The 72,089-nt window shown below is 36.7% G+C and overlaps 3 protein-coding genes across 3 annotated transcripts; 2 read left to right on the top strand and 1 right to left on the bottom strand.

The window, feature by feature from the left end:
- Window positions 1-17,101: 17,101 nt before the first annotated feature.
- On the top strand, window positions 17,102-18,037 carry LOC114513305 (olfactory receptor 6C2-like). Its single transcript, XM_028532562.1, has one exon. It carries the CDS (start codon window positions 17,102-17,104, stop codon window positions 18,035-18,037), a length of 936 nt encoding a protein of 311 aa, XP_028388363.1.
- Window positions 18,038-42,441: 24,404 nt separating this feature from the next.
- On the top strand, window positions 42,442-43,468 carry LOC114512993 (olfactory receptor 6C75-like). The gene is given in 3 exon segments (XM_028532103.1): window positions 42,442-42,658; window positions 42,661-43,133; window positions 43,136-43,468. Coding segments are annotated over 3 exon segments (1,023 nt in total).
- An 8,002-nt stretch (window positions 43,469-51,470) lies between these two features.
- LOC114513266 (olfactory receptor 6C2-like) lies at window positions 51,471-54,667 on the bottom strand. Its single transcript, XM_028532509.2, has 2 exons — window positions 54,544-54,667; window positions 51,471-52,587 (listed from the first exon to the last, which is right to left on the bottom strand). The coding sequence occupies exon 2, from the start codon at window positions 52,532-52,534 to the stop codon at window positions 51,596-51,598; it is 939 nt and encodes a 312-aa protein (XP_028388310.1). The 5' UTR covers window positions 52,535-52,587; window positions 54,544-54,667; the 3' UTR covers window positions 51,471-51,595.
- Window positions 54,668-72,089: the final 17,422 nt, after the last annotated feature.

The raw sequence follows: 72,089 nt of genomic DNA, 5'->3' as shown, positions 1-72,089 counted from the left end.
CAGTGCACTAGGGTTCCCTTTTCTCCACAACCTCTCCAACACTTGTTGTTTAATTTGTTTATGATGGCCATTCTGACTAGTGTGAAGTGGTATCTCAGTGTGGTCTTAATTTGCATCACAAAAGCATGGATGGAACTGGAGAGCATTATGCTAAGTGAAATAAGTCAGGTGGTGAAAGACAAATACCATATGATCTCCCCTATAAGTGGAATCTATTCAACAAAACAAATAAGCAAGCAAAATATAAACAGAAACCTTGAATTAAAGAACAAACACACAGTAACCTGAGGTGAGGAGGAAAGGGGTAATGGGGGAAGATAGGGGTGGGTCCATCAAAGAACATGTATAAAGGACACATGGACAAAACCAAAGTGGGTAGGTTCAAGGGTGGGAGGCAGGAATGGGTGGGGTGAGGGACTGAGGTGGAATGAAAATGGAGACAACTGTACTTGAACAACAATAAAAAATAAAATAACAAGAAAAACAAAAGACAAGTACTTTATGATTCAACTTATATGAGATATCTAAACAGCCAAATTCATAAAATCAAAGGAAGGTAGTTACCAGGAGCTGTAGGGTGGGAAATTAATAAACAGGCATAAGATTTCAGTTAAGATTTTAAAAGCACCGAAGACTAGCTTTGAAACACTCTGCTTTTGGTCAACAGTAATGTACAACTTTTAAGAGGAAAGATCTCATGTTCAGTGTAAAGTTTTTAGGACAACATGCAATTTATTAGAGGTAGGATGCAAAATAAAACCAATCCAGAGCTCCCTTTATTTCTACAGGTTTTCCCACACAAAACCTCCTAAAATTATTTCACACCACAAAGTGGCTAGCAAAGAATAAAAAGATGCAAACTTTCAAAAGAGACAAATGCTCAACTTGAGAGTGATGTCTGGGTCAGGTGAGTTCATTTCTGGAAGAGCCCACTGTTTGCTCTGCTACAGCAGCAGCTCAATACTACAGCCTTTTGGATCAGAGGCTGACGTTGGGGACACCCTGAGCATGTCATTGGCTGGAGCTGCTGGTCAGTAGGCAGGCCATTTACTCCTTCCAAGCATCATCCTTCTGTTGCTACATGGTCAAACCCTGCTTCTGCTCCTCTAGAAAACCTACACAGGACAGCTTTTAGGCAGAGAGACTGATCTGTAAAAATGAGGCAGAACCAGCCATGCTCCTCACACAGGCAAAACTTTCCAGGGGACAATATCAGCTTGTTGTCCAGAAAGTGGTGATACAGGAGCAGCACTTCCTCAGATGTGCATGGGTCCAGGTACTCTTTCAAGTTAATCCAGACATAGAGGCCAGAGTTACAATTGAAAATAGAGATTTTCAATGCCTTCAGTGTGTTAGTGATGTCCCTATGAGCAGCCTGCTCAAACCTCTTGTATGTAGCAAAAAGATGCAAGTCAAAAGGAAAAATGGAGAACCAAAGGGAGGTTTTAAAGTTGGGGTCAGAAAACCCCTGAGCTGCTACTGAATTTTATCAAGCTTAGTTATTCAGTGTCCAGTGAGCAGTCACCATGAGCAAGGACTCCAAACAGCACAGTGAGAAAGGCCACTTAAGGAGGACCTGTCAGGTGTCTTCACATTCATTCTCATTCAATTAAAAATAATATCCAACTTTTTACTGATTTACAAAATTAATATGTAGTCCTTATAAATTTATGAATACAAGAAAAATACAAAGAACAGCCCTGGCTGGTGTGGCTCAGTGGACTGAGTGCCAGCCTACAAACCAAAGGGTCGCCAGTTCCATTCCTAGTCAGGGCACATGCCAGGGTTGCGAGCCAGGTACCCAGTAGGAGGTACATGAGAGGCAAGCACACAGTGATGTTTTTCTCCCTTTCTTTCTCCTTCCCTTACTCTCTCACTAAATAATAAATAAAGTCTTTAAAATATATATAAAGAAAGAAAGAAAAATACAAAGAACAATAAAAATCATAAATCCAAAGAAAATCACTATTAACCATTTTTTTCCACTGTGAACATTTTCCCTTACTTCTTATTACAGAAAATGTCCAGCATATACAAACTAAATAGAACACTATAAATTTTTAAGAGGAAAGGTATGTTAAGCATTCTTATTATAATACTTTTTTAAAAAACTACATACACATTTTTCAAATGAAAAGGAAACAAGCCTGGAGTGGAGTTGTGTGAGTTCTTTACATATTTTGGAGATCAAATTGTTGTCTGAGGTATCATTTGCAAATATATTTTCCCATATGGTTTGTTCCCTTTTCATTTTACTGATGTTTTCTTTAGCCATGCACAAGCTTTTTATTTTGATAAGGTCCCATTTGTTTATTCTTTCCTTTATGTCCATTGCTCTAGGGGACATAAATATTGGTGAAACTATTGCTGCATGAAACATCTGAGATTTTCCTGCCTATGTTCTCCTCTGGGAGTTTTATGGTGTCACAACTTATATTGAAGTCTTTTTTATCCACCTTGAATTTATTTTTGTGTATGGTACAAGTTGGTAATCGAGTTTCATTTTTTTTGCATGTATCTGTCCAGATGTCCCAACACCATTTGTTGAAGATGCTATTTTTATGCCATTTTATGCTTCTGCCCCCTTTGTTGAATATTAATTGACCATAGAGACTTGGGTTTATTTCTTGGCCCCCTATTCTGTTCCATTGGTTTATGTATCTGTTCTTATGCCAGTACCATACTGTTTTGATTACAGTGGCCTTGTAATATGTAAAAACCTCACATGACTCCACTCCAGGAAGACAAACAACCCAATTAAAAAATGGGCAAAGGACTTGAACAGACACTTCTCTAAGGAGGACATACAGAGTGCCCAGAGACATGTGAAATGATGCTCAGCATCACTAGCCATCAGAGAGATGCAAATTAAAACCACAATAAGATACCAGTTCACACTGTCAGAATGGCCATCATTACCAAATCAACAGACAACAAGTGTTGGCGAGGTTGTGGAGAAAAGGGAACCCTAATACACTGTTGGTGGGAATGCAGACTGGTGCAGCCACTGTGGAAAACCCTATGAAATTTCCTCAGGAAACTAAAGATATAACTGCCTTTCAATTCAGTGATCCCACTGCTAGGACTCTACCCTAAGAATCCTGAATCACCAATTCAAAAGATCCTATGCACCCCAATGTTTATAGCAGCACAATTTACTATAGCCAAGTTCTGGAAACAACCTAAGTTCCCATCAGCAAATGACTGGATAAAAAAACTATGGTACATTTACACAATTGACTACTATACCGCAGAAAGAAAGAAAAGGCTCCTACCCTTTGCAACAGCATGGATGGACCTGGAGAGCATTCTGCTAAGTGAAATAAGCCAGGCAGTGAAAGACAAGTACCATATGATTTCACCTATAAGTGGAACCTAATCAATAAAACAAACAAGCAAGCAAAATACAACCAGAGACATTGAAATAAAGAACAAACTGACAATAACCAGAGGGGAGGAAGGAGAGGGATAATGGAGGAAAAGAGGAGAAGGGCCATCAAAGAGCAAGTATGAAGGGCACATGGACAAAGCTAAAAGGAGGTAGGTTTGAGAGTGGCAGGCAGGGATGAGTGGGGGGCGAGAGGGGTGGAGGCATGGGAGAGTGAAAATGGAGACAACTGTACTTGAACAACAATTAAAAAAAGAAATAAGCCTATATAAATATAATTTGAGGGGAATACTAAAATCTACCTCGATACTAGTTAATATTTCTATATTTGATTACCAATTCATCATTTAGCAATTACTATTGTTACTAAAAAGACCATTCTTTTGAAGTTTCCCATTATTATAATGTCCTCAGTCCATGTCTATGTCTCACTCTTGAAAATTAATGAAAAGATTATCAGAATATCAAATATATATTTGGTATAAAACAGAATAAGCTCAGAACAACACATTAGTTATAATTAAATATTAATACTATCATCATGAACAATAAAGATCTATCAGTTTGGGAGAAAAAATGTAACGACTACTGGGAATTTTTTCGTAACAAATCTCAAACGCTCCCAAAACACAAAAGACTCACCAAACAGCAACAACCTATGTTTCCTTAATCAAAATATGCTTCTGCAATCAAACTGTTTTCCCAATATTTTCTTTTTTCTGTCTCAATTCTTTAGTAGATTGTTAATCTGTAGTAGTCAATATTGAAGTCAGACACTTTGTTAATATTTTTCCCTTAGATATGAATAGTGTTTGGCCTTGCAAATATGTTGAAGGTATGCCTTTCCTAACTGTAAAAACAACAGCAAATGTATCTGCATTATTATAACAGAAACATTTGACAAAATCCACATCCATTTACTCTCAACAAAGAGGGCATAGAGGGAAACATACCTCAACAAAATAAAGGACATATAGAAGCCAACAGCTAACATCATACTCAATGGCGAGAAGCTTAAAGCTGAACAGACAAGAATGTCTACTCTCCACACTTTTATTCAACATAGAATTGGAAAAACTAGCCAAAGAAATTAGGCTAAATAAATAAATGAATAAATAAAAATAAAAGGCCTCCAAATCACATATGAAGGAGTAAAATTCTCACTATTTGTGGATGACATGATGTTGGCCAAGATGGAGACATAGGTAGATACACTGCGCCTCCTCGCACAACCAAAAGGACAACAACAAATTTAAACACAAAACACAAGAGCTGCCAGAAAAATCAAACTATAAGAAAGTCCAACAACCAAGAAGTTAAAAAAGGAATATTCATCCATACCAGTAGGAAGGGCAGAGATAGGCAGCCTGGGTGGAGAGGACTCACAGCAAGGTGACAGCTGGAGGGCTGGGGCAGGTGAGGTGGCAGCTGGCAGACCAAGCAGTCCCACATTTGCGTGTAGATAAACCGGGAGGAACAACAAGGGAGCAATTCAGATCACGCAACCCAGGGTTCCAGCATGGGGAAATAAAGCCTCAAAATTTCTGACTAAAAAAATCTCTGGGGGTTGCAGCAGCAGGAGAAACTCCCAGCCTCACAGAGAGTTCATTGGAGAGACCTACAGGTTCTTAGAACATATTCAAAACCATCCACCCAGGAATCAGCACCAAAAGGGCCCAATTTGCTTGTGGGTAACAGAAGTGACTGAAAGCTGGTCGAGAACCAAGCAGGCAGCATTGTTCCCTCTGGGACCCCTCCCCCATATACAGTGCCACAATGCAGCAAGGTAGGTTGCCCTGCCTTGGCAAATTCCTAAGGCTCTGCCCCTTACAACATAACAGGTGCACCAAGACAAAAAAAAAAAGGCCCAAATCAAAGAACAGAGGTCATCTAAGCTTCAGAAAAAATACAACTAAGCAATGAAGAAATAGCCAACCTATCAGATACATAGTTCAAAACACTGGTAATTAACATGTTCATAGAAATGGTTGAGTATGGTTGCAAAATTGAGGAAAAACTGAAGACTATGCAAAGTGAGATAAAGGAGAATATACAGGGAACCAACAGTGACAGGAAGGAAACTGGGACTCAAACCAGTAGTTTGGACAAGAAGGAAGAAAAAAACATTCAGCCAGAACAGAATGAAGAAACAAGAATTCAAAAAAAATGTGGAGGCTTAGGAACCTCCAGGACATCTTTAAACGTTCCAACATCCAAATCATAGAGGTGCCAGAAGGAAAAGAGGAAGAGCAAGAAATTGAAAACTTATTTGAAAACATAATGAAGGAGAGCTTCCCCAGTCTGGCAAAAGGAAATAGACTTCCAGGAAGTCCAGGAAACTCAGAGAGTCCCAAAAAAGTTGGACCCAAGAAAGGACAAACCAAGGTACATCACAATTACATTACCCAAGATTAAAGATAAGGAGAGAATCTTAAAAGCAGCAAGAGAAATGGAGACAGTTACTTACAAAGGAGTTCCCATAAGACTATCAGCTGTTTTCCCAAAAGAAACCTTACAGGCAAGAAGGGGCTGAAATGAAGTATTCCAAGTCATGAAAGGCAAGGACCTATATCCAAGATTACTCTATCCAGCAAAGGTATCAATTAAAACAGAAGGGCAGATAAAGTGCTTCCCAGATAAGGTCAAGTTAAAGGAATTCATCATCACCAAGCCTTATTATGTAAAATGTTAAAGGGCCTTATCTAAGAAGAAGATCAAAACTATGAACAGTAAAATGACAACAAACTCACAACTGTCAACAACTGAACCTGAAAACAAAATAAAAACAAGCTAAGCAAACAACTAGAATAGGAACAGAATCACAGAAATGGAGATCACATGGAGTGTTATCAGTGGGGAGGAAGAAGGGAGAGAATGGGGGAAAAGGTACAGGGAATAAGAAGCATAAATGGTAGGTAAAAAATAGGCAGGAGGAGGTTAAGAATAGTATAGGAAATGTAGAAGCAAAAGAACTTATATGTACAACCCATGGACAAGAACTAAGGAGGGGGAATGCTTGAGGGAGGGGGTTGCAGGGCAGAAGGGAATAAAGGAAAGAAAAAATGGGACAACTGTAATAGCATAATCAATAAAATATAGTTTTTTTAAAAAAAGTTAAATAAGCCAGTCAGAGAAAGACAAATGTCATATGATCTCACTTATATATGGAATTTAATGAACATAATAAACTGATAAACAAAATAAAAGAAAAGGCATGGATATATGAACAGACTGATAGCCCTCACAAGGGAAGGGTGCTGGGGACTGGATGAAAGAAAATGAGGTGATTGACCAAAAAATATATATGCGTAACACATAAACACAGACAACTGCATGGCAATAGCCAGAGAGAAAGGGAGGGTAGGTGGAGCTGGGCAAAGGAAGGTGGGAATGCGGACAGAAAAAGACTTTGCTTTAGGTGATGGGCATATGATGCAGTGTGCAGATGATGTTTTTTGAGTTGTACACTTGACCACCTGTATGGGTTGAAACCAGTCACCCCAATAAAATTAATTTTAAAGAAGTTTTTAAAGAAAGAAAATGAAAAAGCCTATTAACAATAGTGACAAATAAAAATATCAAGACATAAATGTTGTAATAATTAGCCAAAAACATGTGTAGTAAATAATAAAACACTCTTGAAGGGAAAATAAGACAAATAGAAAATTTTATTTTCTTTGATGGCAAAACTGATCAGCATAAAGAATTTATTGGGATTTTCTTTGTAACTTCATTTGGTCCATTTTGGTGACTGTACTTGAAAAGATATATATTTGGGGGGTATTAAGTATACATTAATTTATCTCCATCATTATTTTATTTAGGTCTTCTATATACTTACCTTTTTTGGCCAATTTGTGTCTCACACACTGAGAGATGAATTGAAGCCTCCTACTAAAAACATAGTTTTTCTTTAAATTATACTGACTATATATGTATATATAGAATTATATATGTATGTATCATTTCTGAATATTAGTTTTATACTATGTTCGTTTACTGAATTGTAGAAGCTTTTTCAGCTGATTTTTGTTGTATGCCAGGAAACTGCAATCAACTTCACAGCACCCCTATAGTCCTGAGGAAGGTGGCCGGCCAAGATGCTGGAGGTCCCTGCAAAGACTCATGGCAGTCTGCCTTCGCTCCTGGAAGAGAACATGGTGTCTGCCTTCTTTCCACCTCCTAAAATCTTAAGGTGGGCATTTTACTCACAAAATGTAAATTGCATCTGGAGAGAGAAAAAGAGTCCAGTAAATGTACTTTTTATCTTCCAACTCCCATGATATGGAGTGAGCATAACCGAGGTGAAAATGAATTCTGGTTGCCAAAAAACATATATCCAGCATGACAGAAATACATTAAAAGTTTACAAGATGTCTTTTGGATACAGAAAAATGGCAAAAGCTATAACAGCAGAAAAATAGGCAAAGATACAAACAGTTCATAGCAAAGGATGCCACTTTAATGCCTCTTAAATATATGAAAGGATGTTTATACTCACACTAAAGGAAATGCAAATTGAAAATATCCTTAGATATAAATCAGTGACTGGAAATATCATAAAGCTAACAATACACTATATTGGTATGTGTGAGGAAACAGGAACTCTTGATATATTCTAGTAGGAGAGTGCAATTTGGCATTATCCATCAACATTATAATCACATATGTATTTCATTTGACATAGAATTTCCAATTTCAAGAACTTATCCTCCAGAAATATTTACAAACATGAAACTGTAATAGCTAGCATCTATACATAATCTGTATCCATCAGTGGGGGTTGGTTAAACAAATTATGGTGTAGTCATACAATGGATGATATGCATGTTAAAAAAGGATTAAGAAAAACTTTGTGAACAGCTTTGGAAATATTTTTTACTTTAAGTGAGAAAAGATGAAGAACTTTATAAAGAGAAATCTAACATTTATTTTTAAAAAATGGAGAAAGCATATGTACTGCATTGGCTTTTATATGAGAAAAGTTCTGGGAAGGCAAATACAAAACTAACAATGCTTACTTTGAGGAGGGCAGAGGGAAAATGGGCAAATGGAGGACAGGATGGAAAGATACTATTGGTTTTTATGGTTGAATTATACAAATGTATTGCCTACTCAAAAATAAATAAATGCTTATTAATAGGAAAAATAGGTTTTTAAAAAAGTGTTGATGAGGATGTGAAGAAAAGGAAACCTTTGTGAACTGTTGTTGGAATGTAAATTGGTGTAGCCACTGTGGAAAACAATATAAAGGTTTCTCAAAAAATTAAAAACAGAACTACCATATGAGTCAACAATTTTACTGCTACATTTATCTGAAAAAAAAAACAGTAATTCAAAAAATATATGCACATGTGTACAATGTTTATTGCAGTATTATTCACAAAGGCCAAGATATGGATACAACCTAAGTGTTGATGGATGGGTGAAGAAGGTGTGGTATATATAGATATAAATATAGATGATATAGATAGATATTGAGATGTAGATAGATATAGATATATAGATAGGTAGATATAGATAGATATAGATATTGATATATATTGATATATAGATATATATAGGTACCAATGAAATATTATTCATCTATAAAAAATGAAGTGTTCTTGCCATTTGTGACAATATCGATAGAACTTGAGGGCATAATGCCAACTGAAATAAGTCAGACAGAGAAATACAAATACCATGTGATCTCACTTATATGGAAACTTAAAAAAAAACTAAAAAGCTGATAAAGAGAACAGGTCGGTCATTATCAAAGGTGGTCACCAGAGCTGGGGGTGGGGATTGGTAAAGTGGGTAAAGGGAGCTAAAGGCACAAACCTCCCATTGTAAAATAAATGTCAAGTGGATGTAATGTACAGTATGACAACTATAATTAATAATATTGTATTGCATGTTTAAAAGTTGCTAAAAAAGTGGATCATAAGAGTTTTCATCACAAGAAAAAACTTGTAGCTATGTATGGTGACAGATGTTATCTAGAAGTATCATGGTGATCATTTTGCCATGTAAGCAAATATTGTATCATTACACTGTATATCTAAAACTAATGTAATATTTTATGTCGATTATATTTCAATTTTTTAAAATGATGACTCGCAGTCTACAACTAGTGATTTTAAATAGTTTCATGTTAATCAGTTGACAAAATAAGTTGCAAAAATTATGTAAGAAATATTTATATAATGTTAAGCATGTATATAAAAATGTTCATATTGGTGCATAGGAAAAGTTGAAAAGGTTAGGTATAGACATAGCACTAGTACTTATCACTAGATTTGTGATTATGTATTTTTTGATTATCTGCATTTTTACCTCTTTTAATTAAAACATGTGATAAGGCAAAAAAGTGTCCTGTTGAACTTATATCAGCCACAGGAGGTGTGGAGCAAATGCAAGAAATATAGACATGTACCCTACCATCTGATTTTTGATGCTGTGTGTTGGCCTGTATTGGATGCTGTTGTTGCAATTTCCTTTCTCTGAGGACACTGCCCTCACTGCTATACATCTTTCAGGATTTCTGCCAAGTTCATTACACAGAAGATTCATTAGTGATCTTTTGAAATTGAGTCACCAAGGTCCCTTTTGTTTATTCATTTTATTTTAGCTTTGGCAATAAAACAACTGTTAATGTTATTCATGCAGAACCTTCTCACTCTGTCCATAAGAATCGGAATATCAACCTTTTCAAAATGAGAAAGCGTTCCAATATTCTAAAATCTTTGAATACTATATTATTATACTTTCAACCTTGAAATTTTAAAGTGGGGTGAAGTCCAGGCAGAGAAAAACTTGGCAGTGTGTTAGAGATGAAAATCTTAGAGATCAAAGGCATTCCACGGTGCCTGTGACAGGAGTGCTGGTCCATGAGCATGAGTGGCCAGAAGTTCAAACACAAGCCTCTGCTAACAAGGTCCACTCTTCTTAGTATCTGCAGGAAAATTATTGCTAGACATGCTGTGAAAGCTATCACAAACTCTCAGAGTAAGTATAACATTTGTGATTTCACTTACTTTTCTTTTTGAGAAATTAGCTCAAGAACAAATTTGACTTACATTTATCAAAATCAGTGATATACAACTATTTTAAATATTGTAAAAAGAATTAATTTATATCATAGTTGTATTTTCTGTAGGAAGCATGACCTTTAACTATATAATTTAGCCAAGCTAATGCATAGTGTTATTTTGATGGCTACCTGTTATCTGACATGAAATCACCATCCACTTCAAAGTAAAAGTGATGTATGCTTATTGGAACTACCTCTAAACATGACTCATTACTAAAAGTTGATAATATAATGAATGGCCTCTACAATCTTAAATTTTTGTAATTCTCTGAAAGACTGAGAAAACAGAAATGTCTGTTACAGTTCCATTTCAATAGTTTTTTTCAAACTTTGTTTCTTAGTATTCTGCACAAGAAGATAGGATCAGGGATTGGGAAGAAAGATACATATTTTACAGCAGGAATTCTGTTTAGTGTGCCCAGGACTGGGTTTGTACATATTGTACTAAGTTCTTCGAAACTGAGGGAAAGGATTGGCAGGAGGCTGGATGAGCTGTAGAGGTAATCCTCCAGTGCATCATAATTTAACCTACTTAGTAATTCCCAGTGTGTGCCCACAATCCCTGGGAATGTCATGTCTCCTCAGAAAGCCTCAGGACTGCCTTCCTCCTCTGTTATAGTGACTATATAGGCTGTGGGCTTTACTATGGGCTAGACACATCTGGTAGCAGACTCTGCTTTTAATTCTGAAGAAAGGAAAAATTTTTAAAAGAAAAACTATTCACAATATAATCAGAGCCTCCAGGGAAAATTCTTTTCCATTCATTAATATAAACTAATCTCAAGTCCTATAGACACTGATTCAGAATTTAAAATATTTGAGATTATCACCTATAAGTGGAATATAATCAACAAAACAAACAAGCAAGCAAAATATAACCAGAGACATTAAAATTAAGAACAAACTGACAGTAACCAGAGGGGAAGGAGCTGGGGGATAATGGAAGAAAAAGGGGGAGGGGCCATCACAGAACATGTATAAAGGACCTATGGACCAACCAAAGGGGGATACAACTGAGAGTGGGAGGTGGGGGTCAGTGGGGCAAGGGAGAGTGGTGGGGAGAAAATAGAGACAACTGTAGTTGAATAAAAATAAAAGATAATGAAATAAAATATTTGATATTATACTATTGTTAATTGGTAATTGCTGAGAAAAAAATTATGAAAGAGCTATGAGCACAAACTTAGAACACAAAGTCCTAACCTCATAATAATGTGTTACTGAAGAATTATAAATGACAACAAGGAGGGGAAGATGATATACTTGTATGAAACAAGAAGCACCCAGGTGTCATTTTGTTCTTCAGTTTAGGTATTATGACTAAGGTATCAAGTAGATCCATGTGATATTTTAAGGTGTATGGCATATAAAAATTATTAAATTATACAAGTTTTATATTTAATGTTCATATTTCTGTATTTTTATATTGACATATAGGTATATTTATATAATTAAATGTACCTTTTATATTAATAGGTATATTTTTATATAAATATACCTATATATAAATATACCTATATATTTATATAGGAGGAACATCTAAAAACACATGTTCCAAAATATTTGCTATCTCTTATGATATTTTACATTTTCCCCTCTTTATGTATTAGATGAAATTTTTCTAGTTTATAAATTATTCACAGACAAGAGTGTGGTGATTGCAGAGGGTGAGGGGATGGAAGAAGGTGGGAGAAGGTATGGCAAGGATAAATGGTAATGGAAAAAAATACAATAAAAATGAACTATTCAAAAATAAAAATGAAAACAAATAAAGAATAAACTGGAGGTCTTAACAATTTTCAGCTGCCTTAGAATGTATAAAAATAAATAAAAATAAGTTAGACTAGTCCTTTAAAATTTTGTGCTGGTGGCCTGTCACTGATGTTATTGATACTTAATCTCTCTGAGGACACCAGCATTATTTATTATTGTTAAGGATTTTTTTTCACATTTTAATATACAGAAGATCCATTAGTAACTTTTGAGCCTACATTATGAATGACCTTCTTGATCTTTCAACTTAATTATAGATTACAAATGTAAAATTAGCATTGTAATAACCTCTCAGCCCAAGAACTTCAAACATTAGATTTTTCTTGAAAAACATCACTCACTTTGAAAGTTTTTCATCTCAATAATGAAGAATATTAGAAAATAATAAATAAAATATTGCTGAGATATATAATGACAGAAAAGCAATCCAAGGTATGTTTTGTACTATATTGCAAACAAAAAAACTCATGAATTCCCAGGGCTTCATGTGGATGTGTGTAGCGAGACTAACAGTATGCTTACATACAAGTTTCAACTGCACTTTCATTTTCAGTTTTGTTTTCTTAAGAATGTGCTGTTACAGTGAACAAAAGCAGTGAGTAACTTTTAAAAGCATGAAAGCACTACCATCAGATACATTGTAGCCATTAAGAGCAGTAATTAAGAGAGATCATCAAAATGCCACATTATTGTCATGCAGTAGCATCATGTGCTGCACCTTTAAACTGAGAGGACCTTGCATGGGTGATATCACATTATTAGAGATCAACACATGTGTTATAAATGTAAAGTGTTTGATTTTGGGTGCTGGGCACACAATGCAATATACAGATGATGTATCACATAATTGTACACTTAAAACTTATATCATTTTATTAACCAATGTCACCCCAATAGATTTAATTTTAAAAAGATATCAATTAGTCACACTTCAGACTCAATTGTTTTGCCAAAACTTGAGGTAGTTTTTTCATGAACTGATATGATTTGTAATTGTAATGAAATAATATATCTAGAGCCTCTAAATTTTCCTAAATGTTCAGGGCTTAGTTTAATATCATATTGAAGCATTCGGAGTCTGCGAGCTGAAGAGAATGGAATTCAAAGGAGGTAGGCAAGTTCCAGAGATGGGTCTTCACTACATCTTAGGTGACCCATTGAGGTTGTTCCCTATGTGACTCTGCTACCTTTCAAAATTCCAGCTCTCAAGAAAACCAAGAACCTGGTTAATGACATTTGTATGAAATACTGGCATAAACGTGAGAACTGGGCAAATGCTTGGAACTGATCCTGTAATCACCCTGGTAAGAAGAGAATATTTTAACAGTGTCCTGAATCTATTCTTGTAACTATGTAATTGGGCCTCTTGGGGAAATCCATTTTCATTCACTAGTGTATGAAAAATAGCAAGCCATAAAGATCTGTAAATATTTAATTTATTGCTTTGTAATTAATTTGAGATAACAAAAAAATTAGAAAGGATCGATTGACTCAAACTCAGTATTGCAAAGTTGATCTTATCTTATTGACAGATATCTCAAGGAAGAAAAGTGAAGATTTAATACTGTTTATACACCAGACAAGGCAAGGAAAAGAAATCAGTTATCTTTGATAATTAATATTAACAGAGAACATGGCAGCTTTGTGATATGACTTAACTCAGTAGCCAACATTCTACTTCAATGCCAAAAACACACATACAATTTTTTATATACATAAAATGTAAGAGCCATGGGCCTAGATTGTTTTAAAGTAAATTCAGTGATAGAACAATATCAAGAAGTCCAAATGGAAAGAAGAAAGCTTTGTATGTGTCTGGAGAAAAATATTTTTTTTTCTTTTTTTTAATATATTTTATTGATTATGCTATTACAGTTGTCCCATTTCCCCCTTCACTCCCCTCCCCCCTTTTCCCCCCCTCCCCCCCCCCCTCCCCCCCCTTTAGTCCATGTCCATATGTAATACTTATAAGTTCTTTAGCTTCTACATTTCCCGTACTATTCTTGCCCTCCCCCGATCTATTTTCAACCTACATTCTATGCTACTTATTCTCTATACCTTTTCCCCCTCTCTCCTCCTCCCACCCCTACTGCTAGCCCCCCCTTGTGCCCTCTATTTCTGTGGTTCTGTTCCTATTCTAGTTGTTTACTTAGTTTCTTTTGGTTTTGCTTTAGGTGTGGTTGTTAATAATTGTGAGTTTGCTGTCCTTTTACTATACATGTCTTTTCTTTATCTTCTTTTCTTAGATAAGTCCCTTTAGCATTTCATAAAGTAAGGGCTTGGTGATGATGAACTCCTTTAATTTGACCTTATCTGAAAAGCACTTTATCTTCTCTTCCATTCTAAATGAGAGCTTTGCTGGATAGAGCAATCTGGGATGTAGGTCCTTGTCTTTCATGACTTGGAATATTTCTTTCCAGCCCCTTCTTGCCTGTAAGGTCTCTTTTGAGAAATCAGCTGACAGTCTGATGGGAACTCCTTTGTAGGTGACTGTCCCCTTATCTCTTGCTGCTTCTAGGATTCTCTCCTTCGTTTTTACCTTGGCTAATGTAATTATGATGTGCCTTGGTGTGTTTCTTCTTGGGTCCAACTTCTTTGGGGCTCTCTGCGCTCCTTGGATTTCTTGGAAGACTGTTCCCTTTGCCAGTTTGGGGAAGTTCTCCATTATTATTTGTTCAAATAACTTTTCCACTTGCTGGTCTTCCCCTTCTGGTACCCCTATAATTCGGATGTTGGAACGTTTAAAGGTGTCCTCGATGGTCTTAAGCTTTTCTTCGATTTTTTGAATTCTTATTTCATCATGCTCTCCTGCTTGGTTGCTTCTATCTTCCTTCTGGTCCACTGTGTTGTTTTGAGATTCAGATTCCTTCCTTTCACAATTGGCTCTTCTCCGTGTGTCTTCCTGCATCCCTTTTATGGTAATCTGCATTTTTTCATGTAATTTGGATCCAAAATCCACTAGTTCCGTGAGCTTCCTGATCACCAGTGTTTTGAACTGTGCATCTGTTAGATTGGCTATTTCTTGGTCACTCAAAAGGATGAGTCCTGGGGGTCTGATCTGTTCTGCTGGACACATCTTACGTCTTTCCCCGTCTCTCCTATTATTTTACTTATTTATTTATTTTTTCTCCGGTCTGGTCGCTCTTGTTACGGTGGGGGGTGGAGCCTTAGGTGTTCACCGGTGCTGGGCGCCCCAGTCGCTAGCTTGTGACGTTATATGTGGGGGCAGGGGCGGGAGCGGGGACAGGAGGGATCAATGGCGACCCTTCCGTTCTCCTGGAGTCAGACACTTCCCTGGGCTTCTGGGCTGTGAGCTCTGCCCTGATCCCCAGTCGCTGCCCCACTGATTCCCCCAGCCGCCGCTTGCGTACTCAGGGATCACCGCTACACCGCTGCGCTCGCTCCTGCGTCCCGGATTGCTGTCGCGCCGATTCTGCGCCAAATTTCCCCCGACCTCCGCGCGCCTGCGACCCGCGCCAGCCCCACGCCTGCTCGCTCGGCTCGTAGTCCCCTACCAGTCTGGATGTGCGGGTCTACTTCAACTTCTAGGCTGTCCGTCTTCCTTTTAGATAAATCCTCTGACAGTTCTGATATTATGACTGCAAATCATTGTTGTAAATTGTTGCTCTGTTCTTGGTTGTGCGAGGTACGGTGCGCCCACCTATTCCTCCATCTTGCCGGAAGCCCCCCGGAGAAAAATATTGATATGGCATTCAATCACTAATCATTGGTTAGGCATTGACCACAGGCTTGGGTTGTGTTAATTTTCTTGAGGAAACAACAAATGCAGTTCCTAATCTCAACAAACTTGTGTTGTCAGGATAAGTACCATGACAGAAATAAGAATTGTTTGACAATGGTGTGTAAGTAGGGCTGGGGGATCCAACACAAACAACAGGTTTTTAAAAACATCCCAAAATAAATAATGCTTAGAGTAAGAAGCAAGAAGAAATCAGTGTCTTCGGGGTAAATTCAGGAAATTTTAAACAAAGACAGAGTAGAAAAAGGAAAAGGATTGGAGGTGAGATTGGTCCAGAGAGGTGCTTCCTGTGAAGTTGTTATACAATACATTCTATGTTGTGTGAGTTCAACTACTGTAACCAATTAGTTTTATTAAAGGAAACATGTTGGGCAGAAAGGAATAGGGATACAGAGTCCACACATCCAACTTTTCATGTGTTCAATATGAGGTATGTGTGGCTACATTCACTGAATTTCAGAAAAGAGATCACTACAGATATACAGATAAAATAATTATCATTATGGATTTTATTTGAAATTAGGGGACTTAAGGCATATAACCCCAAAGTATGTACACTCTTTATACATGAAATGACAAAAACATTATTTTATAAGAGTTGAACATGAAATTATAATTGATGAGTGTATTTTGGAGAACCTCCATAGCAAGTCCAAATCATTTGTTATGTAATTGTGCTCCATCAAGAACCAAGCTACAAGCAAAGATATGAAACTGCTAGTGAAATTTAAGATTTAATCTTCAAAATAGAGAAGGCATGGGAGTAAAAGAAAATTTTAATATTGATGACAATACAATGTACTGTCAATAAAACCAATCCATAACATAGACAAAATTTTTAAATAAATTTGGGAAAATGCAACAGAGATACAGAATCAGTAAATTATTGGATTTCAGGACAGTTAAGTTGATCTCTAAGAAACTTCTCTTCAAAAACTACAATAAGAATACCTACAAACTAAGTCCAAAAGTGTATTAACAATATCAGTCACCAATTATTAAAGAATAAATTTTATGTGAACCAGTTACCTGCTTGAGTTTACTTGTCATTGTTTATCACTGATGAGCTTTGACATCCCTTTAGGACAAAACTCAGAAGTCATCTATGAGAAACCATACAGTAACAACATTCATTCTACTGGGACTAACAGATGATCCACAACTTCAAGATCTGCTTTTAATTTTTCTGTTTTTGACTTATTTACTGAGTGTAAGTGGGAACCTGACTATTATGTCACTTACATTTGTGGATTCTCACCTTAAAACACCAATGTACTTTTTCCTACAAAATTTTTCTTTCTTAGAGATCTTATTCACATCAGCATGTATCCCTAGATATTTATATAGCCTATCAACAGGTGACAAGACTATTACCTATTGTGCTTGTGCCATTCAAGCATTTTTTACTGACCTTTTTGGAGTTACTGAATTTTTTCTCCTGGCTACCATGGCCTATGACCGTTACGTGGCCATCTGCAAACCCCTGCACTACATGACCATCATGAACAGCAGAGTCTGCAGAAGACTCATCCTTTGCTGTTGGATGGCTGGTTTGTTAATCATACTCCCTCCATTCAGTTTGAGCCAAAATCTGGAATTCTGTGACTCTAACATCATTGATAGCTTTCTCTGTGATGTGTCTCCATTCCTGAAGATTTCATGCTCAGACACCCAGGTCATTGAGCAGATGGTTATAGTTTGCGCCGTGTTGACATTTATCACAACCCTTCTTTGTGTAGTTCTCTCCTACATATACATAATTAAGACTATTTTAAGATTCCCTTCTGCCCAGCAAAGGAAAAAGGCCTTTTCCACCTGTTCTTCCCACATGATTGTGGTTTCCATCACCTATGGCAGCTGCATCTTCATCTATGTCAAACCTTCAGCAAAGGAATCAGTGGCTATTAATAAGGGTGTAATACTATTGATTACTTCCATTGCTCCTCTGTTGAACCCCTTCATTTACACCTTGAGAAACAAGCAAGTAAAACAAGCCTTCAGTGATTCAATCAAAAGCATCATTTTATCTTCCAAGAAGTAAAAGAATGCCAAAGTTGATGAATCAAGTTTTATAAGACATAGCTTCCCAAAGCATATAATATTAAGTTTCTAAAATAATCTGTTTCCTCCTAATCTGAAGTCCATTCAAGTTAAATTTCTCAAAATGTTCCATATTTAGCAATTTCCTTACTTAATAAGGTCACTTATTACAAATAAATACCTTTTTGCTTTCTTGTCTTATTGATAATAGCCATTCTAAGAAGTGTGAGGTAGTATCACATTGTAGTTTTTTTTAATTTATTGGGATAACATTGATTAATAACATTATATAAGTTTCTAGAAAATATGTTATTAGTATTACATTAATAGTTTCCTATGAGGGACAAAAATACCATATTTTAGCCAGCCTTACAAAAGAGTAAACCAAACAAAATTTTTGAAAAACAAAATGTGAATATTAAAAAATATATTAGATTTACAATAGAGCAGTTAAGCAATACTGCTAATTTTAACTATTTTATCCATAGCCTCTCAACTAGTTCCTTAATTCATTAAAGATACATTTATTCAGTATCTCATTCAGGTTAAATAATCAAAATAAAACATAAATCAAAAGCAACTATAATTCTGCCCTCATGTAGCATATATCATAGAACAAATGTATACCTAAACCATAAAAATAAATCATCATCACTATTAAGAATCATGAGACAAAATTTAAATGAAAGCAATCAAAATAGCAATTTATAAAAATCATATATAGGTTGTGCAAAATTTATGTACAATTCTGAAATTATTAAAATCATAAGTATGTTTCTTAAATGAGAGTGATAAAATCTCTTCTCAAAAGGTGATCCTCATGCACTGTTGGTAGAAATGCAGGCTTGTGTGGCCACTGTGGAAAACAGTATAGAATATCCTCAAAAATTTAAAAATGGAACTGCCTTTCGACCCAGCAATCCCACTTCTAGGAATATATCCAAAGAAACCCAAAACACTAATTTGAAAGGATAAATGCACCCTTATGTACATTGCTATGTTATTTACAATAGCCAAGATCTGGAAACAGCCCAAGTGCCTATCAGTAGATGAGTGAGTAAAAACACTGCGCTACATTTGCACAATGGATTACTACTCAGCCATAAAAAATAAGGGAATCTTACCTTTTGCGACAGCATGGATGGACCTGGAGATTATTGTGCTATGTGAAATAAGCCAGCCCGAGAAAGACAAATACCATATGATCCCATTATATGTGGAATCTAATGAACAAAATAAGCTTATGTACAAAATAGAAAAAGGAACATGGATACATGGAACAGACTGGCTGCTGTCAGAGGGGAAGGTGTTGGCAGCTGGATAAAAGAAGGTGAAGGAGTTAAACAAAGAAACAAATATATAAAAACCACATAGACACAGACAAAAGTGTGGTGACAGGCAGAGTAAAAAAGGGGTAGGGTGGGTGGAGATGGTCAAAGGGGTTATAATTGGGGATAAAAAGAGGCTTTGCTTGGGGCTCTGGGAACATGATGCTGTATGCAGATGATGTTTTATTGAGTTGTACACTTGAAATCTTCATGATTTTGTGAACTAATGTTACCCCAATTAATTCAACTTTAAAATGTTGTTTAGTACTATACCTTGAAGCAAGTATTAAAATCATTCTCTCCCTATTTAGAAAGCCAATAAAGCCATCAGAACAACAGAAATAGAAAAAAAGAAATTATCAGTGCTCTGGCTGGTATAGCTCAGTTGGTTGGAGCATCATCCTGTAACTGGAAGGCTGTGTGTTCAATCCCCAGTCCAGGCACATACGGCAGGCTTCCCTCTCTTGCATCGTTGTTTCTCTCCCTCTCTCCCTTCCATTCTCTCTAAACAGCAGTGAAAAAAAAATGTCCTCAGGTGAGGATAGAAAATAATGTTTTAAAAAAGAATTTATAAAGAAAAAGACAAATACACTAATTGAGTTTGATGAATTAGTGTGATTACGGGTAGCAAAAACATCCAAAAAACTGAAGCAAGTATTGGATCCTCAAATCAAAATTGTAGCTTAAGTAAGCAAGCAAGTGACAACAAATTGAAGGAAACTCGAATTCATAAAGAAATTAAGAAAATCAAACCAAGAAAACACATAGAAACCTCAGTCAATGTAATACAACATATTACTGTAAAATTTGCATTGCTACAATAGCACTAATTTTGTTGGAATACATACTATAAGCACAGAACAATTTAGTTTTTTCAACAACAGAAATAGAATTTATTCACAACATGAACTCTTTAACTTTTTTACTTTATTTTTATTGTAGACACTATTACAGATGTCCCCATCCTCCCCAACTTTGCCCACCTCCACCCAGACTGTGCTCCCCCTTCCCTCTGTCCATCACCACACTGTTGTCTGTGTCTATGAGTTATACATATATGTTCTTTAGCTAATCCCTTCACCTTCTTTCATTCAGTCTCCTCTCCCACCAATTTGAAAGAATATATGTACTCTATGTTCATAGCACCATTATTTACAATAGCCAATATCTATAAACAGCCCCAAGTGCCCATCAGTACGTGAGTGGATCAAAAAATCTATGGCACATTTACACAATGGAATACTGTACAGCCATAAAAAATGCAAGAGGCCTAGAACCATGCTTGTAAACATAGTTATTGTTAGAGCTGAGTGTGTGTCCACAGGCCACAGTTCCTGCTCTTTGCGGCCCTACATATCTGTAAGATAGACTCCTTATTCACTTAGAGAAGCTTCCAGCTCCACATGGCTCATGGCAGGTTAGGGGATACCTATAAGTTTTTAGAAAACTAAAAAATAATAGCAACAGAGTAAAATGATTAATTATAAAAAGCACCACTTTGTCCTAATAGTGACTTTGTCTTTCCTTCTGTATCAGCATGGATAGACATGGAGATTATTATGCTAAGTGAAATAAGCCAATCAGAGAAAAACAAATACTATATGATCTCACTTATATGTGGAATCTAATAAACAAAATAAACTGGCAAACAAGATAAAAACAGAGGTGTGGATAAATAAAATATTCTTAAAATGTTCTTAAATGAACAGAGACTGGAATGAAGATGAATCTAATAGCATAGCATCAACCTTATTTAAAAGGGTGTTGAAAATTCAATTAACTATGAGTAATTACAATGAAAAAGTTATAAATAATTAGGACCCTGCTGCTTCCTACAGCAAGACACATTGCAATCAACTAGACAGGACAAGAATGAGGAGAAGAAAGCTGCCCTGCATTCTCAGAGAGTTGTTTCTAAAAGAAGAATTTTCTGATAGCCAGTGCACTGATAGTTCCATTATCATTTCTTCTCTTTTTTGCTCTACAGTTCTCTTGAATAAAGTGTTTCCACTAATTTGGGCCCCTTTTCCAAATCTCCCCATATTTTCTTCTTTTATTTTTTTTTGGGGGGGTGAAATTTTTTTTATTATTGTTCAAGTACAGTTGTCTCCATTGCTCCCTTAGTTTCAGCCCCTCTGCCACTGCCCCACCCATCCCTGCCTCTCACCCTCGATCCTGCCTTTGGCTTTTTCCATGTTTTCTTGACTGGCCTTCTCTACTGAAAATCCTAATTTGACAGATCTCTGAGCTCCCTATTAGGACAAAGTGGTGCTTTTTATAAGTAATCATTTTACTCTGTTGCTATTATTTTTTAGTTTTCTAAAAGCTTATAGGTACCCCCTAACCTGCCATGAGCCATGTGGAGCTGGAAGCTTCTCTAAGTGAATAAGGAGTCTATCTTACAGATATGTAGGGCCGCAAAGAGCAGGAACTGTGGCCTGTGGACACACACTCAGCTCTAACAATAACTATGTCTACAAGCATGGTTCTAGGCCTCTTGCATTTTTTAATTACAGGAACTTCTTTACCTAACATCTTGGTTTTTCTCAAAATGTCCAAAAGAACTAAAAGTATTCTGAGATTAATAGGTAATCTATTTTGTGTATTTATTCTCTGCCTTTCCATGGACTAAGCACTTCATTGGCATTATCTTATTTTTTTTAACCCATAATGTCTGCAGAGACAGATATTAGTTTCATCTTACCTTTAAAAATAAAAGAACTGAGACTGAGAGGTAGTTGAGACTTTAAACCTAAGGTATGTGATTCAACTGCTCTACTTATAGAAGTCATGCTTTTCCCCAAACCTAAAAAGTTTCAGACAAGGGTTCTCCAGTCCTATTTTAAATTAATATACCAGCACCTTCAGGAAATATTTTCCAATCAGTTTAATTGTAATTTATATGCAAAATATAGAAATTTTTCATTATTTCCAGAGAAAGAGATTTGAAAATTATACAAAAAGAGACTGAGCATTTCAATTGCTTTGACTTAAATTTATCCATCTCCTTAAATAAGGTTTATACTATAAATATATATATATATTTAAATAAATAGAATATAAATATAGAATACATATTAGAATAAAGTATAAGTCAGTAGTTTCTGGAAAAGATTCTAAAAATTTTTCTGAGACAAAGTCTTTTAGAAGGCATTTGCATTCCTGCTCAAATTAATTTGCAAGTGCTATAAATTAAAAGCCAGCAGAATTTCTTTTTGTTGTTGAAATACAGTTATCTCCATTTCCCCCCCAACTCTGCCATTCCCCATTCCTCCCCACCTCCCACTCTTGATCCTACCCCCCTCTGGTTTTCTCCATGTATCCTTTATACACGTTCCTTGACAACCCCTCCCCTTGTTTCCCACATTATCGCTCTCCCACCTCCCCTCTGGTTACTGTCAATTTGTTCTTTATTTCAATGTCTCTAGTTATATTTTGTTGTTTGTTTTTTTTGTTGATTAGGTGCCACTTATAGCTGAGATCATATGGTATTTGTCCCTCACGACCTAGCTTATTTCACTTAGCATAATGCTCTCTAGTTCCATCCATGCTGTTGCAAAGTGTAGGAGCTCTTTCTTTCAGTTTGCTGTGTAGTATTCCATTGTGTAAATGTCCCATAGTTTTTTGATCCATTCATTTACTGATAGACATTTAGATTGCTTCCAGAACTTGGCTATTGTAACTTCTGCGGCTATGAACATTGGGGTGCAGAGGTTCCTCTGGATTGCTATTTCAGGATTCTTAGGATATAATCCCAGCAGTGGAATTGCTAGGTCAAAGACAGTTCCATTTTTAGTTTCCTGGAGAAATTCCATACTGTTTTCCACAGTGGCTGCACCAGTCTGCATTCCCACCAACAGTTCACTAGGGTTCCCTTTTGTCCACAGCCTCTCCAGCATTTGTCTATTGATTTGATTATGATGACTATTCGGACTAGTGTGAAGTGCTATCTCATTGCGGTTTTACTTTTCATTTCTCTGATGGCTAGTGATGCTGAGCATCTTGTCATATGTCTTTGGATATTCTGTATGTCCTCCTTGGAGAAGTGTCTGTTCAAGTCTTTTGCCAACTTTTTTATTGGATTCTTTGTCTTCTTAGAGTGCAGTCGTGTAAGTTCTTCATATATTTTGGAGATTAAACCCTTGTCTGAGATATCATTGGCAAATCTGTTTTCCCACACAGTTGGTTCTCTTTCAGTTTTGATACTGTTTTCTTTAGCCATGCAGAAGCTTTTAATTTTGATGAGATCCCACTTCTTTATTCTTTCCTTTATGTCCCTTGCTCTAGGAGACATGTCAGTAAAAAAGTTTCTGCATGAAATATCTGAGATTTTCCTACCTACATTCTCCTCTAGGACTTTAATGGTGTCATGTTTTATATTTAAGTCTTTTATCCACCTTGAATTTATTTTTGCATATGGTGTAAGTTGGTGCTCAAGTTTCATTTTTTTTTTTTTGCACGTGGCTGTCCAGTTTTCCCAACACAATTTGTTGAAGAGGCTATTTTTACTCCATCTTATGTTGCTGGTTCCTTTGTCAAATATTAATTGACCATAGAGACTTGGGTTTATTTCTGGGCTCTCTGTTCTGTTCCATTGGTTCATGTGCCTGTTTTTATGCCAATACCAGGCTGTGTTGATTACAGTGGCCTTGTAGTATAGTTTAGTGTCAGGTATTGTGATCCCTCCTACTTTATTCTTCTTCCTCAAAATTGCAGCAGCTATTTGGGGTCGTTTATAATTCCATATAAATTTTTGAAGTGTTTCTTCTATGTCTGTGAAATATGCCATTGGTGCTTTAATGGGAATTGCATTGAATGCGTAAATTGTTTTGGGTAGTATGGACATTTTGATGATATTAATTCTTCCAATCCATGAACACCGTATATGTTTCCATTTGTTTGTGTCTTCCTTGATTTCTTTCCTGAGTGTTATATAGTTTTCTGAATACACGTCTTTTACCTCTTTGGTTAGGTTTATTCCTAGATATTTTATTTTTCTTTTTGTTATTTCAAATGGGATTTTTACCTTGATCTCTGCTTCTGCTGTTTCATTGTTGGTGTACAGAAATGCCTTTGGTTTCTGGATATTGACTTTGTATCCCGCTGTTTTGCCAAATTCATTTATTAGGTCAAGCAGTTTTTTGGTGGAGTCTATAGGATTTTCTATGTATACTATCATGTCATCTGCAAACAGTGACAGTTTTCTTTCCTCCTTTCTGATTTGGATGCCTTTTATTTCTTTTTCTTGTCTGATTGCTATGGCTAAAACTTCCAGTACTATATTGAATAGAAGTGGTGAAAGTAGACAGCCTTGTCTTGTTCCTGATCTTAGTGGAAAAGATTTTAATTTTTGCACATTGAGTATGATGTTTCCTGTAGGTCTCTCATATATGGCCTTTATTATGTTGAGGAATGCTCCCTCTATTCCCACTTTGCCAAGTGTTTTTATCATGAATGGGTGCTGTACCTTATCAAATGCTTTTTCTGCATCTATTCATACAATCATGTGGTTTGTGTCTTTGCTTTTGTTTATGCGATGTATTACATTTACTGATTTCCAAATATTGTACCATCCTTGCATCCCTGGAATGTATCCCACTTCGCCATGGTGTATGATCTTTTTAATGTATTGTTGGATGCAGTTTGCGAGTATTTTGTTGAGGATTTTAGCATCAATGTCCATCAGTGATACTGGCCTGAGGTTTTCTCTCTTTGTTATGTCTTTATCTGGTTTTGGAATTAGGATGACGGTGGCCTCATAAAAAGAGTTTGGGAGACTCCCATCTTTTTGGACTTTTTGAAATAGTCTGTGAAGGATAGGGGTTAGCTCTTCCTTAAATGCTTTGTACAATTCTCCTGTGAAATCATCTGGTCCAGGGCTTTTGTGTGTTGGGAGTTTTTTGATTACTGCTTCAATTTCTTTTGTTGTCATTGGTTTGTTCAGGCTTTCTGCTTCTTTTTCATTGAGTTTTGGAAGAATATACTTTTCTACAAAGTTGCCCATTTCACCTAGGATTTCAAATTTCTTGGCATACAGTTCTTTGTAGTAATTTCTTACAATCCTTTGTATTTCTGTGGTATCTGTTGTAATCTCTCGTCTTTCATTTCTGATTGTGTTTATTGGGTCTTCTCTCTTTTTTTCTTGATGAGTCTGCTTAAAGGTTTGTCGATTTTGTTTATCTTTTCAGAGAACCAGCTCTTGGATTCATTGATCCTTAGAATTGTGCTTTTAGTCTCTATGTCATTTAATTCTGCTCTGATCTTGGTTATTTCCTTCCTTCTGCTTGCTCTGGGCTGTCTTTGTTGTTGTTCCTCGAGTTCTTGTAGACGTAGGGTTAGGTTATTTGTTTGGAATGTTGCTAACTTTTTTAGGTGGGCCTATATCGCTATGAACCTTCCTCTCAGGACTGCCTTGGCTGTGTCCCATAAATTTTGGGTTGTTGTGAGTTGGTTTTCATTTGTTTCCAGAAACCTTTTGATTTCTTCCCTAATATCATTCTTGACCCATTCACTGTTTAATAGCATGCTATTTAATCTCCATGAATTTGAGTGTTTTGGGTTTTTTTTTCCCTTGGGGTTGGTTTCTGGTTTCAGTCCCTTGTGATCCAAGAAAATGCTTGGTATGATTTCAATGCTTTTAAAATTGTTGAGGCTTGTTTTGTGTCCTATCATGTGGTCAATCTTTGAAAATGTTCCATGTACATTTGAAAAGAATGTATATTTAGCTTCTTTGGGATGGAGGGCTCTGTAAATATCAGTAAAGCCATTTCATCTAGGGTATTGTTCAATGCCACAATATCTTTGTTGATATTTTGTTTGGAAGAGCTGTCCATTTTTGATAGTGGGGTGTTAAAATCCCCCACAATAATTGTGTTGCTGTCCATATCTTTCTTGAAGTCCTCTAAGATTTTCTTTGTGTATTTGTGTGCTCCTATGTTGGGTGCATATATATTTACAATATTTATGTCTTCTTGGTGGATTCTTCCCTTGAGTATTATGAAATGACCTTCTGGGTCTCTCTTTATGGACCTTTTTTGGAAGTCTATTTTGTCTTATATGAGTATTGCTACCCCGGCTTTTTTTTTTCCTGTCCATTTGGTTGGAAGATTTGTTTCCAGCCCTTCACTTTCAGCCTGTGTAGGTCTTTTATCCTGAGGTGGGTCTTTTGTAGACAGCAGGTATGTGGGTCATTTTTTCTTATCCAATCAGCTATTCTATGTCTTTTGATTGGAGCATTTAATCTATTTACATTTAAAGTTATTATTGATAGGTACTTATTCATTGTCTTTTATGTACGTGTGTTTCTCTCTCTCCCTCCCTCTCTCTCTCTGTCTCTGTCTCTCTCTGTCTGTCTCTCTCTCTCTCTCTCTCTCTCTCTCTCTCTCTCTCTCTCTCTTTTTCCTTCCCTTCCTTAAAGCGGTCCCTTTAGAATCTCTTGCAGAGCTGGTTTGGTGGAGGTGTATTCTTTTAGACTTCTTTTGTCTGGGAAATTCCTTATTCGGCCTTCTATCTTGATTGAGAGCCTTGCTGGATATAGTAGCCTTGGTTGCAGACCTCTGGTTCTCATTACCTGGAGTATTTCTTGCCATTCTCTTCTGGCTTGAAGTGTTTCCATTGAGAAGTCAGCTGTTTTCCTTATTGGGGCTCCCTTGTATGTTACTTCCTTTTTCTCCCTTGCTGCCTTTAAGTTTCTCTCTTTGTCTTGAAACGTTGCCATTTTAATTATGATGTGTCTTGAGGTGGGCCTCTTTGGGTTCCTCTTGATTGGGACTCTGTGTTTCCTGGATTTGTGTGACTTTTTCTCTCATCAAATTAGGGAAGTTCTCCTTCATTACTTTTTCAACTAAGTTTTCTACCCCTTGCTCTTCTTCTTCTCCTTCTGGTATCCCTATTATACGGATATTATTATGTTTCATATTGTCTTGAATTTCTCTTAATCCCTCTTCATTCTTCCTGAGCCTCTTTTCCTTTTCTTGCTCTTTCTGGGTGTTTTCTTCTACTTTGTCCTCTAGCTCGCTGATCCGATCTTCTGCTTCATCGATCCTGCTTTTCATTCCTTCTACTGTGGTCTTCAGTTCAGAAATTGTATTCTTCATTTCCTCTTGACCTTTGTTGAGAGTTTCTATTTCCTTTTTCATGCTGATGTAGTTTTCCGTGAGTTCATTGTAGCTTCCCTGTAGTTTCTGGTAGCTCATTGTGAGCTCATTGAGTTTCCTGACGATGATTGCTTTGAACTCAATATCTGATAGTTGAATTGCCTCTATTTCATTTAGCATTCTTTCTGAGGCTTCCTCCTTTCCTTTCATTTGGGGATTGTTTCTTTGTCTTCCCATTGTTTGTGAGACTCTTCTTGTTAGCCTCAGCTTCTTATATTGATCTGTTCTGGCTCCCTGGGTTTATGTTGTGAACCTTTTTAGTAGAATAGCAGTGAGTTTCAGTGGTGCTGTTTCCTTGATCTCCCAAGCTCACTGGTCTTGGGCTGTCATTTAAGTTGGCTTTGTGTTTGCCTTTGGGTTTTGATTGTTGTTGAGTCTTTCTTTGGTGGTTCCTTCCCACCAGCTGGTTAAATGAGGGTCACTCTGTCCACCACCTCTGTATTTTGTTGTGCTGGTGAGGGCAGGTTGTGTTGAAGCTGGTTCTTCCTTTTGTATAAGGTTCAAAGAATTCCTGTTCAATTGTTTGTATTGGGTGCTATCTCTACTGTTTAGTTGTATTTCCAGATAGGTCCTGGATTGAGATTTGTGTGGTTACTACTCCCTCCTTCACCTTCTTCTGTTGTTATCTGTTAGTGGTTCCTTTGTTGTTGGGTTTCCTCTTCCAGTGGGTATCCTGGTGTTCACCACCTCCACCTATTCTTTTTTGTCATCAGTTGGAGGGGGAAGGCAAAATGGTTTAAGACAGAAACAGAGAATTCTATGCTATTTACAGCAGTAGCAAGTAGGGAAGAGATAGGAGATCCTTTCACTATGTATAGTGTTAACCGTGGTCTTCCACCCAGCTAGCTGATTTTTAGAAAGGATGGAAAGAAGATAAGACTCTTGTTGGGGGAGGAAGGATTGTGAGTTGGATCTAGAAAGCAGGGAGGTTGTGGGAGGTCAGATTCTGAGGTAAGGTGAGAGTAAAGGATAGTAAATAGGTGTAGTGTGTGAGAGAATAGAGTTAACCACTACAGTAATAGAGTTCAGGAAACTTTGAAATGGGCCAAGATCTGGCGGGGGGTGTTGTGAAGTAATTACAATTGCATGGAACAGCAGTTATTTACAATAATATTAGGGCAACAATCATATGACAGTATCTATGAGATCTAGGTAACTAGAATAGGGAGTACAGAACCTCGAGTAGTGTGCTAATGGGACACAGGTGAGTTAAAGGACAGTACATTAGCAGTACAGTATGGAAAGAGGTATCAGGGTAAAGCTGTCAGATCATACAATATATCCAGCCTAGCAAAGCAGACTATACAAAAAGAAGAGGGATACAAAAATACTATTAAAAAAGGATGTAGGAATACTGGAAAAATAATAATAATACAAATATGGAATAACTTGCAGGTTCTCTGTAATAGCAGAGTGAAATTTGTCTCAGTGTCCAAGGTGTTGTGATGCCCCATCTTTGGGTTCAACTTTGGTCTTTTCACAGATCCAGGATTTTGTCTCACTTGTAGGTATTTAGCAAAAATTTTAAAAAGTAAAAATAGAAAAAGCAGATGAAGGAAGGAAGAAGAGATAAAATTGGAGGAAAGGAAGGAGGAAGGAATAAAACGAGAAATCAGGTAAGAGAGGAAAAAGAAATCAAAAGAGAATAAAAACAATAAAAATTAAAAAATTAAAAATTGTGATAGAGGAAGATGGTGGCTTTACTCTAGGCAGAGTTTTTCTTGACTTCTGTGAAGAGGAGGGAAACTCGCAGATTGGTGGAGAAACAGAGCAAGTGGACTAGGTTACCGAATCACTTTTGAAAGCAGGACATCAAAAATTATTGCGATCACTGAAAAAACAGACAGTAAGGAGACTGCTTCAGGACAAAACGGAGTCGGGGATCAGCGCAGGGTATAGGGGTGTGCAGTCCGCAGGCCCGGTGCTCCTGGGTCTGCCTCAGGGCTCCCGGGAGAGGGGAGTTGCTGCTCCCTCCCCCGAATATGGGGGTTGAGCAACTCCAGGGGAGAACGTGTTGCTTGAAGGAACAGATTGGCCACTTGGTCTAGGAAAAAATCGCCCAGGGACTATGAACACCCACTCAGAGACCTGGGAGAAGTTTGGGCCACCAGCCAACATGACTGCCCCTGGTCGGGAAAGGCCCCAATACCCCTAGCCCAGTCTGGGTGGGGATTGGTGGAAAACAAAGACCTGGGAGGGGCTCCGCCCGCGCCCCATCGGGAAGCCTGACTCCCATGCACTGTGAACCCAGAAGGGTCTTGCGCTTTTACAATTCCCAGGGAGGGCACAGTGAATCCCAAAATGTCGCAGGTGCCTTCTGAGATCATAGAGCTGGAACCCTGTAGGACCCCAGAGTCCGGGAGAGCACGACAGTGAGCTCTAAAGAGCAAGGGTGCTCAGGAGCACCCAGGGTACCTGACAGTCTTGCTGAGATCTGGCTGGGAAGAGAGAGAAGCATTTCAAAGGTCCCTCAGCCAGCCAAAGCCAGCAAGATCAGAAAAACTGGTCTGGCCACTTAGAAACCAACAAGAGGTTTTTCTTCTTTTGTTTTATTTTTGTGGCTATTGTTGATTGATTGAGTTATCTTGTGTTTTATGTGAAATTTTATTTTTCAATTCTTATTATTTTTATACCTCGCAATCCCTTATGTTTCTCTTCCATTCATCCTAATATTATTCTTTCCACTCCAAATTTATCTCTCCTGCACTACATCTTCTGCTTTTCTTTCCTTTTTTTTAATCTTGCAAGTTACTGTAAATTTGTATTATCTTTTTTCTCACTGTTCCGACATTTTTTATTTTAATAATATTTTGCTATTCTTTTTCTTTCTGTATAATCTTCTTTGCTTCGCTGGTTATACTGTCATTTGATAGGTTCCCCCTGGTATCTCAGTCACAATGTGTTGATAATTTACTATCCTTCATCTGTGTTCCAGTAATACACCTCTCAAAGTTCTATACTCTTTATTCTTGTTATCTAGATCTCATCAATTCAGCCACAAGACTGTCACTTTACTATTACTGTTAATAAGACCTCGTCCATACAATTGTAAATACTACTCAATACCCCTACCTGATCTCAGCCCACCTTGCAATTTTCTGAACTATACTATTGTGGGGGTTGTCTCTATTCTTTTACTCACTACTCCTATATACTAATCTTTCATCCAACCCTACTTTAGAATCTGACCTTCCACAGCCTCACAGCTTTCTACATCCAACTAACAATCCGCTTGTCCCTAATAAGAGCCATACCCTCTTTCCATCCTTTCTAAAATGTTGAGAGTGCAGTGGAGGATCATGGTTAACACTATAAGGAACCAAAGGATAACCCATCTCTTCTCTACTGGCTGCTAATGTAATTATCATAGTAGATTCTCTTGCTGTTTTAAACAATTTTGCCTGACTCCTCCAACTGATCACAAAAAAAGAGTAGGGGGAAGCTGTGAACACCAGGACACATGAAGGAGATTGCACCACTGAATCTCACAAATATTCTACCACAGAAGTTCACACCATAATTACAGGGAATCAAAACAGATCAATTTAAGAAACAAAAGAAAAATGAAGAAACCCACGAATAATGAGAAAACAAAGAAACAACCCCCCAATTAAAAGGAAACGAGGAAGCCTCAGGAAAAATGATAAATGAAATAGAGGCAACTCAACTATCAGATAGTGAGTTCAAAACAATGATTATCAGGAAGTTCAATAAACTCACAATGAGCTTTCAGAAATTAGAGGGAATCTACATCAATCTCACTGCAAACTATATAAACGTGAAAAAGGAAATAGAAACTCTCAACAAAGGCCAAGAGGAAATGAAGAATACAATTTCTGAACTGAAGACCACAGTAGAAGGAATGAAAAGCAGGATCGATGAAGCAGAAGATCGGATCAGCGAGCTAGAGGACAAAGTAGAAGAAAACACCCAGAAAGAGCAAGAAAAGGAAAAGAGGCTCAGGAAGAATGAAGAGGGATTAAGAGAAATTCAAGACAATATGAAACATAATAATATCCGTATAATAGGGATACCAGAAGGAGAAGAAGAAGAGCAAGGGGTAGAAAACTTAGTTGAAAAAGTAATGAAGGAGAACTTCCCTAATTTGATGAGAGAAAAAGTCACACAAATCCAGGAAACACAGAGTCCCAATCAAGAGGAACCCAAAGAGGCCCACCTCAAGACACATCATAATTAAAATGGCAACGTTTCAAGACAAAGAGAGAAACTTAAAGGCAGCAAGGGAGAAAAAGGAAGTAACATACAAGGGAGCCCCAATAAGGAAAACAGCTGACTTCTCAATGGAAACACTTCAAGCCAGAAGAGAATGGCAAGAAATACTCCAGGTAATGAGAACCAGAGGTCTGCAACCAAGGCTACTATATCCAGCAAGGCTCTCAATCAAGATAGAAGGCCGAATAAGGAATTTCCCAGACAAAAGAAGTCTAAAAGAATACACCTCCACCAAACCAGCTCTGCAAGAGATTCTAAAGGGACCGCTTTAAGGAAGGGAAGGAAAAAGAGAGAGAGAGAGAGAGAGAGAGAGAGAGAGAGAGACAGACAGAGAGAGACAGAGACAGAGAGAGAGAGGGAGGGAGAGAGAGAAACACACGTACATAAAAGACAATGAATAAGTACCTATCAATAATAACTTTAAATGTAAATAGATTAAATGCTCCAATCAAAAGACATAGAATAGCTGATTGGATAAGAAAAAATGACCCACATACCTGCTGTCTACAAAAGACCCACCTCAGGATAAAAGACCTACACAGGCTGAAAGTGAAGGGCTGGAAACAAATCTTCCAACCAAATGGACAGGAAAAAAAAAAGCCGGGGTAGCAATACTCATATAAGACAAAATAGACTTCCAAAAAAGGTCCATAAAGAGAGACCCAGAAGGTCATTTCATAATACTCAAGGGAAGAATCCACCAAGAAGACATAAATATTGTAAATATATATGCACCCAACATAGGAGCACACAAATACATAAAGAAAATCTTAGAGGACTTCAAGAAAGATATGGACAGCAACACAATTATTGTGGGGGATTTTAACACCCCACTATCAAAAATGGACAGCTCTTCCAAACAAAATATCAACAAAGATATTGTGGCATTGAACAATACCCTAGATGAAATGGCTTTACTGATATTTACAGAGCCCTCCATCCCAAAGAAGCTAAATATACATTCTTTTCAAATGTACATGGAACATTTTCAAAGATTGACCACATGATAGGACACAAAACAAGCCTCAACAATTTTAAAAGCATTGAAATCATACCAAGCATTTTCTTGGATCACAAGGGACTGAAACCAGAAACCAACCCCAAGGGAAAAAAAACCCAAAACACTCAAATTCATGGAGATTAAATAGCATGCTATTAAACAGTGAATGGGTCAAGAATGATATTAGGGAAGAAATCAAAAGGTTTCTGGAAACAAATGAAAACCAACTCACAACAACCCAAAATTTATGGGACACAGCCAAGGCAGTCCTGAGAGGAAGGTTCATCGTGATACAGGCCCACCTAAAAAAGTTAGCAACATTCCAAACAAATAACCTAACCCTACGTCTACAAGAACTCGAGGAACAACAACAAAGACAGCCCAGAGCAAGCAGAAGGAAGGAAATAACCAAGATCAGAGCAGAATTAAATGACATAGAGACTAAAAGCACAATTCTAAGGATCAATGAATCCAAGAGCTGGTTCTCTGAAAAGATAAACAAAATCGACAAACCTTTAAGCAGACTCATCAAGAAAAAAAGAGAGAAGACCCAATAAACACAATCAGAAATGAAAGACGAGAGATTACAACAGATACCACAGAAATACAAAGGATTGTAAGAAATTACTACAAAGAACTGTATGCCAAGAAATTTGAAATCCTAGGTGAAATGGGCAACTTTGTAGAAAAGTATATTCTTCCAAAACTCAATGAAAAAGAAGCAGAAAGCCTGAACAAACCAATGACAACAAAAGAAATTGAAGCAGTAATCAAAAAACTCCCAACACACAAAAGCCCTGGACCAGATGATTTCACAGGAGAATTGTACAAAGCATTTAAGGAAGAGCTAACCCCTATCCTTCACAGACTATTTCAAAAAATCCAAAAAGATGGGAGTCTCCCAAACTCTTTTTATGAGGCCACCGTCATCCTAATTCCAAAACCAGATAAAGACATAACAAAGAGAGAAAATCTCAGGCCAGTATCACTGATGAACATTGATGCTAAAGTCCTCAACAAAATACTCGCAAACCGCATCCAACAATACATTAAAAAGATCATACACCATGGCGAAGTGGGATACATTCCAGGGATGCAAGGATGGTACAATATTCACAAATCAGTAAATGTAATACATCACATAAACAAAAGCAAAGACACAAACCACATGATCATATGAATAGATGCAGAAAAAGCATTTGATAAGGTACAGCACCCATTCATGATAAAAACACTCGGCAAAGTGGGAATAGAGGGAGCATTCCTCAACATAATAAAGGCCATATATGAGAGACCTACAGGAAACATCATACTCAATGGGCAAAAATTAAAATCTTTTCCACTAAGATCAGGAACAAGACAAGGCTGTCTACTTTCACCACTTCTATTCAATATAGTACTGGAAGTTTTAGCCACAGCAATCAGACAAGAAAAAGAAATAAAAGGCATCCAAATCAGAAAGGAGGAAAGAAAACTGTCACTGTTTGCAGATGACATGATAGCATACATAGAAAATCCTATAGACTCCACCAAAAAACTGCTTGACCTAATAAATGAATTTGGCAAAACAGCGGGATACAAAGTCAATATCCAGAAATCAAAGGCATTTCTGTACACCAACAACGAAAAAACAGAAGCAGAAATCAAGAAAAAATCCCACTTGAAATAGCAAAAAGAAAAATAAAATATCTAGGAATAAACCTAACCAAAGAGGTAAAAGACGTGTATTCAGAAAACTACATAACACTGAAGAAAGAAATCAAGAAAGACACAAACAAATGGAAACATATACGGTGTTCATGGATTGGAAGAATTAATATCATCAAAACGGCCATGCTACCAAAAGCAATTTACACAATCAATGCAATACCTATTAAAGTACCAATGGCTCATTTCACAGACATAGAACAAACACTTCAAAAATTTATATGGAACCATAAACGACCCCGAATAGCTGCTGCAATTTTGAGAAAGAAGAGTAAAGTAGGAGGGATCACAATACCTGACACTAAACTATACTACAAGGCCACTGTAATCAAAACAGCCTGGCACTGGCATAAAAACAGGCACATGGACCAATGGAACAGAACAGAGAGCCCAGAAATAAACCCAAGTCTCTATGGTCAATTAATATTTGACAAAGGAACCAGCAACATAAAATGGAGTAAAAATAGCCTCTTCAACAAATGGTGTTGGGAGAACTGGACAGCCACGTGCAAAAAAATGAAACTCGAGCACCAACTTACACCATATACAAAAATAAATTCAAGGTGGATAAAAGACTTAAATATAAAATGTGACACCATTAAAGTCCTAGAAGAGAATGTAGGCAGGAAAATCTCAGATATTTCACACAGAAACTTTTTTACTCACATGTCTCCTAGAGCAAGGGACATAAAGGAAAGAATAAACAAATGGGACCTAATCAAAATAAAAAGCTTTTGCACAGCTAAAGAAAACAGTATCAAAATAAAGAGAACCACCTGTGTGGGAAAACATATTTGCCAATAATACCTCAGACAAGGGTTTAATCTCCAAAATATATAAAGAACTTACACAACTCCACTCTAAGAAGACAAGTACCCCAATTAAAAAATGGGCAAAGGACTTGAACAGACACTTCTCCAAGGAGGACCTACAGAAAATCCAAAGACACATTAAACAATATTCAATATTGCTAGCTATCAGAGAGATGCAGATTAAAACCACAATGAGATACCACTTCACACCAGTCAGAATGGCCATAATAAACAAAGCAACAAACAACAAGTGTTGGAGAGGTTGTTGAGAAAAGGGGACCCTAGTGCACTGTTGGTTGTTGCGCGTGGGTCACCTGCCAGCAGTGACCACGGAACGCTGCGGATGGCTCGCCGAAAAACACGCGAGAGAAAAACATGCACAGAGACAAACTAGTTTCTGTGGGGAAGTAGGGATGAAATGGCCACCCTCCCCCCTAGTGGGGAGCACCCCGATTTACCTCTATACATGCTTTTATTGGGCTCATTTTGCATAATAATTCAGGTAAAGTACAGTACTTATCAGGGGGAAGTAAGGAACTATAGAAAACAAGGAACTTTGCTGGTCTATTGAGTCGGGGTCAAAGACCTGTAAGACTTTGAGGAACAAACTAACTTCCTCCTTGGACCCCTCTCATTCAACTGAGAGCATTCTAAACAAAGAAGGTTTCACAGTAATTTACATGTTCTTTCTTAGGCCTGATCACCCAGGGAATCCGCTCTTTTCAGCACAGAGCTGCACCACCCTGTCATTGTTTCAGGCTTAGCACGGCAACTAAGGCAATAAGGAGATTTTCTCCCAGACGATGAGAACTCAGGCTATGTCAAAGCCGAGGAGCGAGGGTCCATCACCCTCTTTTGCTGCAGCCCCCCAAGTCCTTCTTCTGGGGGGCCTCCCAAAGTGATCATGCCTGGCTTAGGTCGTACCCCCCTTGGGGAATCTTACCTGTCTTTAGCTAACCGACCAAGCTTTTTGGGGTTCAACAGCAGAAGCAGCATTCCTGCCAGGGAGACAAGCCCTTGTTCCTTGCTGGCTTACGGTTCCAAGGGCGTTCCCTTAGCCTTAGCCTAGGCAGTGGTTTCAGCTTCTGATACCAGTCAGGGCGGTTCCCAACAGTTGGTGGGACTGAAGACTGGTACAACTACTATAGAAAGCAGTATGGAACTTCCTCGAAAAACTAAAAATGGATCTGCCTTTTGACCCTGCAATTCCACTGCTGGGACTATATCCTAAGAACACTAAAATACCAATACAAAAGAACCTTTGCAACCCAATGTTCATAGCAGCACCATTTACAATAGCTAAGTGCTGAAACCAGCCTAGATGCCCATCAGGAAATGAATGGATTGAAAAACTATGGTACATTTACACAATGGAATTCTATGCAACAGAAAAAAAGAGGAGCTCCTACCCTTTGCAACAGCTTGGATGGAGCTGAAAAGCATTATGCTAAGCAAAATAAGCTGAGCAGTGAAAGACAAACACCATAGGATCTCACCTTTAACAGGAACCTAAACAACAAAACAAAGAAACAAGCAAAATATAGCCAAAGACACTGAAATTGAGAACAGGCTGACATTGACCAGAGGGGAGAAGAGAGGGAATTTCATGGGGGAATGGGTGGGGTTTACAGGAACAAATTTAAAGGATACATGGACAAAAACTAAGGGTGGGTGGTAATGGGAGGGAAGTAGGGAGGGTTGGGTGGGTGGGCTGGAATGGGAGTGAAAGGGAGAAAACTGTACTTGAACAATGATTAAAATAAAATTTTAAAAAAGAACTGAATTTAAAAATATTAATTATTAAAAAAAACTTACGTACAAGGGTTAGGCAAAAGGTACAAAATTTACAAAAGCACAGACTACATTCCATCCTTTTTCATTGAGTTGCAACTTAAAAGTCATCTTCTTTCAATTTCTTGCTTAAATAATACTGCCTAAACTTTGAATGCACTCATAATCCATTACTACCTTTTTTTTTTCTCCCTTTTACATCCTAGGAGAAAATACGGGAACTAAGGTAAGTGCATTAGAGTTTGTATCTTTTATTTTTAGTTATAAATTAAGATAATTTTCTGCAATTCAAAGGTAGATTTTATAAATGGTTAATTTTTTCTGTTTTTCACGCTTTAAAAAATATTTTATTATGATATAATATACAGAATACTTATCATTCTAAACACAGTATACAATTCAGTGGCCTTAAATACATTCACTATGTTGTGTAACCATCACCAATAGATTCAAAACTTTTTCATCTTTGCCAACATAAACTCTATTTATGACAACTCTTCCTTCCCCCACTCCCATTCCCTGGTTACCTCTATTCCACATTCTGTGTCTATGAGTATGCCTGCTCTAGGTGACTCTATAAGTGGAACCACACAGTACTTGTCCTTTTGTGTTTTGACTTACCTCACTAAGGATAATGTTTTTCAGGTCTATCTTATGGAAGCATATATCAATATTTCATTCCTTTTTTTTTTTTCTACTAAAGAAATCAGATATTTTATTTTAAATTTATCCACAAAGTATAGAATTCCTGGCCAAATGGTTTCTCTAGTGAATTCTAGTAAACATTAAAGGAAGTAATAACTCCAATTTTATGTACACTTTTCCAGAAAATAGAAAAAGAAGGTACTTTTCACAGTCTTTCTATGGGACCAGCATGACCTCAACAGCCAGATTAGTTACAAAAATTATAAGAAAGGAAAAGTAAAGACTAATATGTAATATGGCCCTATATGTAAAAATTCTAAATAATATACTAGCAAGTATAATTAAGTGATACATAAAATAGAAATGCATCTAACCAAAATTTATTCCAGGAATGCTAATAATATTTTGCCATTAATACTCAATATAATTCACCACATTTGCAGAAAAGTAGAGATAAACAAAGTGATTAGCAAAACTACAGAATATTTCATTCTTTTTTATGGCTGGATAGTATGTATATGCCACATTTTGTTTAATCCATTCATCTATTGATGGACACTTGGGTTCCTTCCACTTTTTGCCTATTATAACTAATGCTGCTATAAACATTGAGCCCTGCTCTTAATTCTTTGGATATGTACTTAGCAGTGGAATTGCAAAGTCCTATGGTAGTTCTATGTTTAACTTTCTGAGAAACTAACTAAGTGTTTTCTACAGTGGCTGAATCATTTTGCATTTCCACCAGCAATGCGCAATGATTCCAATTTCTTCACATTCTTCCCAATACTTATTGTATATATTTTTAAATTATATCATTCTTCCCTGGCTGGTATGGCTCAATGGACTGAGCACCAGCCTGCAAACCAAAAGCTTGCCAGTTTGATTCCCAGTGAGCGCACTTGACTTGGTTGTGAGCTGTGCCCCTAGTCGAGGGTGTGTGAGAGGCAACCACACATTAATGTTTTTCTACCTCTCTTTCTCCCTCCCTTCCCCTCTGTCTAAAAATAAATAAATACAATCTTTTGGACTTCCGGCAAGATGGAGGAATAGGTGGATGCACCATACCTCCTCGCACAACCAAGAACAGAACAACAATAATTTACAACAATGATTTGCAGTCATAATATCAGAACTGTCAGAGGATTTATCTAAATGGAAGTCGGACAGCCAAGAAGTTGAAGTAGACCCATACATCCAGGCTGGTAGGGGACGACGAGCCGAGCGGGGGCGGGGCTGGCACGGGTCACAGGCGCGCGTAGGTCGGGGGAAATTTGGCGCAAAATCGGTGTGACAGCAATCTGGGGCGCAAGAGCGCAGCGGTGCAGCGGTGATCCCTGAGTACGCAAGCAGCGGCTGGGGGAATCAGTGGGGCAGCGATTGTGGACCAGGGCAGAGCTCACGGCCCAGAAGCCCAGGGAAGTGTCTGACTCCAGGAGAACAGAACGGTCGCCATTGATCCCTCCTGTCCCCGCTCCCGCCCCTGCCCCCACATATAACGTCACAATCTAGCGACTGGGGCGCCCAGCCCCGGTGAACACCTAAGGCTCCGCCCCCCACCGTAACAAGAGCGACCAGACCGTAGAAATAAATAAATAAATAAATAAATAAATAAATAAAATAATAGGAGAGATAGGGAAAGACATAAGATATGTTTCCAGCAGAACAGATCAGTCCCCCAGGACTCATCCTTTTGAGTGACCAAGAAATAGCCAATCTATCAGATGCACAGTTCAAAACACTGGTGAGCAGGAAGCTCACGGAACTGGTTGATTTTGGATGCAAATTACATGGAAAAATGCAGATTACCATAAAAGAGATGCAGCAAGATACACGGAGGAGAGCCAATAGTGAAAGGAAGGAATCTGAGTCTCAAAACAACACAGTGGACCAGAAGGAAGATAGAATCAACCAAGCAGGAAAGCATGATGAAATAAGAATTCAAAAAATCGAAGAAAAGCTTAAGACCATCGAGGACACCTTTAAACGTTCCAACATCCGAATTATAGGGGTACCAGAAGGGGAGGACCAACAAGTGGAAAAGTTATTTGAACAAATAATAAAGGAGAACTTCCCCAAACTGGCAAAGGGAACAGTCTTCCAAGAAATCCAAGGAGCGCAGAGAGCCCCAAAGAAGTTGGACCCAAGAAGAAACACACCAAGGCACATCATCATTACATTAGCCAAGGTAAAAACGAAGGAGAGAATCCTAGAAGCAGCAAGAGATAAGGGGACAGTCACCTACAAAGGAGTTCCCATCAGACTGTCAGCTGATTTCTCAAAAGAGACCTTACAGGCAAGAAGGGGCTGGAAAGAAATATTCCAAGTCATGAAAGACAAGGACCTACATCCCAGATTGCTCTATCCAGCAAAGCTCTCATTTAGAATGGAAGAGAAGATAAAGTGCTTTTCAGATAAGGTCAAATTAAAGGAGTTCATCATCACCAAGCCCTTACTTTATGAAATGCTAAAGGGACTTATCTAAGAAAAGAAGATAGAGAAAATACATGTATAGTAAAAGGACAGCAAACTCACAATTATTAACAACCACACCTAAAGCAAAACCAAAAGAAACTAAGTAAACAACTAGAATAGGAACAGAACCACAGAAATGGAGGGCACATGGGGGACTAGCAGTAGGGGTGGGAGGAGGAGAGAGGGGGAAAAGGTATAGAGAATAAGTAGCATAGAATGTAGGTTGAAAATAGATAGGGGGAGGGCAAGAATAGTACGGGAAATGTAGAAGCTAAAGAACTCATAAGTATGACACATGGACATGGACTAAAGGGGGGGAACGTTGGTGGGAGAGGGGATACAGGGTGGAGGGGAGTGAAGGGGGAAATGGGACAACTGTAATAGCATAATCAATAAAATATATTAAAAAATAAAATAAAATAAATAAATAAAATCTTTTTAAAAATTACATCATTCTAATGGATGTGAAGTGGTATCTCATTGTGTTTTGAATGGCATTTCTGAAATGACTAATGATATTGAATATCTTTTCATGATCTTATTGGCTATTTGTATGTTTTATTTAGAGAAAACTCTATTCAAGTCCTTTGCCCATTTTTTAAATTAAATTTATTAGGGTGACTGTGGCTTTGTATAGAAATAAAAATTTAATATAATAATGAATAAGTTGAGAAAAGAAAATTAATGAAATGATCTCTAGAAAAAGAGAAACCTTCCCTCTATGGCCATCTTCTTGCCACATTTTAATTATCACTTACTTTTTGTCTGATTACATCTTCCTAGAGAGATAGACTTTCATTCATTAATAAAAATATTGGAGTTATGAAAATGCTGATAACAAGAAAATAAATTTGAAAAATAATATATTATTTTCATTTAGTAACCAGTAAACAGAAAGCAGCTTTATACACAGAAGATATCATGAATTATTTTATATTCTTTCTCACTTGATCTTTAAAATCACTGTGATATTCAGACAAACCCTCTGGACTATGTCAAATTTTATTATTTTTAAATCAAACTAGGAGAAAACTATTAAGGAAGCAATACATATTTGTTCTGAGCAGGCATAAATTTTGGCATGGGAACTAAGAAAAATAAATAAATCATAAATAACAGTAAAATTTTAGGTATGTGGTAGATTTTAAAAAACAATTGAAATCCTAGCTGGTGTGGCTCAGTGGATTGAGCACCAGCCTATGAAACAAAAGATCACCAGTTTGATTCCGGGCCAGGGTACATGCCTGGGTTGCAGCAACAATGATCGATATTTCTCTCCCTCCCTTCCCTTCTCTCTGAAAATAAATAAATAAATAAAACACCTTTAAAAATTTAAAATAAATAAGAGACAACTGAAGAGTTGACCATATTCAGAAAGAGAGTTATAACCAGCAGGCCAAAGTTGCACAGCTAAAGATAATTCTAAAGAAGAGAATACACTTTTTTACTTACTTGTGTTTTGGATTTCTTTCTGTCTCCTAAAAATCATGTTAATGGTAATTAAGAAGCATAATTGGGTAGGTACAAATAGATAGGGGGGGATGTTAAGAACAATAGAGGCAATGGAGAAGCCAAAGAACTCACATGCACACCCATGGACATGAACAAAGAGGCGGGGGGGATTGCTGGAGGGAAGGAGGAACCTGGTAGAGGGAAGCAAAGGGGGAAAAATTGGGACAACTGTAATAGCATAATCAATAAAACATACTTTTAAAAGGAATCATGTTTAATGGTAAACTCCACATGGAACTAGTCCAACTTGTCCACAGCCTGGCTAAAAAATACATTCTAAAGGAGGAAGGGAAGGAGAAAAACTCTTGATATAGGTATTACAATGTTACTGATCACTAAAATGCCTTTAGGGAGCTTAAATTCTATTTCAAATGTTGTTGCAAAAATTTGTATGTTTTTGAATTTACAGAAGGATTTATCCCTTTTATTTATACTTATTTATATTCTAAAATTTTTATTTTTCTTGATAGCTATCAGTATTCATAATTGTAGTCTTATAAGTAAAACCTAGATAAATATATACCCTTCTTAATTTTTGTAGAGAGAATTTTAGTTTTGTGTAATACTCTACACAAAGAGGGTTGTTGGAGATCTCTGGATGTGGTGCCTGACACATTGTCCCTCATCAATGAGCTTCTCTCTCTCTTCTTTGCTCTTTCTCAGTAACCCTAACAGCTAATCCTGACCATCCTTTTTTTTTTTTTTTTTTTGACTCTTTGTCTAGCTTTGATAAAATCCACAAGAGAGAAATGAAGAACCATTCAATGCAGACACAGTTTATTCTTTTGGGTCTGACAGACAACCCAAAGTTGCAGGTTGTAATTTTCCTCTTTCTATTTTTTGGTTACATTTTTAGTGTGACAGGAAACTTAACCATCATCATTCTAACTTTGCTTGATCCCCACCTTAAGCCCCCAATGTATTGCTTCCTACAGAATTTCTCATTTTTAGAACTTTCATTTACAACTGTATTTCAAGATTCCTGGTAAGCCTAGTGAATAAGGGCAGAACTATTTCCTATAGGAGTTGTATGACTGAGCTATTTTTGTTGTATCTTTTTGGGGTAACTGTATTTTACCTTCTTGCAGCTATGTCTTATGGCCGTTACGTGGCTTTATGTAAACCTCTGCATTACACCACCATCATGAGTAACAGAGTTTGCTACCAACTTGTACTCAGCTCTTGGGGATCTGGATTCCTGATTATCTTTCCTGTAATTATCTTGGTAGTCAAGTTGGAATTCTGTGCTCCTAATGTCATTGATCATTTTATTTGTGATTGTTCTCCCATACTGCTGATGTCTTGTTCAGATACACATTTCATAGAGCTAACGTATTTCTTCTTTGCTGCGGTGACACTAATGGTCACCCTGATGCTGGTGGTTCTTTCCTATGGCTACAACATCCAGACAATTTGCAAATTCCCTTCTGCTCAGCAAAAGACAAAAAAACAGCCTTTCCTACCTGTTCTTCCCACATGACTGTAGTTTCCATCTCTTATGGTAGCTGTATATTCATGTATATCAAACTATCAGCAAATGATAGAGTGACTTTAAGCAAAGGAATAGCTCTACTCAATACGTCAGTTGCCCCCTTATCGAATCCCTTCATTTATACCCTAAGGAACCAGCAAGTGAAACATGCCTTTAAGGAAATGGTCCAGAAAGTTTTATTTGCTTCAAACCATGAGAAAATACTAAAAAGCATGAAGGAAAAAATGCCTTTTTTCTCTTGGTTTACTTTGTCTGTCACAGTACAAGGTCTCAGGTTATATTAGCAATTTCAGACCATCTTGGGCCTCCTTCCATGCTACTATTTCTGGCTAGAAACTTGATTCTGCAAACTCTTATCAATGTAAGAAATGCAAAATTTTAAATGTGCTATTTTTCTTAAATCATATTTTATGAAACAAATGTTTTCAGTAAAGCTCTGTATGAGCTTACATGTTAGATGCTTTTCCAGAGTTTGAAATTTTTGTAGCTAAAATTATATTTTAAGGGCCAAAAGAACTATTAGAAATAAATCACAAAATCAGTTGTGACCAAAAGACAAGGGAATAGTTCAATGATAATGATAATAGATAACAGATAATGATAACAGCTTAATTTTAATAGATATAGTATCATGTTCTTGGGAGTATTAGGCTTCATAACTGTCACTTTTAAGATGTGAGCATATTGCACAAATTATAAAGTCAAAGTAAGATGTAATTTGTAATAGTTTATTTTACAAAATACTTTTTCATTCAGTAAGATACACTTTGGTCCTTGTATATGTAATGAATAAAAAAATACAAATCAAATTCTGTATTACTCTACCTGAATATATTTTAATTAAAATTCTAAAATTTTGAATTTTAAAAAATTGTTATTGAATTTATTGGAGTGATATTGATTAGCAAAATAATATAGGTATCATGTGTACAATTCTACAATACATCAACTGTATATCGTATTGTGTGTTCGCCACGCAAAATCTCCTTCCATCACCCTATATCCTCCCTTTACCCTTTTACCTCCTCCCACCCCCCTTTTCCTCTAGTAATAAATATACTATTGTCTGTGTCTATGAAAATTTTGAATTTCTGAAAGAAATCATGACTATCTATGTCAATGAAGTAAATTATAATGTAAAAAGTTATTCCATTGCCTTCAAAGCCTGAGGTATATTCTACCTCCTCCACACTTTTCCTGATTAAGTAAAGTTATGTTCTGTACCTAAAACATCCCTTAATTGAATGTAGTAACTACTTTGCCACATAAATGCTAAATTTCACTTTAATATTCTAATATAGTTAATTGAGCCTTTGGTGATATAACTGATAATGATAGTTATATGGGTTAAATATTCAGAAAGATCAGTGGAATCCATAAGATTTTTTTCTTTTTGTTAACGAAGTTAATTTTAATGTAAAGTAGGGCTACACCTTAAACAAAAGAAATGTAGAAAAGGGCAAAAAATAAATCTGTAGTATTAAATGGCATACACTTTTGGCACTGATTGTGGCCCATTATTCATGCTACATTGTAAATAATTCAGGCAGCGGGGTATAGTTTCTAATACTATTTCCCACTGAGAGGAACCAGGGCTTCTTAGAGAAAGATCTGTTTCAGTATGAGGGGTGGGAAGCATACAAACAGAGAAAAGTGTGAACATCTTATTGCTCCAGAAAAAGAGGAGGCAAAAATTATCATGAGGACACAGCAACCAATTTGGATCCTGCATACTAGCCTAAAATGAGACAATTTAAACATAAAAAATATAATAATAATTTTAATGGATTAAAAAATATCAAATATATAAAAATCCATGAGTCTATAGCATTAAAAAGGAAGTTAATTGATCAATCAAATCATTACTAAGTAGGTCAAGCAGACATTATAAGGCTCATGATATGATGCAATAGAAAGCATACAGTCACATCTATTAACTATCTTTGCTGAAAATATGAATCTATAATCTAATCAATAGTTAAATATAATTATCATGTTAAAAAATCAGGTGATAGAGTAACAAGATAAGTAATACCATAAGGAATATGAACTTTTTAAATAATTTTATTTTAATTATTGTTCAAGTACAATTTTCTATCTTTTTTTTCAACTTTCTATCTTTTACTCCCATCCCAGCCCACCCACCCAACCCTCCCCAGGAATATGAACTTATTTCTCCAAGACTGCATGCAAGAAAAATAATAAGAGGACTGTAAGGGAATACAAAAATAAAAGTCGTAAGTACCATAACAACCAAATGTGATGTGTGAATTTTGTTTAGATTTTAATTCTAACACCTTAAACGTGAAAAAAATCTTAACGTGAACCAGAAAAGTAGAAATACACACTGAATATGTATAATGGGATAATGGCATGATGGTAGGTAAGAGAAAATTTTCTTATCAGCTAGATGTACCTAATGATAAACTTGTAGGTGAAATACAGTGAATTTACGTGTAAAATGCTATAAGGTGAAATGCCAGTCAAAAAGCATAAGATTAGAGATGACAGAGAAAATTTATTCTAATGCGCTTATAATTGTGGAACTTGGACAATGGGTACATGTCTGACAATTGTTGTATTTTGACTCCTTTTGTGAATGTTTAAAATTTTTCATTCAAGAACAGTTTAAAAACCAAGGACTTCTAGCCAAGATGGAGGCATAGTTAGGTACACTTTGCCTCCTCACACACACAAAAAAGAAAACAACAAATTTAAAATAAGAAAATAACCAGACTGCCAGAAAATGAAACTGTATGGAAGTCCAACAACCAAGGAGTTAAAGAAGAAATATTCATTCAGACTGGTAGAAGGGGTAGAGTCAGCCAGCCAGGATGGAAAGGAATGCAGCAAGGTAGCAGCTGGGAGACCTGGGCAGGTAAGGCAGCATCTGGCAGACAAGGTGGTACCACATTTGCATGCAGATAAACTGGGAAGAATAACTGGGGAGGAAGACAGACCACACAACCCAGGGTGACAGTGTGGGAAAACAAAACATCAAACCTCTGGCTCTAAAAATCTGTAGGATTGTCGGGTGGGGGGGTGACTCCCAGTGTCACAGGAGAGTTCACTGGAGAGACCCATAGGGTCCAAGAATGTACACAAAACCACTCACCCAGGAATCAGCACCAGAGGGGCCCAATTTGCTTATGGATAGCAGAGGAAGTAACTGAAAGCCCAGCAAGCAGCATTATTGCCTCTCGGACCCCACCCCACATACAGCGCTACAGTGCAGCTAAATGGGTAGCCTTGCCCTGGCCAATACCTAAGGCCCCGCCCCTTACAACATAACAGGTGCCCTGAGACAAAAAAATATAGCCCAAATGAAAGAACAGATCAAAGTTCCAAAAATACAACTAAGCAATAAAGAGGTAGTCAACCTATCAGATGCACAGTTCAAAACACTGCTAATCAGGATGCTCACAGAAATTATTGAGTATGGTTACAAAATACAGGAAAAAGTGAAGGCTATTAAAAGTGAAATAAAGGAAAATGTACAGGGAACCAACAGTAACAGGTAGGAATCTGGGACCCACATCAATGATTTGGACCAGAAGGAAGAAATAGACATTCAACCAAAATGGAATGAAGAAACAAGAATTCAAGAAAATGAGGAGAGAGTTAGGAACCCCCAGGACAACTTTAACGTCCCAGCATCTGAATCATAGGGGTGCCAGAAGGAGAAGTGGAAGAGCAAGAAATTGAAAACTTATTCAGAAAAACAATGAATGAGAACTTCACACACCTGGCAAAGGAAATAGACTTCCAGGAGGTCCCGGAAGCTCAGAGAATCCCAAAGAAGTTGGACCCAAGAAAACACAACAAGGAACATCATAATTACATTACCCAAGATTAAAGATAAAGAGAGAATCTTAAAAGCAGCAAGAGGAAAGGAGACAGTTACCTACAAAGGAGTGCCCATAAGACTATCAACTGATATCGCAAAAAAAATTTTAGAGGCAAGAAGGGGCTGGAAAGAAGTATTTGAAGATATGAAAAGCAAGGACCTACATCCAAGATTACTGTATCCAGCAAAGCTATCATTTAGAATGGAAGGGCAGATAAAGTGCTTCCCAGATAAGGTCAAGTTAAAGGAGTTCATCATCACCAAGACCTTACTATATGAAATGTTGAAGGGACTTATTTCAGAAAAAGAAGATCAAAAATATGAACAGTATAACGACAACAAACTCACAACTATCAACAACCAAACTTTAAAAAAAAGTGAACTAAGCAATGACTAGAATAAGAACAGAATCACAGAAATAGAGATCACATGGAGGGTTATTGGCAGGGAAAGTGAGGGGGGATGGGGGAAAAGGTACAGGGAATAAGAAGCATAAGCGGTAGGTAGAAAATAGACAGGGAGAGGTTAAGGATAGTATAGGAAATGTAGAAGCCAAAGAATTTATATGTACGATCCTTGGATATGAACTAAGGGGGGGAGGATGTGGGTGGGTGGATGGGTGCATGGTGGAGGGCAATAAAGGGGGCAAAATGGAACAACTGTAATAGCATAATCAATAAAATATATTTTAAAAAGAAAATAAAAATAAAATCTTTTTTAAAGAAAAAGTTAATTGAAAATAAAAAATTAAATACCTAGGAATAAACTTAACAAAGGATATACTAAAAACTACAAAGTATTATTTTAAGATTGAAAAAGATGCAATGAAATGCAAAGATAGTTCATGTTTATGGATTGGAAGAGTCAACATAATTAAAATGTCCATATTACCCAAAGCAATATAAATATTTAAAACAATTCCCACCAAATTTCCAATAACTTTTTGGTGGGCATTAAACAGTAATTTATTTATTTATTTATTTTTGTTTTTATTTACTGGTGTTCAAGTACAGTTGTCTCCATTTTTATCCCATCACCACCCCCCATACCACCCACCCCCCCACCCTCACACGTACCCCCTTTGGCTTTGTCCATGTGTCCTTTATACATGTTCCTGGATGGATCTGCCCCTATTTTCCCCCATTATCCCTCTCACCCCTGCCCTCTGGTTATTGTCAGTTTGTTCTTTATTTCAATGTTTCTATCTTTTTAAACAAATGGCACAAAATATCACCAGATTAGTATGGAACCACAAACAACCCCAAATAACCAAAGCCATCCTGAGAAAAAGAGACAAAGCTAGAGATATCACATTCCCTGACTTCAAGTTATACTACAAAGTGACAATAATTAAAATAATACAGTATTGGCAGAAAAACAAACACACAGATCACTGGAACAGAATTGAGAGTCCAGAAATAAAGCTACATGTATAGGGGCAAATAATTTTTGACAAAGGAGCCAAAAATATACACTAGTGAAAGCCTCTTCAACAAATGATGCTGGGAAAAAGAGAAAGCCACATGCAAAAGAATAAAACTAGACTATAGTTTGTCCCCACATGCAAAAATTGATTCAAAATGGGACAAAGACCTAAAGATAAGATCTGAAACAACAAACCACACAGAAGAAAATATAGGTACTAAACTCATGGTTCTTGGTCTTAGAGAGAATTTTAGGAATTTTACCCCCAAGACAAGGGCAGTAAAGACAAAAATAAATGAATGGGACTGTATCAAATAAAAAGCTTCTGCACAGCAAATGAAACTGCCACAAAACAGAAGGGTAACCAACTAAATAGAAGATATTTGGAAACAATTGCTCTGACAAGAGGTTAATATCCAAAATATATAAAAGACTCATACAACTCAACACCGAACATACAATGAATCCCATTAAAAAATGGCCAGAGGACCTGAACAGACACTTTATCCAAGAAGACATACAAATAGCCAACAGATATATGAAAAGATGCTCAACTTCCCTAGCTGTTATGGAAAATGTTCATCTAAACTACAATGGGAAACCACCTCACCTCTGTTAGAATGGCTGTCATCCACAAGACAAGTGATAGCAAGTGTGGGAGAGGTTGTGGAGGAAAAGGAACCCTCATTCACTGCTGGTGGGAATGTAAATCCGTACAGCCACCATGCAAGGCAGTATAAAGCTTCCTCAAAAAATTAAGAATCGAGTACATATGACCCAGCAACGTCTCTTCTGAGGGTCTACCTGAAAACTTTGAAAACATTTACTCACAAAGATACGTGTACTCCTATGTTCAGTGCAGTATTATGCAGATGAAGAACACGTGGAAAAATCAAAGTGTCCTTCAATAGGTAACTGAATAAAGAAGAGGCAGGGATCGCTCCTAACTGCCAGGTGGGCGGGGAACTCCCAGCCCCTCTGATCGGAGCCCAGGAACCCCTGCAGGAAGCGGACTTTCTTTGGGAACCTGACCGTCTGGCTCCTTTCTTTCTTCCTCTGCCGTCCCAAGACCCCCAGGACTGGGACCTTGGCCGCGCAAAGCACGGACTCCTCCCCTGCAGACCTACGCTGGGCTGTGGGGTGGTCTCTGAAATCACGCGAGAGGCGGCTCCTGCGACCGGTTCCCTGAAAGATGCGACGTCTCCTCGAAGCGACGCGCGCCCTCTGCTTTGCGGGGAGAGACTTGGCCCCCCAACTTCCCTGCAGGACAGACAGTGATAGAAAGGGCAATCACTGCGTTGATGGTGCGACGCAGGTTCTCGCTTTGTTGTTTTGTTTTGGTTTGGTTTGGTTTTTAGAGGGGAGAGAGAGGTACAAGTTTTTAACCAACAGACTTTGTGGGATGATCGCATCCTATGCAATGTGAATGTCGAATGTCCGTGTTGTACACCCAAAAGGGATATGCTGTTACACACCCGCAGTACTTAGGGAAAAAGAAATTTCAAAAAAAAAAAAAAAACCAACTGGGAAGCATTATGCTAAGCGAAATAAGCCAGGCAGTGAAAGACAAATACCATATGATCTCACCTTTAACAGGAACCTAAACAGTAAAACAAACAAGCACAATATAACCAAAGACCCTGAAATAGAGAATAGGCTGACCAGAAGAGAGAGGGGAGGAAATTTCAGGGGGAAAGGGGAAGGGTTTACAGGAACAAGTATAAAGGACACATGGGCAAAAACTAGGGAGCGTGAAAATGGGAGGGAGATGCGGGGTGGGGCTGGGGGAGTGGGCTGGGATGGGAGCAAAAGACAGAAAACTATACTTGAACAATAATTAAATAAAAAAAGAAAATAAATTTTAAATAAGAAAAAAGAAAGAAAAATAAAGAAGTAGTAGTAAATATATGTATACTGGAATAGTAGCCACAAGAAAGATGAAATACTAACATTTGGAACAACATGGATGGTTCTTGAAAATATGCTAAGCAAAATAAGACAGAAAAAGTTAACCATATGATCTGACTCATATGTGGTATGTAAAACTGAAAGCAATAAATGAGCAACAAGAAAAACAAAACTGCTGCACAGACAATGGTATGGTGGCTACAGGAAAGAAGGAGGTAGGGGATCAGTAAAGGGTGAAGGGTGTCAAGTACATGGTGATGAAAGTTTCTTTGCCTTTGGATGGTACACACACAATGCAGATCCTGTGTCATAGAAATGTACACTTGAAACCTATATAATCTTATTACCCATTGTCACCCCAATAAATTTAACTAAAAAAAATTAGGACAAATAATTAATTTTCTACATTCAAGTTTTTTAAGAATAATATGAGTTGTTTAATATTGGAAAACATTACAAATACATAGTAAACCACTCGTACCTTTGGAACCAAGAAGTGGAACAAAAAGAAATGCAAGACAACAGATGCTCAGCACTAATTGAAAATAATACTTGATTATGCATAAATTTACTGCATTCTTGCTGACTGCATTCAAGTTTTAACACTGCAATTGATACATCAGTAGCGATCTATTTTATGTAAGTTTAATGCAGGTTTCATGTCTTTACCAGGAATTACCAGTGCATTACTCTCTTCATTTTAACTTAATTCATGTCACTTTGGCAATTTTCAAATAACTTCAATACTGGATTGGATCTATTTGATAAAATGTATGATCCTGTAATTTTAAAGACTCTTTGTTAGTGCTTTTTTGAAATTCTAAAACTTTCTACTTATGCCTTGTTTTAAAATATACTTTGGGATTTTGAAATGTTTTCCTTGATACACCTATAAATGGTATTCATTCTCTTTACCATTATTTCTCTACTATTTGAGTAGTTTTGTTTTGAAAAAGTAAAGTACACTATTTTTCCAATTCTTTCAGCTTTAGTAAATAAAGGTTGAGAGTGACCTTTTTTCCTATTTCAGGAAATGGTTAGATTTTCTAAAATAACTACCCTCACTTTTCTTAATAAAAATTATTCTCAAAGAGGTTGAGAGGTTTATAAGGAAACACGAGGGTGACTTGATCAGGGTCATTGCTAAATAGTAGGCCAAATCTAGATCAGGAAGGGACCCAATAGGGTACAAATAAGAAAACTGCTTGGGGATCCCGACTTCAACACTCCCCTAGTTCTTTAAAAGCAATATTATTCTTTTGACTAAGTCATTAAAGGCTTGTTTCACTTGTTTGTTCCTCAGAGTATAAATAAATGGGTTTAACATGGGGGAAATAGAAGTAGTGAGTATTGATACTCCCTTATTAACAGCCATCTCATCTTTTGCTGAAGGTTTGGTATAAATAAAGATGCAGCTGCCATAGGTGATAGAAACCACCATAATGTGGGAAGAACAGGTGGAAAAGGCTTTTGTCCTTTGCTGGACAGAAGGAAATCTTAGAATTGTTCTAATAATACACACGTAGGACAAAACTACACATATTAGAGTCATGATGAAGGTCAACACAGAACAGGCAATAACCATCTGCTCTAGGAACCAGGTATCTGAGCAGGATATCTTCAGTATAGGATTAGCATCACAGGAAAAGTGGTCAATGGTGTTAGAGTCACAGAAGTCCAGGTTCAGTCCCAAGCTAAGTGGTGGGAATATGATTAACAATGCGGTCATCCAACAGCAGAACATGAGCCTTCTGCAGACCCTGTGGTTCATGATGGTCACATAGTGCAGGGGTTTGCAGATGGCCACATAGCGATCATAGGACATGGTGGCCAGGAGGAAAAACTCTGTTACTCCAAAAAGATCTGTAAAAAATAATTGGCATGCACAAGCATTATAGGTGATAGTCCTATCGCCTGTTGATATGCTGTACAAGAATCTAGGAATGCAGGCAGAAGTGAATGAGATTTCTAGGAAGGAAAAATTTTGGAGAAAAAAGTACATTGCAGTTTTAAGATGAGAATCCACTAATGTGAGGATGATGATGGCCAAATTTCCAGTTACGCTGAGCATGTATGTGATAAGTAGAAATAAAAAAATCAGAATCTGCAGTTGTGGGTCATCTGTCAGTCCCAAGAGGATGAATCTGGTTATTGACGTATGGTTTCTCATTTCTGATTCCTACCTTCTGTCCAATTTGCAAGTAAAACTGAGGGAGGTAAGACCTGAGAAGAGAGTGGGAAGAGTTTTACAATGGATTTTGTTTATAAACGCCAAGCAATGTATTTTACATAGATTGGTTTTCCTTGATAATATTTTAAATACTTCATGCTCTCAGCACTGTTGACATATCATTTGACAAGTTAGAAAACTGGCTTTCAAACATTTTTTAGTACAACACATGGTAAGGTCTACATTTTATATTGCAGTACACTGTTCACACTTAAACACACACACACACACACACACACACACACCTGAAACAAAAATTTCAATGAAATATTAATCCTTAGATGCCCTGCTCTCTAATGTTTCCTATTCTAATTTATCTCATGAAAAATAAATACAAATATCACCAATTTGATTTTATAATCTACTAAATGTCATGACCTGTGTTTGAAATAGAATAGATTTTCAGGGATTCTTTAAATAATATAGTCCCAGTAAAACATACCTTTTCCAGGAATTTTTTAAATATATACTTTTTGATTTAGTCTTTGGAGTAGATTTGCTCATAGCACACTTGTTCCCTGGGAGCAATGAAATTATGATCTTTAGGGCATACTTTTTTCCCTAACAATTTTTCCCCTATCACTAACCAAAATATCACTGTTTCATTATCTGCTTGACACTTTTTTCCCCTGGATAAATTGTAAACACATGAGGGGTGCCTATGACACTAGTTTTTTCTGTGTTAAACTGCCAAAGCATTGAGGACTCTGTTGCACTGCCATGATCAAACCAGAAATTCATCTACAAAGATGTTTCTCATATATAAAAAATCCCTTCCTAGATCTCCCCAGGACTTTCTCCAGTTGTGTATGCCTTCATCTGATGTTCAGTTATTGTTCACTTTCATGCAGAACACAGAGAGCGTTTTGATATACATCAAATTCACAAATAATTGAGGAGATGTCTGTACACAGCTGAAGAACAGTATCCTTAACGTTTTATAATTCAATCTGAAGTTTGACTGAAATGTTTAGACTCCTTCTTATCACTGATATTATAATAAGCTCTATAAGGATTAAATACAATCTCCAATCTGGCTTCCATCCTTAACTTCCATAATTTTCTCTACTTTCTGACTCCTAACTACCCCTCAACTGTTTAGGATATACATGGCTTCTGAACACACCACCTTACTGAAACAAGTCTTGGCAAGTATAACTGTTATTTCTTTAACTCTCAGTGAAGTGTAGCCATGTGCTTTGTACTTTTTGTTAAAGCGTTTTTCCCCCCTGGATAAACTATAAACATGTAAGAGCTGATTTTGACACAAGATGAACATACGACTTCACTGAAACTACTCCTGGCAAGTTTAGTTGTTATTTCTGTAAGTTTTGATGAAGTGTAGTCATTTTATTTCTTTTTTTTACATAAATATAACCAAAGACACTGAAATAGGGGATAGTCTGACAGTCATTTTATTTCTTACATTTGGTACTGTCAATTACTCCTTTCTTCTTATGATGTTCTAGACTAGCAATTTTCAACTTTTTCATCTCATGGCACTCATAAACTAATTAATAAAATGCTATGGCACACCAAAAATATATATCTATTCTGCCAATTTCACAAAAAAAGTATAATCTTAATTTATTCACACCGATGACCGTTGTTGTGGTGACTGTTGTCATTTTTTTTATTGTTTGTTTGACAGTCTAAGGGAAAAGAGGTCAGTGCCTCTCACTAAACAGTCAGGTACTACATGTTTTAAAAATTATTGTGGCACAGTGGTTGAAAATCACTGTTCTACACACGCTGTACCATATCCACCTCCTGGTTTTTGTTTTCCCTTCTGGTTTCCCCTTTCAAGTCCCTCTTCCCTTACTCAGCTTCATAACATTGATGTTCATCCCTAAACCCTCCTCTCTCTTTTTCTATGTGCTTTCCCAGGAAATTGGTTAAATCCTGTGACTTTGATTTAGCATTTAAAATGTAATTATTTCAAAGTGTACCTTTTTAATATGATCTCTTGAAATGTTAGTCATTTGCACTTAGCAATTTCCCACTCTCTCTAAGTGAACTTGTTCAAAGTGGAATGCCTCATCTTCATCTCTATTGAGCTTTACCTTCTCCTGGTTCACTGTACTAAAACCAAAAGCCAACAATTATTGCCATATATTGACAAATGATATCAAGCTATATTGTTTCATACTTTAGCATTATCTTGAAAGTCTGACATTGTGGGTACTTTCACTTGATTTTGCGGTCTCCCTGATTCTAACAAGGAGGAGTTTTTTGTGTTTGTGGTGGTGGAGTTGTGAAGAATGGCTCTAAAAACCTAAGCCTACCATGCTGACAGACAGGTATTGCAGTGGTCATCCTATATGGACTGCTTCTCTGCAAAAAAATTTCATCTAAGTATCTGTGGTTTTTCCTCCCCCTTACTCCATACATTTGCTAATTCTGACCTACACCTGGCTCTTATTGACTCCTTCCTCTGTTTTTCACTTAAGACTCTTCATAGGAGTCTTTTCAAAGTTTATCAACCACATTAAGACCGTTGTATTTGTTTTGTCACACCCTGTGCTTAATAGAGGATGTAAAAAATTGTTGGAAAAGAATTTTTACCTTGTTTAATGTAATAACCACAGAGTGGAAAGGCTGAGATACACAGTTAATTCAAGATATTTGCCCTCAGGCATTGATCAAGGTATACTGCTTATTATGCACACTAAGTTTTATCTTATTTTTACTTCATCGAATATTATTATTTTTATCACATTTTTGTAGCATCTGGCTTACTATGTATTTCTCAAAGCTTTCAATATAGAAAGTGAAAAAGGATGAAATGAGCAATGCAAATATATACTTTGACGTAATTATAGAACAATTCTAAAACTACTCTGTCATCTCCTCATTTTGCCACATCCCTGACTCTAATTTAGGGCATTCTTGTTGGCTTATACCTTCAAGAAAAGGTTCTGAGTGACTTTTAACTCACATTATAACCTGACTATGAACTCAGCACATATATGATCCCTGCATTAAGGCAAAAAGTTTTAATTGACTTATTACTGTTTGGCAGAGAAGTGGCTTCATGATTTCATTCATGCTTCTCAATGCGCCTGACAGACACATATTTATACTAGAGATTAATTCTGGATTTGAACCAACAGATGCTCAGTGATTGTTCCTCAGACAACACCAACTAACTGCATTAACATCTGCTGAAATAACTTCACACTCCAGTGCTTATTCAAAGCCATCAATAATTTGGAAAAAAATTTCTTTTAGAAATTTCAATTAACTGGGTATGTGAAGGTCTTAATGGATTGCTATAAAATATTCCTTTTCTTCAGAAGTAGGAGATACTCTCTACTCACCATCTGCCCATTTGCCATAGTAAATCTTTCAGAGTTTACAATCCCCTTTAAAGACACAAAAAAACTAACCCTGGTTTAATGTTTTAGGACAAGCTGGGAGCACTTTCAAGAATGTGAGCATCACAGAGGTAACAATAATATAATTGTTAATAATATATAAAATAATTTTAATATTTTAAATAAATATTAAAATAGATTCATTAAGTAAAATAAGTAAATAAAATAATAAACTGGAGATATAGGAAAGAATTATATGCAACCCACCTGCCTCCTTTTTTTCAGTCTTAAGACATCTCATTGGTGCCTTACACAAGTCTGAAAGCTCTAAGTCATGTCTTTGTTCCTAAATCTCTTGAAAAATGAAATGACACTATCATTTGATTTCTATTTATTTCCTTTGTCTTTTAAAGATCTGAACTTTTTTCTTCAAATTTAGTTTATTTTATTTTCCCAAACCAGCATAGTATGTGAGGTCAGTAGAACTAGGTTGGGTGGAAGCCCAGACAGCTACCAAAGAAGACAGAACTCATTTTTTACTGCAAATTCCATTCCCTTCTTGTACCATTAGCTGTGAGTCACATTGCTAGCAAGTGGGAGCTGACTCCTAGGAAATAGACCCCAGAAAGGAGAAAGGCAGACAGGGATCTGCTGAGAACAAACTGTCCTTGACAAGTCACAGCCCTTCTATTGGTTCAGTTTTTTTTCAAGATTGTAGGTATCTTAAATATATCAGGAAATAAATTCCAATTCAAAATTGTTTCTACAAGTCCTCCATTTCACCTATTTTTAGGTGTCCTGCTATTTATTCATGCACAAACTCAGCCCCATCAAAGTCATTTTGTAATGTAATCTTTATTGTATTTTCTGTTATTATTTAGTCCCCTTATAATCCCTCCCCCAACAATAACCACACTGTTGTCCATGTCCATGAGTTCTTTTTCTTTTTTGCTCAATCCCTCTACCCTCTAACTTCCCCCCATTCCTCTAGCTGTCATCTCAAAGTCTTTAGTCAACTTAAATTATGTCAACTAAACAATTAAATTGTTTAGTCAACTTAAACAAGTTCAATTATGAACTTGTTTCTTTCACCATAATTTAATTAACTATTCACATCTCTCTGAGAAAATCATTTTCTAAGCCCTGAAGAACTGCAAACATAGTGGTTTCAGCTGATGATTTATCCCTGAGTTCCCTCCAGGTTCAAAGGATGAGGAAGAGCATATTCGCATAAGCTGGTATGTGGACTTCTGGTCACTCTTTCTCTGGACCATACTCACCTAACAGGTGGTTCTTGGATGGCACTGATTTATCTGATCATGTCATTTCTATCGTGTGGCCAAGACTTTCCTGCCCAGAAATTTGCATTATTGTAAAATGTAATTGCTACTCCAAGGTCTGAGGAAATATCAGGAACTCTCTTGTTTAGATAGACATGATGTTTGCATCTTCCTACAAAAAATGGGAATGTTTTACAACAAAATTGATGTTTGTTTTATGTGCCAATCAGGACAAGGTGGATAAACACTAGTCCTAGGTGAATTAGGTTTCAAAGTCATTAATGAACCTTTCATGTAATCTTTTGGCAAGAATCCTGAAACATGCAGCAGTAGGGACAATGTCCTCAGGGAACTGAAAATTCAAAATTACATTCAACACAGGACTTTTACACAAAATAAAATTAAATGAAATCCATATGATCTTATTAACAACTATCACCCCAATAAATAAAAAAAGAAAATGAAAAAGAGTAAGCTTCCATTTTCTTCCTTTTATTCAATAACATCTTTTTAAATTAAACTTATTGAGGTGACATTGCTAAAGATTATATAAGTTTCCAGTGTACCTCTCTATGACACATGACCTGCATATTGCATTGTGTGCCTACCACCCAAATTCAAATCATTTTTTGTCACCATATATTTGATCCCCTTTAGCCTTTACTACCCTCCACCTGCTTCCCTCTGGAAAACACCATACTGTTTTCTATGTCTATGAGTTTTTGTTTGTTTGTTTTGTTTGTTTTTATTTGTTCTTTATTGCTTTCAGTTTTATATGACACATATGAGTGAAATCATATGGTTCTTAAGTTTTTCGGTCTGACTTATTTTGCTTAGCATGATATTCTCAAGGTCCAGCTATAAAAATAAATAAATAAACAATAAAAATACCTCTATATCTGCTAATGTAGGACTTACTAACAGAATACAATTACCCCCTTTCTTGTTCTGTAACATATTTTGCCTTAAGTAATTTGCTATTTATTATAAAGAAAAATTAAATTAAGAAAATAAAAGTTAAACTCACATTATAACCACCATTAATATCTCAGATTACATACACCCTTTCAGAAATTTCTTATGCATATCTCCAAAATATATTTATATTTTGGTGTGCTCACAAATATAAAACATTCTTTACATGTGGTTTTTCAAATTAAATTGAAAACTTAAAGTGAGTTTTTATCTCAATAATTATCAATCTGCATCATAATTTGGGGAGCTATGTAATATTTCCTTTTGGAGCCTTTCATCATAATTTGAAATCCATCCTAACATTTAAAATTTTGTTTGTAATTTCTAACAAAATTTTCCACTATTAAACATGCTTACTTGAACTGATTATATGATTCTGCAATTTTTATTATAAATTTATGTTGTTCCTTTTTGAATGAACTCACAGCTCTGATGCAAAATACATTTTTGTACAAATTTCTTTGCCTACTAAGAGTATTTTCTAGAATGTATATTATTGGTATTTCTATGTATATTAACAAACTGTTATGTGTTGCAAATATCATTGCCCCATTTTTATTTTGGTCTTTAATTGTGTATATGTGATTTTCTTGACATAGAATCTCATGTTACATTTCAATAAAAAATTATATTTTAATAAGACATTTTATATATTTTCATACATTATGCTTTTAAACTGAATGATGCTGCTCTATTTTTCAACTTATTTTTTATTAAAACAGTTAAGTACTTCAATATTCACTTTTGTAGCTTTCTTTCAAAATTGTTCATTATGTTTGACTTCTCAGTGGGATTTATCCGTTTTCTTTATTGTTTGTGGTTACCCTCAATATATATTTTTTGTTTTTGTTTATAATTTCTTATTTTATTTTTCCTAATTTTGGTAGAATACATATAACATAAAATTAACCATATCAACTACTTTAAGGGTACAGTTCAGTAGTGTTAAGTACATTTATTGTACTTTCATTTCCCAAACTGTATTGATTTTGCTCTCACATTTGAATAATTTCTTTCCCAACTTTATGATTTTCTATTAGAAAGCATTTTTTCTGGAACATTGTCATCTTTTTCTATCTAAGACTTCCAGTGAAATTCCTGGGTGTTTGTTTGTTTGTTTGTTTTGTTCAAGTACAGTTGTCTCTATTTTCCACCACAACTTCCCCCAGACCCACCCACCCCCACCTCCCACCCTGATTCCTACCCCCCTTTGGCTTGGTCAATGGGTCCTTAATACATGTTCCTTAATGACCCTTCCCATTTTTTTTGCCTGTTATCGCCCCCCCTCCTCCCCTCTGGTTACTGTCAGTTTGTTCTTTATTTCAATGTCTTTGCTTATATTTGCTCCGTTTTTTATATACTTGTACATTGATATGTAATCATCCTTAGGAAGTGTTTAGAATTTTATATTTATTTATACTAGTGTTAAATTACTATTATATATTTAATCATGTCTATTTTGTATCTGGATTTTTCCTCAGTGATTAAAATATTATTGACCACCAGGAAAATTTTTCTCAATAATTTCATCCAACCATTCTCTTTCCAACTATTCTTTCCCTGTAGAGCACACTGTAGTGGCTATTAGAATGAATAGATCCATGTTTAATGGCTCAGTTTTATTTCTTATTTTCTCTAATCTTTCTCTTTTCTTACACTTAAAAGTTACTTGTTCCAAATTTTCAGCATGAAGATCTTTCTTTTACTTAATTAATTATCCAATCACTATATCACTTTAAATTCCAATTACTTTTTATTTTACTTTATTTTTATTGTATTTTTTCCCATTACCTTAATCCTCTTATACCTTCTCCCCCAACAATCACCATGCTGTTGTCCATGTCCAAGAACCCTTTTTTTCTTTTTGTTCAATCCTTCCACCACCTAATCCCTACCCCCAGAGCTGACAGCCTGCTCTCTATCTATGAGTCTGTCTCTGTTTTGTTTGTTAGTTGAGTTTGTTCAACATTCCACATGAACAAAATCATATGGTATTTGTCTTTCTCAGGCTGGTTTATTTCACTTAACATAGTGTTCTTCTCCAGGTCCATCCACACTGTTGCAAGGGTAAAATTTTCCTCATTTTCATGGCTGAGTAGTACTGCATTGTGCAAATGTCTCTTTCTCCACTCATCTACTGATGGACACTTTGGCTGCTTCTATATCTTGGTGATTGTAAATAACACTGGGAAGACTCCCAAGATTGTTTTGCAAGGCCAGCATTACCCTACATCTAAATCCAGATAAACACACTACAAAAAAAGAAAATTATAGGCCAATATACCTGATGAACACAGGTGCTAAAATTCTCAACAAAATATTAGCAAACTGAACACAGCAACACATCAAAAAGATCATACATTTTGATCAAGTGGGATTTCTTCTGGGAATGTGAGATTGGTACAACATTCACAAATCAATAAATGTGATACACCACATAAACAAAATAAAGGATAAAAACCACATGATCACATCAATAGACACAGAAAAAGCATGATAAAACCGAGCACCTATTTATGATAAAAACTCTCAACAAAATAAGAGTAAAGGGAACAGACCTACACATAATAAAAGCCATATATAAAAAACACTGCCAGCAACATACTCAACAGGCAAAAACTACAAGCATTCTCTTTGAATTCCAATTATTTTCCTCTCAAATTCCAATTAATTTTAATGTTTTTAATCCTTAGAATATTTACATTTTTCAAGTTATTAAAACTTGAATAAAATACTTCTTGCAAAAGTCAATTACAAGGAATAGGTTTTCCACTTACAACCAGCATCCAAATGTAATCCTCACTCTAAGTGGATAATTAAATAATAATTTAGAATTTACTGTTCCTGATAATTCATTGAATATATGTCTGCCTGTGCAATCATCCTTTTATTAACATTAATTAAATAATTAGAATCTTATACTATATAATGCTCCCCCATACATATTTTGGATTAATTTTGTTCACATATGTAAAAAAATATTGCTGGGATTTTGATAGAAGTTATATTAAACTTGTACATCAATTTGGGGTGAATTGACATCTATATTATTTTGAATCCCTACAGAGCTGTTCAAATTATAGATCTCATTTCTACTAAGCTTAATGTATTTTTTAAGAATTGATCTTTATCATATGAGTCATCAAATTTGTATACAGTTGTTCATAGTACTTCCTTGTTATCCTTATTTTCAGCTTTCTTTATTTTTATTTTTTAACGACTTTATTCCTCTATCTTTAGAGAGAGTATAATGGATGGAGGGAAACATCAATGTGTGGTTGCCCCTCACATGCCTGCCCCCTCCCCAATACCTGGCCTGCAGCCCAGGCATGTGCCCTAACTGGAAATCGAAACAGAGACCCTTTGATTCATAGGCTGGTATGCAATACAGTAAGCCACATCAGCTAGGACCTTATTTCAGTTTTACTGAGATAAAATTATGTATACTTAAAGTATACACAGTGATGATTTGAAATATGAAATATATATAATATTTATAATAACCAATAAGGTTAATTAATACTCTATCACCTCACATAATTATCATTTTTGTCTGTGTGTGGTTAGAATGCTTAAGGTACTTTCTTAGCAAATTTCAAATATACAACACAGTATTATTAACTATAGTTACCATGATGTACATTACATCCACATCTTACTAATCTTGTAATTGAAGTCATGGGAAGTGATGTCAGCATCACTGACATGATGACATGATGACATTAAATGGTCCTGCTTTTTGTCACCTTTTTCCTAATAACTAAACACAAAAGTACCTCTGTGAAAGTTGTAGTGTCCACCAGGGACACAGAAGGAATCTCACCCACCTTTTCATCTAGTAATAGGCAGACAAACAACAACATGACCTGCAGAACCAGCAGAGTAAGCAAACCTATCCCAACCCTTCCCAGACATGGTCAGGTAAAACCTAGAATTGAAGACTAGGGCAAATACAGACAAAAGGAGATTTCAGCACACTGTTGGTGTAGAAAAGAAAAAAACAAGTTTGCTCAGAGAAGACAAAGGGAAATTTTGCCAGTGTCCCTCCTCCCCCAAGGCAACACTGCTTAGGACTGTTATCGGGTAATGACACTCCCTCCTCCACTCCCTCCCAACCCCCAGCGAGGGACAAGTTGAACAATGAGTAAGGGCCTGCCTACCTCACCTTTGGGGGATATTGCTGGAGAATTCCACTCAGGGAATTCAGGTGGAAACTCTAGGATTAGGGTAAGAGAGGAGATCAGAAAAGAGGCAGATAAGAATATCAAAAGAAAGCCCTGGCTGGTGTAGCTCAGTGGATTGAGCACGGGCTGCGAACCAAAGTGTTGCAGGTATGATTCCCAGTCAGGGCACATGCCTGGGTTGCAGGCCATGACCCCCAGCAACCACACATTGATGTTTCTCTCTCTCTTTCTCCCTACCTTCCCTCTCCAAAAATAAATTAATAAAATCTTAAAAAAAAAAAAAAAAGAATGTCAAAGGGTATTGCACTATGGGCTTCAGCAGGAGGCATGCCCATGATCCTCTGAGAGGACCTCACCTGAGAATTTCTCACGGGCTTTGCAGATACCTCCAACACCAACACCCCTCATCACTCTACTGCCAGCTCTATGCACACACTTCTCATTGAGGCAGCAAGAGTGAGTCTTATGTATGTAGCACTACCCGCCCCCCCCAAAAAAACAGACTAAAAACTGTAGGGAATGAAAAAAAAAACACAAACTTGAGTTATACCACCACCTTCTGGAAAGCAAAAGATTTCTGGCAGCCAGCCAAGTGAGTTATAAAAACCAGAAAAGACATAAAAACATAAAAATTTTGCCAATATAGAGAGGAAGAAGTACAGTGCAGTTACATAAATACCAGATTAGAAAGAACCCCAGTTATAACTACAAAGAACATGAAGAATCAAGATGCCATAACAAAAAGTTAACAATAATCCTTCAATAACTGAGCTCAAAGGCATGATATCTTGCAATCTAGCAGATAATAGAATGCAAAATATCTTTTAAGAAAACTCAATGAGCTACAAAGAAACATATACAACTCAACAAAATCAGGGAAAAAAATATGTGAACAGGATGAGAAATGTAGCAAAGAAATAGAAATTCAAAATAATCAAACTGAAAATCAGGCACTAAAGAGTTCAATGAATTAAATGAAAAAAAAAAACCCACATTGGAGAGCATCTGCAACCAGGCAGATCATGTGGAAGACAGAATAAGCAATCTCAATGATTCCACTCTGGGAACATACACTAGGAATCCTGAAACATCAATTCAAAAGAATTTATGCACCCCTATGTTCATAGCGACACTATTCACAACACAAGTGTTGAAAACAGCCTAAGTGGCCATCCATAGATGAGTGGATTAAAAAAACTGTAGTACATTTACACAATGGAATACTACACTGTAGAAAGAAGGATTTCCTACCCTTCACAACAGTATGGGTAGAACTAGTGGTTATTATGCTAAGTGAAATAAGCCAGTTGGTGAAAGACAAACACCATATGATCTTACCTATAAGAGGAATCTAATGAATAAAATAAACTAACAGGCAAAATAGAACCAAATACATGGAAACATGGAACGGACTGACAACTGTTAGAGAGGAGAGAGATGTGGGGAATGGCAGAAGAAGGGGAAGGGATTAGTCAAAGAACAGGTATGAATGACCAGTGGGCACGGACAACAGTGTAGGAATTGAATGTGAGACTGGGAGATGTGATGGGTAGAGGAGGGCAAAGGGGGAAAAATGGAACAACTGTAATAGAATAAACAATAAAAAATACATATTTTGGTCACATCTCAAAGACAAGCTCTCTGACACTGAAACCTAATTAACTGGGATTTTAGTCACATCAGCATCCACAGAAGCTGTGGATGAAAGGAGATGGTACCTGAAGTGAGAGCTTAGAAGGAACACCAATGTATAACCATCTAAGAAAGGATTAGTGTAGGGGCTGGCACACCAAGTTCAAGAATATCCTACCTGTTCCCATCAATCACATATTCTAAAGACACAAAGGGTTGCAGATCAGAGAGAAGACCCTGTGCTCATGACAGGTGAGTTCATTCTGTGGTGGGGGGGGGGGGCGTTGTTGTGGGCTCTGGTGTTAGTAAAATAAGAACTGGGTACCAGTGAACCAGCCTGTGATGTCATCATGTCTACCCAGTGTCTGTGCTCAAAACCACCTTCCAAAGACCAGAAGTCATGCCCATAGTTTCCATAGCACTGGATGGGATTCTTGTGTACAACTTTTCAACTTGGAATGACAGGAGCTGGTAGCCCCTGTTTACAAAAGGCCTATAGAAGTATATTCTTCTTTTTATTGCCTTCCTAAACTTCTTTTTGGACTTTTCAATTTTTATTTATTGTTTTTAGTTGTAGTTGACATACAGTGTTATATTAGTTTCAGATGCTTAAACTTCTTATCTCTATGCACATTATTGTTTCAGCATCACACCAACTTTTATTAATGTCATTAATAAAATATTAATGACATTAAATATTCCAGTTATTCCCATTAAACAATACATTTTGAAATAATCCAATCAGGAGAGAGCAGGAAAAAAAATTTAAAGTGAAGAAAGCCTACATGATCTATAAGATTCAATAAAATGTATAAATATTAGAATCCACAGATTTTGGTAGGAGAAGGGAATAGAAAGTTTATTTGAAGAAATAATAACTGAGAACTCTCCAAACCTTAGGACAGACTTAGACATCCAACTTCATGAAGCTTATAGATCTCAGTGCAAAGATACCTTCTTCAAGACAAATTTTAATAAAATTATCAAAAATCCAAGATCAGGAGTATCCTAAAGCAGCCAAAGTAGGGGAAAACATTGTAACCTACAAAGAAAATCCTATTAGGCCATTTGCAGATTTCTTGGCAGAAACTCTACAAACCACGAGAGAGTGGAATGACATATTCCAAGTGTTGAAAAAAAAAAAAGCCAATACTCTACCCAGCAAAGCTATCCAGATATGAAGGAGAAATACTTTCACAGACAAGCAAACCTAAGGGAGTTCATCAACACTAGATACTTCCTCACAATAAATGCTGAAAAGAGTTCTTCAAGCTGAAAGAAAAAGACACTAATTAGTGACATGAAAACATATGAAAGTATACAACACACTGCTAAAGGAAAATATACACTCAGATTTAGAAAACTCTAATTCTGTAATAGGATGATGTATTAATCACTTAATTAAAGTATAAAGGTTAAAGTAAAAAGGTACTTAAAGAAACTATAGCTTCTATAATTTGTCAAAGAATATACAATATGAAAAAAGGTAAACTGACATCAAAAAAATAAAAGAGGGGTTGGTGAAAAGATGGGGCTTTTGTATGCAAAGTTAGGTTGTTACCAGCTTAAACTGACTATTTAATATATAAGATATTTTACGTGGCCTTATGGTAACCACAAAGTAAAAACCTAGAACAGATTCACATAAGACAAAGGAGACACTGCGCATAACACCACAGAAAGTCACCAATTCATAAAGATAGACAGAAACAAACAAACAAAAAAGAAAACAATGGAAATACAAAAAAAGAGAGTAATGAACAAGATGGCGGTAGTAAATCCTTACATATCAATAATAACCCTAAATATAAATGGTTTGAATTTACCAATCAAAAAGCATAGAGTGGCTGGATGGATTTACAAAAACAACAAGCCCATCCATATGCTACCTGCAAGAGACTCACTTCAGGTTAAAGGACACATATAGGCTCACAGTGAAGGGATCAAAAACGTATATTCCATGCAAGTAGAAACCAAAAAAAGCAGGGTACCTATATTTATATCATATATAAGAGGCTTTAAGCCAAAAACAGTAACAAGAAAAATGACACAAAATGAAAATCATTTAATGTAATTTACCATATAATAGAATATGAACAGTGTCATGTGATTTTCTCAATATATTTTTCAAAGCTTGATAAAATTCCCTATCCATGGTAAAGCCTTTTAGAAAATAAAAAAGGGAACTGTTCTAATCTGATGAACTATACCCATATATCCACAAATACCTAGCAAACATTATACTTAATGTTGAAATGTTGTTAGTTTACCTATAAGATTAGGAATAAGACAAGAAAATTTGATATCACTTCTACTGAACATTGTGTTAGAGGCCTTCAACAGGACAATAAATCTACAGAAAGGAATAAAAGATATAAGAATTTAAAACAAATGCATAAAACTGAATTTATTTTGATGAAGGTTTTCATAGAAAATCCAAAATAATCTTAAAAATTGAGGATTTATTAGGTAACTTAAATTTCATAGATACAGAGGCAATATCCAAAAGTCAATTTTGCTTCTATATACTTGAGAAGAAAAATCAGATAACTATTTTAAATGGTTTGCTTTATAGCAGCACCAGAAAACAGAGAATACTTATAAGTAAACCTAATGAGCCATTTGCAACAATTCTAAGTGCAGAAACAGGCATGCACACCAAAGAAAACCATGTAAAATATTGAAATAAATTTGAAAATAACTCTGTAAATTGGGATACCATGTTAATGGATTGGAAGATTTAGTACTCTAAAAATATAACCTGTTCCCAAATTGATTCATTGATTTAAACAAAGTAAATAAAAATTCTAGCAAAATATTTTAGTTCAGATTGACAATCTGATTCTAAAATGTATGTGGAAATATAGAGGACCAAGACTAGAAAAACTCTCCTGAGTAAGAAGAAAATATATTGGCAAAGGTATAGAAAAACAGACCAATAAGAGAGAACAGGAAGTGCAGAATCAGACGCATGTGAATGTGCCCCTGCCTCCATTCCTCCAAGCCTGTCACTGTGTTCCTGCTTCCTCTGGTACCTCCTTCCCTACCTCAGTGCTTATTTCCCTCCCCAATAGAATCTCCAGTATTGCTGCTGTTAAAGGACCTGCTCTCTTCTCTTAATAACTGACCCACATTTATAAAAGATCTGAAGGCATGTTCAAAGTGAGTGTCATTGCTACTATGAGGAAGGGTGGAATTTTTAATATTTATCTTCGATGGAGAGAGAAGTTACCAGCCAGCAAAGGCATTTATATGCACATATTGTCTGGCTCCTATTCAGCCTTCTCAGTTCCCAGCTACTGGACTTCATGAAAAGCTGGCACTGCTGAACATTGTGAAAGGCTTGGGTGATCTCTGAACTTACATAAAATGGTGGATACTGAACACAATACATAGATCCTGCATTCTTGATAAACAGAATGAAAACTACATGTTAAGTATGAATAGCAATGATTAATATATATCAATACTAATCAGTTCAACTTTAATAGGACCAGTGAATGAACTATATGATTAGTACAGCAAAAATTAAACACCGATTCTCCTAATGATTAAAATAACACATTTTAAGAATCAGATATCTGGCAAGAACTGACTTGAGTACATCATATGAATGTGTCCTGTAACAGAAATCACTAGATGACCCTCCCATTTAGGCCATGTAAAGAGAACCTAAGATAGTCGTTTGATTTTTTTTTTTTTTTTTTTTTTTTTGGTGCTGCTGTTGCAACTGATGCTATTATGCAGTTTTCTCTGTGGACACTGCCCCACAGGAGGTGGTTAAATCTTTTCTTCTTCTTCTTCTTTTTTTTTTTTTGCCAAAGTTAATTTTACTGTAGATTCACTGGTGATTTAAATAGAGTCACAAAGGACATTTTTGTTTGTTCACTCAATTGTTTCCTATGAATTTAAGCAGATAATACAATAAAGCACATGCCATTTCCATTAATGAAAATGTATATAGCAACTCATTCCTTTGCACACAGAAATCAGACATCTTCACTTCCACAGCCAGGGAGAGTTGCTAGAGTTTATCATTGTCTGTCCATTCTTTCAGCCACAGAATTCAGGGAAATATTATTTAATAGTTTAACGAGAGATAGGAATTCTAATCAGATTACATTTTAGATTTGGTGATGACAAGAGCAAAGGGTGCTATTCTCTATATCATTGAGTGCTACATTGAATTTACAGGCACTCTTACCTGGAAGAACATGGGCACTTAAAAGTATGTCAAAGTTAACACAAAATTATAGCCACTAGCACCCAGTGTTTCACAGACCCAAGAAAGAACTTTAGGTTAAGTTTCCCAAAAAGGATGGAGAGCCACCAGAAAGTAAGTATGAAATGTTTGTCATTTATGTGTCTAATGCTCTGGGAACTGGACTGTGGAAGTTGTATAAAGCAGTTTCCAGGTAAAGACAATGAGTTTAGATCTTTCTGCCAGAAAATCTGAGTCTAAGAAGTGCCTTCATGTTCATAGAGGATTTGTAAAGGAATCTGTGAACTGCCACTCTGGTCTACATAACATGGTAGTGAATCTGAACTTAACTCTTGAGCAGTGTTCTTGGAAGAGATCAGAATTACAAATAAGATCAGCTATGTGCACAACTGGAGAGTGTAATCACTGCCATGCTACAATGAGTGGGCCCAGAAAGAATATCAAAAAGTATTTGCCCCTTTTCATAGACTTTTAGAACATGAGGGTTAGAAATAACTTAAAAGGAGCAAGCATTCATTTAAAATACCCTGCAAAGTAAACATTTAACTTACCCTTGAACATTTCTAGTCCACTCCTTGGGCTGCCTCAGCCCCAAAAGAGTCTATAGTAATTAAATTAATAGTTATATAAAGTAATAATTATATTACTCACATAAAATATAAAATAAGCACATGGTTTTTTACTCATTTAAAAGAGTATAAGTTTGGGGAAATGTAATAAGGAAATGTACTGAAATGGCCTTTTAGAATAGTGGGGTATTTAACTTATAAGAAAAAGAATAATGAAACTATCAGTTAGGATTATCTTGTTAATAAAAAATAAAATAAATAATACCCCAAATAATAATGCTTAAATCCCCAAGGCTTTGGAAAACAGAGATTCTCACTTAGATTCTCAACACAGAATGGGGCACACCATGATGGCTGCTGCCACCCCAGGGAACTCTGAGGTTCTCATGGTACTCTTCTCTCCGTTTTAAAATAGTCCTGTAACTGAAGTGGAAATGACACTTCAGATGGATATTTTCCATAAATCACATTCTGAAGACCAAGGTAAAGCAGAGAGTCCAGGGAAATGGAGCACAATGTACTCAGTTCTACATTAGATTATTAATGATCAAGTGGAAGTTTAAAAATGTGCTTCTACCATAGTTTTTTGCCCATCTACTGATGGGCACTTAGGTTGCTTCCAGCACTGGGCTATTGTAAATCGTGCTGCCATGAACATTGGGGTGTATAGATTCCTTTGAAATGGTGTTTCAGGATTCTGGTACATTTATACAGTGGAATACTGCACAACAGAAAGAAAGAAGGAACTCCTACCCTTTGCAACAGCATGGATAGAACTGAAGAGCATTCTGCTAAGTGAAATAAGCCAGGCAGTGAAAGACAAATGCCATATGATCTCCCTTATAAATGGAACCTAATTAACAAAACAAACAAATAAGCCAAATATAACCACAGACATTGAAATAAAGAGCAAACTGGCAGTAACCAGAGGGGAGGGGTGAGGAGACAGGGGGATAGGAGGTACCGGGGGAAAGAAGGGGAAGAGTCATCAAGGAACATATATAAAGGACCCATGGGAAAAGCCAAGCTAGGATTGAGTGTGGGAAGTAGGGATGGCTGGGACTGGGGAGAGTGGGGAGAGGAAAATGGAGACTACTGTACTTGAACAACATTTTTTTAATCTTATTTTAATGGTTGTTCAAGTACAGTTTTCTGTCTTTAACTCCCACCCCAGCCCACCTCCCCAACCCTCCCCACCTTCCTCCCATTTCCACCCCCCTAGTTTTTGTGCATGCATCCTTTATACTTGTTCCTGTAAACCCTTCCCTTTTTCCCCTGAAATTCCCTCCCCTCTCCCCTCTGGTCACTGTCAGCCTGTTTTCTATTTCAGTGTCTTTGGCTATGTTTTGCTTATTTGTTTTGTTGTTTAGGTTCCTATTAAAGGTGAGATCATATGGTGTTGGTCTTTCACCCCCTGGCTTATTTCACTTAGCATAATGCTTTCCAGTTCCATCCATGCTGTTTCAAAGGGTAGGAGTTCCTTCTTTCTTTCTGCTGCATAGAATTCCATTGTGTAAATGTACCATAGTTTTTTGATCCATTCATTTACTCATGGGCACCTACGTTGCTTCCAACACTTGGCTATTGTAAATTGTGCTGCTATGAACATTGGGATGCATAGGTTCTTTTGGATGGGTGTTTTAGTATTCTTAGGATAGAGTCCCAGCAGTGGAATCACAGGGTCAAAAGGCAGATCCATTTTTAGTTTTCTGAGGAAGTTCCATACTGCTTTCCATAGTGGTTGTACCAGTCTGCAGTCCTACCAACAGTGCACTAGGGATCCCTCTTCTCCACAACCTCTCCAACACTTGTTGTTTGTTGCTTTGTTTATGATGGCCATTCTGTCTGGTGTGAAGTGGTATCTCATTGTGGTTTTAATCTGCATCTCTCTGATAGCTAGCAATATTGAGCATCTTTTCATGTGTCTCTGGATTCTTTGTATGTCCTCCTTGGAAAAGTGTCTGTTCAAGTCCTTTTCCCATTTTTTTTATTTCAATCATTGTTCAAGTACAGTTTTCTCCCCCCTACTCCCGTTCCAGCCCCTCCACCCAACCCTCCCCCCTTCCCCCCATTACCCCCCACCCCTAGTTTTTGTCCATGTGTCCTCCAAATTTGTTCCTGTAATCCCTACCCATTCCCCCCTGAAATTCCCTCTTCTCTCCCCTCTGGCCACTGTCAGACTATCCCCTATTTCAGTGTCTTTGGTTATATTTTGCTAGTTTTTTGTTTTGTTTTGTTTTGTTGTTTAGATTCCTGTTAAAGGTGATATCATGTGGTATTTGTCTTTCACTGCCTGGCTTGTTTCACTTAGCATAATGCTTTCCAGCTCCATCCATGCTGTTGCAAAGGGTATCAGCTCCTTCTTTCTTTCTGCTGCATAGAATTCCATTGTGTAAATGTACCAGAGTTTTTTGATCCATTCATTTACTCATGGGCATCTAGGTTGCTTCCAGCACCTAGCTATTGTAAATTGTGCTGCTATGAACATCGGGGTGCAAAGGTTCTTTTGTATTGGTGTTTTAGTGTTCTTAGGATAGAGTCCCAGCAATGGAATTGCTGGGTCAAAAGGCAGATCCATTTTTAGTTTTCTGAGGAAGTTCCAAACTGCTTTCCATAATGGTTGTACCAGTCTGCAGTCCCACCAACAGTGCACTAGGGACCCCCTTTCTCCACATCCTCTCCAACACTTGTTGTTTGTTGCTTTGTTTATGATGGCCATTCTGACTGGTGTGAAGTGGTATCTCATTGTGGTTTTAATCTGCATCTCTCTGATAGCTAGCAATATTGAGCATCTTTTCATGTGTCTCTGGATTCTTTGTATGTCCTCCTTGGAAAAGTGTCTGTTCAAGTCCTTTTCCCATTTTTTAATTGGGTTGCTTCTCTTCTTAGAGTGGAGTCATGTGAGTTCTTCATATATTTTGGAGATTAAACCCTTGTCTGAGGTATCACTGGAAAATATGTTTTCCCAGATAGTTGGCTCTCTTTTTATTTTAATACTGTTTTCTTTAGCTGTGCAGAAGCGTTTTATTTTGATGAGATCCCATATGTTTATTCTTTCCTTTATGTCCCTTGCTCTAGGGGACACATCAGTAAAAATGTTCCTGCATGAAATATCTGAGATTTTCCTGCCTATGTTCTCCTCTGGGACTTTAATGGTGTCATGACATATTTAAATCTTTTATCCACCTTGAATTTATTTTTGTGTATGGTGTAAGTTGGTGCTCAAGTTTCATTTTTTTGCACCTAGCTGTCCAGTTCTCCCAACACCATTTGTTGAAGAAGCTATTTTTACTCCTTTGGAAGTTACTGCCCCCTT

The sequence above is a fragment of the Phyllostomus discolor genome, chromosome 2 (assembly GCF_004126475.2).
Source record: "Phyllostomus discolor isolate MPI-MPIP mPhyDis1 chromosome 2, mPhyDis1.pri.v3, whole genome shotgun sequence".
Lineage (NCBI taxonomy): Eukaryota > Metazoa > Chordata > Mammalia > Chiroptera > Phyllostomidae > Phyllostomus > Phyllostomus discolor.
The sequence above is the reverse complement of the archived record's forward strand: the minus strand, read 5'-3'. Positions and strand labels throughout refer to the sequence as shown.

Excerpts from the sequence above, each read along its gene's own strand:
- LOC114513266 (XM_028532509.2), bottom strand. The coding sequence starts at position 52,534 with ATGAGAAACCATACGTCAATAACCAGATTCATCCTCTTGGGACTGACA.
- LOC114513305 (XM_028532562.1), top strand. The coding sequence starts at position 17,102 with ATGAGAAACCATACAGTAACAACATTCATTCTACTGGGACTAACAGAT.